This window comes from Amblyraja radiata, chromosome 46 (assembly GCF_010909765.2).
Source record: "Amblyraja radiata isolate CabotCenter1 chromosome 46, sAmbRad1.1.pri, whole genome shotgun sequence".
Taxonomy (NCBI): Eukaryota; Metazoa; Chordata; class Chondrichthyes; order Rajiformes; family Rajidae; genus Amblyraja; species Amblyraja radiata.
This window is the reverse complement of record NC_046001.1, coordinates 6,689,202-6,761,290: the sequence shown is the minus strand read 5'-3', so window position 1 is coordinate 6,761,290 and position 72,089 is coordinate 6,689,202. Positions and strand designations below refer to the sequence as shown.

General features: G+C 43.8%; 1 protein-coding gene across 1 annotated transcript; it reads right to left on the bottom strand.

The window, feature by feature from the left end:
- Positions 1–35,391: 35,391 nt before the first annotated feature.
- Positions 35,392–67,887, bottom strand: c1ql4 (complement C1q like 4). Its single transcript, XM_033015586.1, has 2 exons — positions 67,112–67,887; positions 35,392–35,729 (listed from the first exon to the last, which is right to left on the bottom strand). Exons 1-2 carry the CDS (start codon positions 67,679–67,681, stop codon positions 35,550–35,552), a joined length of 750 nt encoding a protein of 249 aa, XP_032871477.1. The 5' UTR covers positions 67,682–67,887; the 3' UTR covers positions 35,392–35,549.
- Between the last annotated feature and the right edge of the window lie 4,202 nt (positions 67,888–72,089).

Below are 72,089 nucleotides of genomic sequence, written 5' to 3'. Positions count from 1 at the left end.
TGTGTGTGGGAAGGAGGGAGGAAAGGGAAAGGAAAGGGAAGGAAGGAAAGGAAGGAAGGAGGGAGGAAAGAGGAGGAAAGAGGAGGGAAGGGAGGGAAGGAACAGGAGGTGCTGGTTCACACCGAAGGCAGACACAAAATGTTGGACATAGAAAATAGGTGCAGGAGTAGGCCATTCGGCCCTTCGAGCCTGCACCGCCATTCAATGTGATCATGGCTGATCATCCAACTCAGTATCCTGTACCTGCCTTCTCTCCATACCCCCTGATCCCTTTAGCCACAAGGGCCACATCTAACTCCCTCTTAAATATAGCCAATGAACTGGCCTCAACTACTTGTTTAAGAAGGAACTGCAGATGCTGGAAAATCGAAGGTAGACAAAATTGCTGGAGAAACTCAGTGGGTGCAGCAGCATCTATGGAGCGAAGGAAAGAGGCAACGTTTCGGGCTGAAACCCCGCCACAACTACTTTCTGTGGCAGAGAATTCCACAGATTCACCTGTGTGAATTTTTTTTTCTCATCTCGGTCCTAAAAGACTTCCCCCTTATCCTTAAACTGTGACCACTTGTTCTGGACTTCCCCAACATCGGGAACAATCTTCCTGCATCTAGCCTGTCTAATCCCTTAAGAATTTTGTAAGTTACTCCAGCACTTTGTGTCCATCTTGTACAAACCAGTTCCTTCCTCCACGTCGTGTTCACTCTGTCTGACCCCAGAACCTTACATGTTTTTTTTTAATCAATTATAGTTTGCCAATTAAACTCCAGAATTGCACTACAATCTTCAGCAATGCTCCAAGCAAGCCTGCCAAAAATAAATTGAGGTATTAGGAAGAAAATGCTATGTTCAATATTTTATTTCCTTTGAACATTAGATTTTTTGAGTGTTGAGAACTGCCCAGTTATGTCGTCGCCCACGCATTCATCTGTGGCCAGCAGTGTATGCACTCTGTAGTCATTTGAATGCTTTCTAAATAATTTCTGGTAGGCTTGGAAGTGTTCTGCAATATCATAGGAAAGGTTTAGAGTCTGAAAGAGGGTCTCAACCTGAAGCGTCGCCTATTCCTTCTCTCCATAGATGCTGCCTCACCTGCTGAGTTTCTCCAGCATTTTTTGTCTACCCAAGGTTTAGAGGGCTATGGGCCAAATGTGGGCAGATGAGACTAGAGTAGACGGGCATCTTGGGCAAGTTGGGCCAAAGGGCCTGTTTCCATGCTGCATGACTCTATAACACTATGACAATAACCAATAGTATGAGTTTACTGAAAAATGGGAGGGCATATCATAAGGTGATAAGTTATAGGAGCAGAATTAGGCCATTCGGCAACAAGTCCACAAGTGTATCAGAAACATATGATAAATTGAGATAAAGAAGGGTGGAAGGAGATTCAGGAGGGGTCTGAAACTCTGCCCTGGGTCTGTCGGATTGAATGGTGAATTTCTCTTCTGCAAAAAAAAGTTGTTGATCTCACATTGCCATCACTAGATGAATATTTTCATTGCTCTATTTACCTCTGCTTGTGATTTCCCTTTGGTTTAAGTTTTACGGTCTTTCTTTCACCTTCAGACTTTTTCTTCTGAATGTGCTGATGTTTCTATTGAGAGTAACGGGTTGTGTGCCTCTCAGATTGTGCCACTAAGGGGCAGTAAAAAACCTTTTAATAGTCATTTCATAGCTCCTCTTGTAACCCTTCATCCTGTAAGAATGTTGTCTGTTTCAATGAGGTCACTGCTCATTCTTCTAATCTGGAGAATTCAGCCAAGTCTACTCTATTGCGCCTCACATGGTAAACCTGTCATATTGGTCATCAATCTGATGAATCTTTATTGCACACTCTCTACAGCAGTCATTTCTCTTAACAGGTAAGGAGATTCAAACTGTACAAAACACTCCAGGTGTGGCTTCACCAAGGCTGTGTAGGATTGCAAGAAGATTATGTCCACACAAGTCCTCTTGTAATAGAAGCCAATATACTATTTATGTTCCTAATTACACAAAGGTCTCTCAATATCGACTTTGCTGGCTTTACCTTGCACTAAACATTATTCCGTTATCATGTCTCTATACACTGTAATGGCTCGATTGTAATCGTGTGTTGTCTTTCAGCTGACTGGATAGCACGCAACAAAAGCTTTTCACTGTATCTCGGTACACGTGACAATAAACAAACTAAACTAAACTATCCCCTTTTCCAAAATACTCCCCTGTTCTGTTTTGTGTATCAAGCCTTTCATTTTTCCACGTTGCATTCTCTCTGCCATGTTCTTTCCTGCTCAGCTCATGCAAATTCCTTGAGGCCATTCTCCATCCTTCTCCCTGTTGACAAACTCAACTGGTTTTGCATGGTCAGTAAACTTGGAAATATTGCTCCATTTGCTCGTCTAAATCGGTAAGGAAGACTGTGACTAGCTGGGGCACAGGCACTAGGCCCTCTGATAACCCTCCCGTTTTTTACTTCCTCCACTCTTTGCTTTCTGTTATAAGCAGTTCTCAATCAATGCCAGTGTATTACCCCCAGATCCACGTGCTACAACCTTGTTGACCACTGGCCTTCTAAATACACCCTTAGGATCAAGTCCTTTTTCATTCATACCAATTTTCTCAGCCAGGCAGCTTGCAATCTCCACTACCTCATTTTTTGTTACTATTTCATTCCAATGCTTCTCCAATAAAATGGCTATGATCGTGAGCGGATAATTATCCGAATAGGATAGCGCAAAAGACAATTTGCTGCATTTCTGGTAGTTCAATGAATCCAATACTTTATTGTCACATGTACTTGTGAAATGCTTTGTTTTGCATATAACCTGGTAAATTCATGTAGCAGACCTGACCTGGGCAATACTCAAGTGTCACCACGTTTAGGCACTGACAAAGTTACTAAAGTTCACCAGCATTTCTATCAACTGCGTGCCAGCATCCATAGTCAGGATCTGAACCTGTAAGGCGGTAACTCTACCGCTGCGCCACTGTGGTCTGAAGAAGGGTCCCAACCCGAAACGTTACCCATTCCTTCTCTCCAGAGATGCTGCCTGTCCCGCTGCGTTACGCCAGCATATTATGTCTATCCTGGAAGACTCTTTCTATTTTTTTTGGGGGTGGGTCTACCCGGGGCATATTATTCTTCTCCCCATCGTGGCGCCTCCAATTACTCTGTGACGAAAGATTTAGTGGGTACGTCCGACTCTCCTTCCAGTTGTGTTCTGAAAGCAGATGACAGTCGATGCACGAAAGGACCCTTCTCCTCCATGTCCTTGTGTGAAGCTGCCTGAGGATAACATTTCTAGATTATAAATCTGTATCAGCCAGCAGTGAATCATCTGACCGTTTTACAGCCTGCCTTGACCTCTTTGCAAAGCTGATTCACTGCTACTATTTTTGCTAGCGCCCAATACAAATTTATCACCCTCGGATAAATCTGGTGCACGAAGATTGTTTTAAAAAAAAAACATATTGGGCATGAGAATACGCCACGGCAGCACAGAAGAATCCCGTTTGGTTCTTCATGTCCCTGACAGTTCTCTGTCGGGAACAGCCCAAAAGTGATTCCTCTCGGTCTGAAGGGTCTCGACCCGAAACGCCACCTATTCCTTTCCTCCAGAGATGCTGCCTTACCCGCTGAGTTACTCCAGCATTTTGTGTCTGTCTCTTGCTTCTAAGTTCTTGTTTATTTATTGAGAACATATCACTGCCCCATCTACAGAGCATTTGAGAGGATTTATTCAAGCCATGACCTCTGCAGAACATGAGTGGGGCCCGGTAGGCTTTATAACTCTTAAAGTCCGCAGATTTCTGTCTGTTTGTATCGTGTACTCAAAGCAGCATCTTGAGAACTCTGCATTGGCTGAATTATTTGTGTGTTAATGCTGTTGTTACTTTGAATAAATAGATGTTCAAGAAGGAACTGCAGATGCTGGAAAATCGAAGGTAGACAAAAATACTGGAGAAACTCAGCGGGTGCGGCAGCATCTATGGAGCGAAGGAAATAGGCAACGTTTCGGGCCGAAACCCTTCTTCAGACTGATGCAGGGTGGGGGGGGGCGGGAAGATGAAAGGAAGAGGATGAACCAGAGGGCTGAGGGAGAGCTGAGAAGGGGAGGAGACAGCAAGGGCTACCGGAAATTGGAGAAGTCAATTTGAAATTGGAGAAATAGATGTTTGATGCAAAGTGCAGGAAGGAACTGCAGATGCTGGTTTAAACCGAAGATGGACACAAAAAACTGGAGTAACTCAGGGGGTCAGGCAGCATCTCTGGAGAGAAGGAATAGGTGACGTTGCGGGTTGAGACCCTTCTTCAGACTGAGAGTCAGGGGAAAGGGAAATGAGATGCAGACGGTGATGTAGAGAGATATAGAACAAATGAATGAAAGATATGCTAAAAAGTAACGATGATAAAGGAAACAGGCCAATGTTAACTGTGAAAACGAGTTGCAATGATGGGTGGCACCACTTTCCCTGGGCTAGTGGATGACTTCGTTTGGAAGCTCAGAGCAGGTTCGCTGTGGATTTTACTGTTTCCACAGAAGAAAATTTTTGAAAATGGTCGCTGCATAGAACAATGATTGTGCAAATCTTAAATCAGGCCTGGTGGATTTTGCCAGGCGAGGTGTAGAGGCCGTGGCCCTGGCTTCCTCACTGCTTCAGGCCATGTGTACTCACTAATACATCATCGAAGAGCAGTTCAGATACCTGTGGATTACAAACAAAAACTGTCTGAACTTCTCGCTGTGACCAAAGATAATTATTTTAAAAAATTCTGGGAAGATAAGTACCGGGAGGATAGAAAATAATGGACATTTGAAGAAACAGGGATGGTTAGTTTGCAAAATATGTCTGGCGAAATTCGAACCTATTTGCATTCAGTCCAGCCAAATAGAGATGAAAGGAAGGATTAAATCCAGATGCAAGAGAAAACAGAAGGCTCCACACATTTTGTACTAAAATGATTTATGCAGCAGATTTGAAAAATATTGACATGTTGGTAAGAGCCTCCTACTTGCAGGGACGATTGACCTGTGTGTGACAAGCCTGTGCATTGATTTTTTTTTGTGGAATAATTCCACAAAGTTATTCCTCAGACACTTGCCCAGCAAGGATGTAGATGAAGAAATGCGAGTCGTCAGTCAAATCTGTGCACTTTTTAATAAGATCCCAGGATGGTCTGACACGCAGCCCATGTAAAATAGAATCTATCAATTTATCTCAACAGCAGGGACAGGGAGCACAACTGAAATACAAATGAGTTGATGCTTTAAAAAAAACAGGGGGCTGAATCAGGGATCAGTGCTGTCTACTGACAGCTTTGTGCCAATCTTCAGATAACTGGTGAAAAGCATTCTCTTCAGATCCCACAGCCAACAGCTGTTGCAGTCAGGCAGTCATACGGGTTCCTCAAAATGCAAGAGCATTTATAACGGGGAACAGTTAGTGGCTACGATGTCAAGAGTGTTTTATTGTCATTTGACCCAGATAGAACAATGACATTCTTACTTGCAGCAGCACAACAGAATATGTAAACACACTGCGAACAATATAATAAACGAGAGAGAAAAAAAGTTCAGTGTGTGTATGTATATATCTTATTCTTCTTCTTCTTCTTCTTAGGCCCCCTTCGGTCGTGGCTGACCATAGTGTCTCCAGGGTGCTATTCCCTATATGGAGGACGCCAGTGCGTGACTTTGTTTAACGTGGGGAGACTGGTGCACAGACAGCCACCCCACGGTCCTTGACAGATCTGGTTCAGGATCCAGTGGCATGGAGTCCAAGACGACCGGAGACCCTTTTCTGCTGCAATCTTCATCCGCCTTCCCAGCCGTCGTGCCGCTCCACTAAGGTCAGCTATCGTACTCCGCCTATTCCACCGTTGAGGTCTTGGTTGGATTGTTCTTTGTCGGGCAGGTGAAACTAGTGTAGATGGGACATGTTGGTCGGCATGAGTGGCTTTGGCCCAAGGGCCTGCTTCTGTGCTGTACAACTCTATGATTCTTGTGTGAATGAGTGATGGTCAGCACGGGCTCAGTGGGCTGAAGGGCCTGTTTCCGTGCTGTATGACTAAAAGGCTTCTCCTAATTCCTTACTGAATTTGCAAGCAACATGGTTATGGCTCCTGGTTTTGGATTCCTCACACAAGGAAACATTTCTCCTCAGCTACTCTTCCAAATCCCTACATAATTTTAAAGGCTGCATCCTTGACTGGTGCCTGACTCCCCTGGGCTTTATTCTGTTCTGCTACTGCTCATCGTCACGATAATAACATGGAGTAGAACATCCATAAGAAATACCTATCCAACTGTGCTACGAATTTCCATTATTTTTTTGTTTCTGTTATAGCTGAGTAACTTTTATGAGTCCACAGATTCATTTTTTTGTATGCCAACACAAGAAAACAGGGATTGAAGTGTACCATTAATATTAACATAAGCAGCACAGCATTATCAGATTTGAGAGCCTGGGATAAAATATTGCTTGCAGCCTGAAGCAAGCCAGCCTAATTAGTCATTCTGCTCTTTGTACCAAACTTTAATTGCAAAGATCTGCGGCTGGAACAGATATCTGAGGGAAAGCAGGGAAAACTAGCATTGCGTGGGGCTTTAAGACCTCGTTGTCCAACTGCTTTTCTGGATGCCAAGTTATCGACTCTTGTTACAAGGTTTATTTATCCAGATAGCAGAATAAAAGATACTTGGTATGATGAAGTGCATGTATTGGTTGCGTGTGTAAATCAGTTCTTTAGAAAATTTGATAGACATCGACAAGAACAATTCCAGTTGTGATATTTTAAGGGTGGTGAATCTATGGAATTCATTGCCACAGACGGCTGTGGAGGACAAGTCAGTGGATATTTTTAAGGCAGAGATTGACAGATTCTTGATGCTACGGGTGTCAGGGGTTATGGAGAGAAGGCAGGAGAATGGGGTTGTGAGGGAAAGATAGATCAGTCATGATTGAATGGCGGAGATTGAAAAGCTAAAAGAAGATATGAGGTTGCTTTGGCAAGTAAGGTGAAAGTAAATCCAAAGGGTTTCTACACCTGTTAGTTTGACGTCAGTGGTGGGCAAATTAATGGAAAGGATACTTAGAGATAATATATATAAGCATCTGTATAAACAGGGTCTGATTAGGAACAGTCAACATGGATTTGTGCCTGGAAGGTCATGTTTGACTAATCTTCTTGAATTTTTTGAAGAGGTTACTAGGGAAATTGATGAGGGGTAAAGCAGTGGATGTTGTCTATATGGACTTCAGTAAGGTCTTTGACAAGGTTCCTCGTGGAAGATTGGTTAAGAAGGTTCAATTGTTGGGTATTAATGGTGGAGTAGCAAGATGGATTCAACAGTGGCTGAATGGGAGATGCCAGAAAGTAATGGTGGATGGCTGTTTGTCAGGTTGGAGGCTGGTGACTAGTGGGGTGCCACAGGGATCTGTGTTGGGTCCACTGTTGTTTGTCATGTACATCAATGATCTGGATGATGGTGTGGTAAATTGGATTAGTAAGTATGCAGATGATACTAAGATAGGTGGTGTTGTGGATAATGAAGTAGATTTTCAAAGTCTACAGAGCGATTTAGGCCATTTGGAAGAATGGGCTGAAAGATGGCAGATGGAGTTTAATGCTGATAAGTGTGAGGTGCTACATCTTGGCAGGACAAATCAAAATAGGACGTACATGGTAAATGGTAGTGAATTGAGGAATGCAGTTGAACAGAGGGATCTTGGAATAACTGTGCACAGTTCCCTGAAGGTGGAATCTCATGTAGATAGGGTGGTAAAGAAAGCTTTTGGTGTGCTTTATAAATCAGAGCATTGAGTATAGAAGTTGGGATGTAATGTTAAAATTGTACAAGGCATTGGTGAGGCCAATTCTGGAGTATGGTGTACAATTTTGGTCGCCTAATTATAGGAAGGATGTCAACAAAATAGAGAGAGTACAGAGGAGATTTACTAGAATGTTGCCTGGGTTTCAGCAACTAAGTTACAGAGAAAGGTTGAACAAGTTAAATCTTTATTCTTTGGAGCGCAGAAGGTTAAGGGGGGACTTGATAGAGGTCTTTAAAATGATGAGAGGGATAGACAGAGTTGACGTGGATAAGCTTTTCCCATTGAGAGTAGGGAAGATTCAAACAAGAGGACATGACTTGAGAATTAAGGGACAGAAGTTTAGGGGTAACATGAGGGGGAACTTCTTTACTCAGAGAGTGGTAGCTGTGTGGAATGAGCTTCCAGTGGAAGCGGTGGAGGCAGGTTCGTTTTTATAATTTAAAAATAAATTGGATAGGTATATGGACGGGAAAGGAATGGAGAGTTATGGTCTGAGTGCAGGTAGATGGGACTAGGGGAGAATAAGTGTTCGGCACGGACTAGAAGGGCCGAGATGACCTGTTTCCGTGCTGTAATTGTTATATTATATGGTTATATGGAGTAGACCTGATGGGGTGAATGGCCTCATTCTGCTCCTCGAACATGAATTTGTTTCATTGACTGAGATTTTCTTTAGTACTTGCTGACGACATTTAATTGGAAATGTGATCATTTCTTTGTGTCACTTGCACGTGGTGTCATTCTGTGTTGTGACCAGTAGCAGCCTCCCACAATACCATCAACATTCCTATTAAAGAAGGGTTTTGGCCCGAAACGTTGCCTGTTTCCTTCGCTCCATAGATGCTGCTGCACCCGCTGAGTTTCTCCAGCATTTTTGTCTACCTTCCTATTAAAGAGATCGTCACTCACCCCACCCTGTCCAAGCCAACCTTTTTCAGACTGAAGAAGGGTCTCGACTCGAAACGTCACCCATTTCTTCTGTCCAGAAACGCTGCTTGTCCCGCTAAATTACTCCAATTTTTTTGTGTCTGTCTTCAGTTTAAACCAGCATCTGCAGTTCTTTCCTACACATTTCTTCTGTCAGGTCTGTCCTGCAGTTTTCGTGGGGAAGACTGAACAGGAACAGAGGATAGAGTAGGGAGACTTACTTCAGACCCAATGGAATTGTTCCCATAATCTTTATTACTGCCGATTCATGGGTTTGGCCTTTGCTCGCCAACTTTGTAAATCTTATAACGTTCTGACAGTCTGATTACGGGAAGATTTCATGAGTTGCTGGAAATATCTACATAAAAAGGTCAAATAAAAATCTATTTCTTTATCTGCTTCATCAATGTTAACAGTATAAAGGTGACAGTGAATAATATTGAGAGATGCTGATTGGTACTCCAATATTTTACCAACATTTAGTGGATCTGAAAATCAATGTATTCCTCATATTTGGCAATGAATAATATTAAACATTGATGCACCAGTATATCAGTGCAGTTTCAAGATTCAATTATATCTCATGAAGAAACATTAGTATGCTGATAAGATCCAGGGATAGCTCTGAGAGGAAAGCAGCCTGGAAAACCAGGAAATAGACGGCATGCTCCAAGCAATGCTGAATTTGTTTCTGGACCAGTGCCAAGAGAGCAGAACCAGGTCAGTGGCAGCAACGAGGAGTAATATCACAACCGGGCTTCAGGGACTGCGATTCGATTTTTTGAGGTGAGGTTCAAGCACTGTTGTTTTTTGGTGCTTATCTTTGATATAGCTTTCCTCTTCTGTCTGCCTCGATCCGTCGCCCACCTGCCTCCATCTTTCATCTCCACCCCTGCTCCCTCCCTCCCTGGCCCCATCTACCCGGCACCTTTCACCTCTCCATCACCTCACACTCTGTCTCATGTTTCGTCCTTTCCCCCCCCCCCCCCCCTCTTCTTTACACTGGCAATCTCCGCTCTCAGTCCTGATGCAGGGTTTCAACCTGAAATGTCAACCAATCTCCCCCACACGGATACTGTTCAACCTGCTGGGTTCCTCCATCAAATTGTATGTTGCTGGCGATGCAGGAAATTTGAAACGAAAGCAGTAAATTCTGGAGTCACTCGGCAGGTCAGACCGCAGCTGTGAAGAGAGAAACAGAGTTAACGTGTCGGTTTGAGATGCGTGTAACCTCTGTTTCTCCCTTTGTAGACGTGACCGCATCTGCAGAGTATCACCAAGTTTTTCTGTTACTATCTTGGAGCTACAGTATGTTGTCATTCTTTCGTTATTGCTCGGAATCCCGCCCACAAACGCCATCAGAGACACTTCACTTCACGGATTGGAGCAGTTCAAGGAGAACCACAACTATCTCATGAGCAACGAGGGATGAACATAGAACAGGATGGCACATGGACAGGCCCTTCGGCCCGCATTGTCTGTGCTGAACATGATGCCAAGACCAACTCTAATCTGCCATGCTCATAATGCCTATCCCTCCATTCCCTGCATATCCACACCTCTTAAATGCCACTGTTGTATCTGCCTCCACCACCAGTGGCACGTTGCAGGCACTCGCCACCCTTTGTGTAAAAAAAACTTGCCCCGCACATCCCCTTTAAACTTTGCCCCTCACCTTAAAGCTACGCTCTCTTGTATTTGAAATTAAAAGTGAACTTTTCTCTTTCCTTTATTCTACACCCATGTAAACTCTGGCATTGCAGGATTTCTCCACTTCCTAATCTTGCCACAAACAGAATTTGGAGGTAACAAACAACATGTATCTACAGTATATAGTATTTGAACTGAAGAGAAGTCAAATTTATTCAAAATTGGTACTTATAATGGTTTGGCCTCCTAGTCAAAACAAATGTAATCTCCGAAAGACAGGAAGACACAAGTTACTTCACTGTTCACTAAACGAGTATTGGTGAGACTCGACAAGTGTAAGGATTTAGATACAGAGTACTATATCTTGATAGCTGTGTGTGAACACATTGCAGAATACCTTGCAATTCATTAGAAGCATAACCTTTGGTCTCAGCATCCCTGGGATGTGGGTGGGAATGTGAACCAGCAATCTAGCTGCTGGAGTTGCTAGTTTGTCCGCTGCATACAGCTGCTGTCTCAATGTCAGATGATGGATAGGGGCTCAGCTATAACATCGTTCTTGGCCAAATCATCAGCTGATAGCCAGTCTCTCGGTGGAGAATGGGTGCCTGGCAGAGATACCAAGAGGCCCCTCCGACCTGTACCTCATCTTGCATGACGGGAGTTTTGAGAGGAATAGAAAAGAGAAATATTTAAAGGCAATGACAATCTGGTTGCAGTTAATATATTGTGCCACTTGCCTGTCCCTTGACTGCTAACTGAGGCCTTCATTTCCCAGACTAGGCTCGATCACCAAAGAAGTACGGCGAGAATAATTTTTTTCCTCAATTATTCTGTGCCTTTTTCTACTTTTTATGTTAGTCAACCCCAGAAGATTACAAGCACCCACAGCACTTAGGTAGTGCCTGAATTGTAATGAACAAGCCACTGGTACTGTGGGACAGTATAAATGGATCCGTTTTTTAATATTATTTTTGTATTTTTAATACTTTAAATTCTGTTCAGTTACTACTGCCGACATTAATATTCATAGCTGTTACTGTAACAAAATGCATAATTCTGACAGATCAGCCATGTGAATGTATTGTTCCCTGATTTCAAATAGTCCTTCTCTTTCCTGGTGACCACACTTCCGACCAATTAAATGAGACTTCTTATAATCCAAATATTTCCCCGGTTTTACTTTTCTCTCTTTTTGTTCCTTGTTTGTGAAACTTAATGGGGATTGTGTTGCGTTTTGTTGAAATAATTCAAATCACAGCCAGCTTGTTTGACAGGATCACCTGAAAATCCTGACTGCTTGTTGCTGGATTAATCTAAGTCGCATAAAGACTTCAGTACACAGTAACATCATTATGAATTCCATTCAAATTGCTTTGAAATATTTGATTTGGAAGTTCAAAATTTCAGAATGTTGTCAAAACAAATAGCACTCACTACTTTATTGCATATTATATACTGAAAGATCTCTGTTCCTTGCATTTGCATTGTCCAATTAAAGTATAAACACTGCAATGTAATCTATATTAGTGTAATGGTTTGATTTTCTTCAGAGGCTCTGTTCATTTTAGTTTATTGTCACGTGTACCTCGGTACAGTGAAAATCTTTTGTTACTTGCTATCCAGTTAGCGGAAATACAACACGTGATTACAATTGAGCCAGTGTATAGATACATGATAAGGGAATAATGTTTAGTGCAAGGTAAAGCCAGCAAAGTCCAATCAAGGTTAGTCCGATGGTCACCAATGAGGTAGTTAGTAGTTCAGGACTGCTTCATAAGGTGTAATGGGAAATGACCAGAGCTTGGTTGAAAGGAATTGCTTTAAGGGATGCCTTGGGGGGGGGGGCGCACGGAGAACTCGGTGATGGACAAAGGTGTTGATGTGAGATGCGACCCGGGCAGCAGAGCTTGGATGAGTTCAAGTTCAACTAATCAAGTACTTCTTGATTAGTACAGGTGTCAGAGGTTATGGGGAGAAGGCAGGAGAATGGGGTTAGGGAGGGAGAGATAGATCAGCCATGATGGAATGGCGGAGTAGACTTGATGGGCCGAATGGTCTAATTCTATTCCTTATGACTTTATAACTATTGATCAACGATCAATGGGTTTGCTAATCCTTTTCTATTCCTGTGTCTGCAGCTCTCCCACTAATCAATGTATTATAGCTGAGGGTTCTCCCTTTATCATTTTCTCTTCAGTTTAGTTTGGAGATACAGTGTGGAAACTGGCCCTTCGGCCCACCGTGTCCGCGCCAACCAGCGATCCCCACATATTAACACTATCCTACGCACAAAGGACAATTTGCAATTATTACTAAAGCCAATTAACCTACAAAACTGTACGTCTTTGGAGTGTGGGCGCAAACTGTAGCACCCGGAGAAAACTCACGAGGTCACAGGGAGAACGTACAAACTCCGTACAGACAGCGCCCGTAGTCAAGATCGAACCCAGGTCTCTGGCGCTGCGCCACCGTGCTGCCCTCTATTCTAGTTGTGGTAGGACGTGGGATAGCTGGATAAATTGGGAACGTGGGAAGAGTATGCAAAAAAAAAGAGCTTTTAGAACGGAAAGGGTTTGGAGAGCGATTGATCTGTGTTCAAATTTCTTCCACTCTTTAAGAGCGAGGATCGATCATTGTTTCAGCAGCTCCAGTGTTGCCAGTGATGTAAGCTAACCTTTCAATCTCACAGCTTGTCCCATTAAACAGCGAGAACAAGCTGATGTAATTTTACTTCAGTGAACACCATCTCCCATCAATCCACCAGTCTGAAACCAATTATTAACAGTGGGAAGATGAATTAGTCATAGAGTGATACAGTGTGGAAACAGCGGCCAACAATGTCCCAGCTACACTTGCCTGCGCTTGGTCCATATCCCTCCAAACATGTCCTATCCATGTACCTGTCTAATTCTTAATAAAACTGACATCATGTAACAAGATTTTGTTATTGCAAAGGCATGAGGTGTTTTTAATCATGTAAAGAATATCCAGTAATGTATTCCTAGCAAGACTTTGTCTTCAAAACTTCTTCAAACCCAAATAACAAGGAAGGAAGAACAAACTCAATTATTATTTGTTGGGCATATGTTGGTGGGAGCATGTGTGGGAAGGATCAGGAGGAAAGGAGCCTGGTGTAAGCCTGCAACATGTGGGAGATCAGGGATATGGTCGGTGTCCCTGGTGACTACGTTTGCAGGAAGTGTGTACAGCTGCAGCTCCTGGCAGACCGCATTGAACGATTGGAACTGCGGCTGGATTCATACTGGAGCATCCACGATGCTGAGAAAGTCGTGGATAGCACGTACAGCGAGTTGGTCACACCGCAGGTAAAAGGTAAGAGGACAGAAAGGGAACGGGTGGCCAATAGCCAGCAAAGCAGTAGGCAGGTAGTGCAGGAGTCCCCTGCGGTCATCTCCCTCCTAAACAGGTATACCATTTTGGATACTGTTGAGGGAGATGGCTCATCAGGGGAATGCAGCAGCAGCCAAGTTCATGACACCATGGGTGGCTCTGCGGCACATGAGGGGGGGAAAAAGAGTGGAAGGGCAATAGTAATAGGGGATTCAATTGTCAGGGGAATAGATAGGCGTTTCTGCGGCCGCAAACAAGACTCCAGGATGGTATGTTGCCTCCCTGGTGCAAGGGTCAGGGATGTCACTGAATGGCTGCAGAACATCCTGGAGGGGGAGGGTGAACAGCCAGTTGTCGTGGTGCATATTGGCACCAACGATATAGGTAAAAAAAGGGATGAGAGGTCCTACAAGATGAATTTAGGGAGCTAGGAGATAAACTTAAAAGTAGGACCTCAAAGGTAATAATCTCTGGATTACTACCAGTACCACAGGCCAGTCAGAGTAGAAATAGGAGGATATTGCAGATGAATACGTGGCTTGAAAAATGGTGGAAGGGGGAGGGATTCAAATTTTTAGGGCATTGGAACAAGTTCTGGGGGAGGTGGGACCAGTACAAACAGGACGGTCTGCATCTGGGCTGGAATGGAACCAATGTCCTTGGGGGAGTGTTTGCTAGTGCTGTCGGGGAGGATTTAAACTAATGTGGCTGGGGGATGGGTACAAGAGCAGAGAGGCAGGGGGGTGTAAAATGAGGGTAGAAGCAATAGGTAGCAAGGTGAAAAGTAAAAGTGGCAGGCAGACAAAACCAGGGCAAAAATCAAAAAGGGCCACTTTTCCACATAATTGTATAAGGGGTAAGAGCGTTGTAAAAACAAGCCTGAAGGCTTTGTGTCTCAATGCAAGGAGTATTCGTAATAAGGTGGATGAGTTGAACGTGCAGATAGCCATTAATGATTATGATATAGTTGGGATCACGGAGACATGGCTCCAGGGTGACCAAGGCTGGGAGCTGAACATCCAGGGATATTCAATATTCAGGAGGGATAGAGAGAAAGGAAAAGGAGGTGGGGTAGCGTTGCTGGTTAGAGAGGAGATTAACGCAATGGAAAGGAAGGACATTAGTTTGGAGGGTGTGGAATCGGTATGGGTAGAGCTGCGAAACACTAAGGGGCAGAAAACGCTGGTGGGTGTTGTGTACAGGCCACCTAACAGTAGTAGTGAAGTTGGAGATGGTATCAAACAGGAAATTAGAAATGCGTGCGACAAAGGCAAAACAGTTATAATGGGTGACTTCAATCTACATATAGATTGGGTGAATCAAATTGGCAGGGGTGCTGAGGAAGAGGATTTCTTGGAATGTATGCGGGATAGTTATCTAAATCAACATGTAGAGGAACCAACGAGAGAGCAGGCTATTTTAGACTGGGTATTGAGTAATGAGGAAGGGTTAGTTAGCAGTCTTGTTGTACGTGCCCCCTTGGGCAAGAGTGACCATAATATGGTTGAGTTCTTCATTAGTATGGAGAGTGACATTGTTAATTCAGAAACAATGGTCATGTCCTGTCTTTCTGCTGACTGGATCGAAAGCAACAAAAGCTTTTCACTGTACCTCAGTTCACGTGACAATAAACTAATCTGAACTAAACCTAGATGCAAGAAAAAATGCAGGAAGAAACTTTCCAGAGTAGTCTTGCAAATGTCTTGAAGTACAAAGTTGATTCAGACCTGCTTGACTGAAATGCAATGTACGTATACTGTTGGTTGTAGACGACTTGAGTTTCAGAGAGGGAGCTCAGCTGACTGACAATGTAACGAATTGAACAATGTCTGTGATCAATACAAGTGTGTCATGGAGTGCCATGTCAGGTAATGGATCACAGTGTTGAGCTCGGCATTCTGATACGTTTTTAAAATAACAGATTTGTTCACATTACAAGCAACCTTGGTTATCCTTAAAGCAGAAACCTCGTCAGGAAGTAGCCTCCACAGATGCTACAATAGCATGTTGCCAATAGATGCAGCCTGTTAATAGCAGACAGATTTAAAAAAAGCCTCTTCGGCACAGTGGCGCAGCAGTAGAGTTGCTGCCGCTCAGTGCCAGGGACCCGGTGCCGATTCTGACTTTGGGTGCTGTCTATACGGAGTTTGTACGTTCTCCCTGTGACTGTGTGGGTCTTCTCTGGGCACACCAGGTTTCTCCCACACTCTGAAGACGTACAGGTTTGTTGGCTTTATAGGACAGAGTTAGTGTACGGGGTGATCGCTGGTTGGCGCGGGTTCGGTGGGCCAAAGGGGTTGTTTCCATGTTGTATGTCTAAAGTCTACGTTCAGGAGATTCCGTTTCTAAACAAGCAATGATGTTAAGTTAAAGTTTGCAACATTAACTACTATTTGCTACTTAGACTAATAAAAAAACCGTGTGAGGAAACAAATGCTGAATCACAAACAGAAAAGGCAAGGTAGTAAAAAGTTAGAAATGTGTGTAAATGCAGTGCAAAACCTCAACTACTTGGCCCTCTGTAAATTGCCCCTAGATGAGAAAGTGGAATAACATAGAACCAGTGTGAATGGGTAATTGATGGTCGGCATGGACTCAGTGGGCCGAAGGGCCTGTTTGCATGCTGTATGTTTCAATCAAATGAGATGAGCTACAGCTGGAAGGGACTGAGCACTGAGACATTGTTATCGCAGATATTGAAACTCGTTGGAAAAGGGGCAGAGAAATCAAATCCAGTCCAAAGTTTACGAAGGTGGGCTTATGATTGCATTCATTCTTGGAGGCTGAACGTAGCATTTGAATATGCCTTTAAAATCACAGTTGTGAAATCAGTGGTTGTGACTTTATACAGACATTGTAGCATAAATTCAAGGAGTGAGGTTAAACAGAGGAGGACTCCATGCTCCAGGGAATCTATGACTGTTTTACTCCCATCCGGAAATGAGTCAAACGCAGGCCTTTGTGCATAATAAAACCCACAAGGCACCAGTTTCATCACGGACCTTGCGTAAATGCAGCCAGGACTTATTAAAGCCGTCATTTACAAGACCTCTGAGATTTTCCACACGCTCAGTGAATGTATAATTAGATGGGTTACTGCTAAAGCGCCTCAGAACAGTTTTGTCCAAAAGATTAGCCTCTGGACATAGGTAACTGATTGGGAATCCCGATGTGGCAGTTTTCATTAAGAGAGAAATTGAGCAATGGACATCTTGGTGGGCCTGTGACCTTTTCATGTATCTATCAAATGGAAAATGTAATCAGAATTTTGATGAGGTGAATATGGGACCTGCAGGCTCCACAGTAAGTGGGGCAGGACGTCCTCGGGAGGGAGGGGGAGGGGGGCAGTCTGGGAGGTGGGAGTGTCTGTCTGCTGTTTACTGTGGCCTTCAGTGTGCTCCCTACAAATGTGCTCTGAAGGGGTTCTCAATGCCATCCTGAATACTCCAGCACTTTGTGGCCTTTTCTGCATTGGAAGAAGACTAGAAGAAGCATCCTTCAGCGAGCGTCACTCTAATATTATCGAATCATTGATCACATTTGGCCTCTGCAGGAGGATGGGGCGACAGTAAGACTGTTTGCCGCAGCTTGAAAGAGCTTTGGTGGGACCGGACCAGGAATGCTGAACAGTTTTGGTCTGTTTATTGAAGAAGGAAGGATGTATTTTGCCTTCGAGGCAGCACAGCGAAGATTAACCCGATTGCTTCCTGGGGTGAGAGGGCTGTTTCATGAGAAGAGATTGTATAGAGGGAGGAGACTGTGTGGAAGTTGACATTACCTGGACTTTGGAAAACTGAGAGATGTTTATGCATGGTCCTTGGGGGCACTGGCCAGGGTGAATGCTGAGAGAACGGACCAACTGATGGGGAATCTGGGACCAGAGGGCACAACCCCAGGGTAAGGGTTTCATAAGATCCTAAGAGGTAGGAGCCGAATTATGCCATTCGGCCCATCTCCCTCCTAACCCCATTCTCCTGCCTTCTCCCCATAACCCCTGACACCCGTACTAATCAAGAATTCATCTCTCTCTGTCTTAAAAATATCCACTGACTTGACCTCCAGCCTTCTGTGGTAAAGAATTCCACAGATTCACCACCCTCTGGCTAAAGAAATTCCTCCTCGTCTCCTTCCTAAAAGAACGTCCTTTAATTCTGAGACTAGTCCTAGACTCTCCCACTAGTGGAAACATCCTCTCCAATTGTCGATTTAAGACTGAGACAAGGGGGAACGTTTTCTCTCAGGTTATGAATTTCTGGGATGTTCTACCCCAGAGAGCTGTGGATTCTGGGTCATTCAGTATTCTCAAGGGTGAGACCTGTAGATGTTTTGACGACAAGTACATCAAGGGTTCTGAGGTTTGGACTGGGAAGGGGATTGGAGGTTCCTGATGAGGACAACCCTGTTCGTACTAGATGGTGGAGTGGGAGCGAGGGCCATGCAGCCTCTCCTGCTCGTTTTTCTCATGTTGTGTTTGTGAGGCATCATAAGGTCATAAGTGATTGGAGCAGAATGAGGCCATTCGGCCCATCAAGTCTACTCCACCATTCAATCACGTCTGATCTATCTCTCCCTCTCAACCCCATTCTCCTGCCTTCTCCCCCATAACCCCTGACACCCGTACTAATCACGAATCTATCTATCTCCGTCTTAAAAATATCCATTGACGGCCTCCAAAGCCATCTGTGGCAAAGAATTCCACAGATTCACCACCCTCTGACTAAAGAAATTCCGCACAGCTTCAATGTGCGAATATGCTGCTGTGTTTTTCTTATATTGTAACTGCGATGACACTTCAAAAATACCATGTTAGTTATGAAGTGATTTGGAATGACCTGAGGTGGTGAAAGGAGCCTCAGAAATGCAAACCTTCCTTCGAAGTTTCCTTTCTTTTTTTACCCCAATTAATCTGTGTGTTTATAAACTGGTGACATCAATAAATAGAAACAGAGGTGGGGGGGGAGAATATGATTTAGTGTTGAATTTGTACTACTTAGCCAGGCAGGGGTTAATTCGCTGCAATAGCTGAATGTTGCTCAGCAAAGCCTGAGGGCTGATCTATCCATTTGAAGTTTTTATTGATTCTTTTGGACAAACACTGCAAGGCCTCAGGGTCAGTATATAATTAAAGGGAGAATACACTAGGATCTTTCTGAGACTTTGAAGTATCGCACAGCCTGGGTTTTGGCAAAACCTTTTCAAATCAAAGCACGGTTGGAATAGGTGACACTGGAATGCACAACATGTATACAAGGGAGGCGACTATTGGAGCAGGTAGGAAAATGTAGCACTTGAACGCTGTTTGTTTAACAGGAGGCAAATGGCAGGTTTTTGCAGAGGGTGGGCTCAGGTTCAGATGGAATGAGCCTGCAGGAGTTATAATAGTTCTGTATGATGCCATCCGGTCCATCATCGAATAGACAGCGGACAAGATGAGAGACAAGAGCCAACTGCTGGCACAGAGTAGAAACTATCCCCCAAAACGCGCTCCAAGCAAAAGGACATTCAAACAAGACGACAGAAAGTAAAAATTTACTATAAGGAATGGTAGCTTTATTGGACAGGTTGGTCATATACACATAACAGGAATTCATGTTCAACTAAAATATTTTGAGCTACATAGAAATATTTTTTTGGTAAGAAAACAATTTTGCAAAGAACAAAAGGACCATAAAATTATTGAAATATCAAAATTATTTTAGTTTTTAATTATCAAAAGAGACCACAGACAGTCATGCAGGTCATAATGTATATCACACGAACATTTAATTTAACATTTACATAAATAAATCCAGTAAGTTGTGAAAATTTCAGCCAGACCAACTTCAAATCTAGTTTCCGATCCAAGCCTACTATCAATTGGTTAAAGTCACAAATGTATCTTTCTTGTTACATTTTTTCACCCCCCCCCCCCCCCCTCTCTCAGGTCCTCGAATTTTGTTTTTCATTGTTCAATACAGTACCTCGCATCTCCTCAATCCGCTTTCCAATTGGGAAAGAAGGACATGTAGAAGGGCCACCTCTCTACATTGCGACGTTCATCCTGGAGTGAATGGCAGCGTTGACATCGCAAGGGAGAGACTGCGGGAGAGCGTAAAATAGCCAGCGAGGGAGGTAACCGAGAGAGAGCCCGAATGAGAAAGTGATCAGAGGACGAGAGATGGGGGCCACATTCCCCGGCCCCAATGAAAATTTAACTTACGAACAAGAAAGCAAACGTTTGAATTGCATTAAGTTTGGAGTGCACCAGGTATTTGTTGCAACATACACTCACCTTGGCGATAAAACAGATCTTTAGCAGAGCTTTACAGCAAGCTCCCGACTGGTGGGCCTTGAAATTTTCCATTAACTATTAATCGAATTCCATGTCGTGTCAGTTGAAAGATGTGACAATATATAATATTACGTGTATATTGTATCGACAAGAAAATAACATTTTATGTGCATTCAGATGGTTAGTAAGTTAACTGCCACAATTTATAACCCCGGTCTTGCATCTTGCAAAGTCTCCTCCGTCCAGTTACAGAGCGGAGCCAGCAGAACAAGAAATGATTCATTTGGATTGGGATGGAAGCGGAGGGAGCAGTAACTGTTGGAAAATAAAGAGAAATGAGAGTGTTCAAGAATATAACACGATGTCAGGTGTTGCACCCGTATTCTTACACCCATGTGGTTATGGTTTCAGCTGAGGTTCGAGCCCTGGATACCTGCAACACATCTTGGCATTTTCACAATCTTTATGAAAGAGCGTCTGTGAAATTACAAAGTGACATTACTCGAGTGTGAATGCCATGTAACAATGTACTCCCTCACAAAGTATTTCAAACAGCATTGAAACGCTCCAGTGCTGGCTAAACACAAGATGCCACTGGATTTGGAAGTGGCGATTGTGTTCTGCTTTGTATCTGGGACTGAGGTTTGCTCACTTGGTTTATGGGAGGGCCATCCATCTCTGCTGGGTCTCTTGAGGGCTGTTTGTTGGTGAATGAAACTAGCAATCTCCCCATACAACTCAAAAGTATTTCAAGATCCCTTCCGACTTTGGTGGATGGTGGCAAAGGCAGAGAGGTTGGTGCAAATTGTAATAATTTACACCGGGATTCACATCCCCTTTATTGATGGGCTGGATTTCGAATAATGTGATTCTCGCCCTTGTTAAGAGGCCCATAATTTTCATGCTGTTGAAATCAGTGGAGATACGGCAAATGCAGTTCATGTGACTATAAGCATTAGCGATGAGAAGCCAGAATAACCTCATTCTCAAAACCAAAACTGTAGCTGCTGGGAATCGGAGATAAAAACATGAAATGTTGGAAATACTCAGCAGTTCAGGCAGCATCTGTGGAGAGAGAAAAAAGAACATTCTAGGTTGATGAGCTTTATCAGTTCAGGAGAAAGGTCATAGACCAGAAACATTAGATCTGTTTTGCCCTCCGCAGATGCTGCCTGACCTGATGAACATTTCCACCATTTTCGTTTGGACTTCTGTTATATTCAACACAGCCTTTATTTTATTTTGTTCCTCTTGTGTTTTTTTTTTGGGAGGGGAATTCTTAATTGCTTACAACAAGTACCAGGTTTGTGAATTTCATCAGGAGTATTGTGCATTTGGTTAACAATTGGAACTTTAAGTTACATTTTGTGGCAAAATAACTGGTTAACTTTCAAGACAAAAAACTCCATGGCAGGTTACCTCCATGACTGATATTGCCAGAAGTCATTCCTGCACACAGGACCATCAGAATTTGGGCTCTTTGATCATCTGTACAAGGTCTCTAGATAGCTGAAAATAGAATTGTCTTTTGTGCTTTGAGCTTTGTGCAAATCAGCCAGGATAATCATTTTTGATTGTAATAATTATTGCCAGAAAACAGCAATGTATTTTCAAATAATTGGAACAATAACAAAGTAAGTTGATCCAATTATAAATTAAATCAATTCAAGACAATATATAAAGTGTATGCATCACATTCATGTGAATAGGGCCACTTGTAGTTCTGGACTGGAGTTAGACTTTATAGCCTTGATAACACACGATGTCCAGTCCACACATTGTATCCATAGGATAAAGATAACATTTAAAATATATCTCACACTCAGAATAGCACATGTTCCTTTATTATACCACCAGTTATTGGAGCAATGCTGTTGGCAGTATAGAAGCGAGATGGGATGATGAGGGGACATCTCCTTCTCGGCCGATTTACTCATTCATTCCTTCCCCGGGGCCCGCACAAAGAGCGAAGCGGTGCCTCGCAAACAATCAGGAAGTTGAGCAGTTATTCAAAGGAAAAGCAAACCTAACTGTCGATTCGGTCGATTTTCAGCTGATTATCTGCAGGGATTCTTTTGAGCGCCTGCTGGGAGTGAGGTGGAAGGTCCACGCTAATGTTGGGTAAATGAAAGAAAAGACGTTGCTGCAGATTCTCTGATATTTCCACCAAAAGCGCAGTGGATTCTGCGTAGCTCTGGCGCAGAGATTAATGGCACAAAGCAGTGTCTGTTCCTCAGAGGGTTCCTGGTCTCATCCCTAGTTCTACATTTCATGTTCTTTTGAACAACTTTCAAAAATATAATTCTCTCCAATATCATGACAGATTCATCCTTCATAGTCATTCCATATTCTGATAAGCCTGTGCATTTTTAAAAAAAACGTTCATTGTCCATTTTATACTTATCCATTCCATTCAATGGAATTAATATTTGATCATTTGCCCTGCAGAATCTTTTAGGGTTTTGCAAACGTCTCTTTTCTAAGATGTCACCGTGACTCCTGTGTTTCAGCCAATGCAGAACTAGTTCTACAAGTCAATTATAACATTATCTTTCTGTCCTGGTTTCATCGTAGTAAATAATTATATAAAATCTAAATTGGAAGTTTTTTATTGACTGTAATCACCTAATAAAGTCCAAAACTGCCCACAGCAGGAATGGCAAACTCTCTGCAACATGGGCAGAGTTACTACTGGCAAATTCATCTGTTTTTGTATTAATAGAGGCATCAGCACGAAATCATGCTTTGGATCACCATGTCTAGGACCATCAAGCACCCGTCTTCATTAATCCCACAATGTTTTCCCTCAGACCCCCCCCGCAACAACTCTTCCCCTTACCTCAACTGATTCACCACCTACCCACTTACACTGGGGGAAACGGACGAAACAGCACATCTCTGGGATCAAGGAGAACAAAGGGAAATCACGGGAAGAACAGACAGCATCGGAGATCAGAATCGTGCCTGGGTGGCTGGAGCTGTGAGGCAGCCGCACTACCTACATCGCCACTGACCGCGTTCTGATGTCCAGCCAGGTAAACGGGGGTTATACCATCTGGAGGTAAAACTGCTGAACAATGTTTAAAATAATGATGGTGAAAAGAATTGGCAGGGTCGAAGAAGGGAAGATTATTCTCTTTATACGGGCTAGAACCAAAGTACATTTTTTGATATAAACAGGTTAAAAAGCACAAAATAAAATTAGATTAAAACAAATGTTACTTTGCTATATTACTTTACATTTGCTATTTCCCCTAATTTGGTGTCATTAGATTGGTTTCTTTGGCCATGTCCAAATCATTTATGCACAAGGAAGACAAGAATCCCAATCGAGGTCCACAGGGTATCCGACTAACCAAAATTGTTTCTCTACGTCCATGATCTGCTCCATCTCACCACTTGACCTTAAATACCACAGGCTTTAATCTTCTTCCCAAGCATTTGATGTGATCATTTATCATTTCCAACCATATAACCTCCCTGCCAATACATTTGGTAATGCTATCCATAGAATGGCGCCACAGTAGTTGCTGCCTCACAGCTCCAGAGACCCAGGTTTGAACCTGACCACTGGTGCTGTCTGTACAGAGTTTGTACATTCCCCCCATGGCCACGTGGGTTTTCTCCGGGTGCTCTGGTTTCCTCCCAGACTCCAAAGACGTACAGGTTTGTAGGTTAATTGGCTTCGGTAAAGATTGTAAATTGTCCCTAGTGTGTGTAGGATAGTGCTAGTGCACAGGGATCGCAGGTCGGCACGGACTCGGTGGGCCGAAGGGCCTGTTTCCGCGCTGTATCTCTAAACTAAACTAGTGTGTGACCGGGCGATCGCAGGTCGGCACGGACTCGGTGGGCCGAAGGGCCTGTTTCCGCGCTGTATCTCCAAACTAAACTAAATTACATTGGAGAAACATGATCTGCCTTTTACAGATCTGTGCTGGCTCTTTTTGAATAGCCCATATCTTCCTGTGTTCACTGGTTTTCTGTGTTCGCAGTTTCCCTCGTGTTGTTATAGGAAATCTTACACACAGTATTATTCAACATAGATTGTTTAATGTTAAAGTGCAGGTAGCCCAGTGGCATTTAGTATCATGTGGCTCTGGAGAATTCAGTGTATAAATACACTTGACATGTGCTTGCATATGGAGTATAGTTAAATAAAATGGGAAAAATCCATCTATGTTTTTTTAATAGGGGAAGGCTAAGGTTTGGTAAGTGAGACTGGTCTATAATGAGGGTAGACAGTGGTGAATTCAGAATCAAACCTTTCGGGATCAGTTATTCAAAACCAGCTCAGTAAAATTATTATTGTAATGACATTTAAATTAAAATTACCCAGTAGATTGCAGCCAAAGTGTCGGAAGAAAGAAATTAATACGGGAAGAAGGAGATAGACAATTACAGCACAAGGGAAACCATTTGGTCTATTTAAACATGTCAATTATTACACATTTTGCTCAAGTACGAAACACTATTGTGGATTCAGGAGTACCCATCTAACCTTGTTATTTTAATTATGAACATAAAAATTGTCTTCAACCTATAGATTCAAAAATGGAGCATTCAATATTAACTCCAGTACAGGTATATGTGTATTTCACTTGAATGGGTACATTTCCTCTTCAAAAAATAACAGGAGAATTCCGGTTTTCCTTTAGGATTAATAGCCCACGAAGGAATTCCCAGGAGCTCCAAAATATGGGATTTCAGGAAATTATTTGTGTTGGTCACCAGTTCCATTTATTTTTTGGGGACAATTTCGCCCCAGTCTCAGCCTCCCCTCGTGACCACCATCATGTTCTGATGCACTTACAGCAGTTCCACCAATTATTTTTCGGTAACATTGCTGATGCTGCAGCTCTGCAGAGGAGATAGGTTTAAGGTGAGGGGGTAAAGATTTAATAGGAACATAAGGGGAAGCTTTTCCATTCAGAGGGTGGTGGGTATTTGGAATGAGCTACCTGAGAAGGTAGGTGAGGCAGGTACCAGAACAACAATTAAGACAGGTGCATGGAGAGGAAAGGTTTAGAGGAACATGGGCCAAATGTGGGCAAACGGGACTAGTGTAGACGGGTTGGACTGAAGGGGCTGTTTCTCTGCTGTAGGACTCTATGACTATAACTATTTCATCACTAGATGTCACATTGCATCCTGACTATATGTGCACATGCTGAAACCTTCAATCATTTGGCAATGTAAATTCACTTTGGTGTTATCAGAATAAAGCCGTCTGGCTGCCAACTAATATTTCTCAGTGAAGACCACCCTTAACTATGCCAGTGTGGCATTTCCAATTATGCTCACTTGCCACTTTGATCAAGATGGTCAAATATTAGTCGCATATGATTATACATCTACTGAAAACTAGTTGGATATGGCTTAAGTAATTGAACTGGGCTCAAATATAGGTGACATTTAACCTCGTGCCTGAGCTGAGAATCATCCCATGTTCCAGCAATATAGAGTCAGCATCCTAGCCATTGTGTCTCAGCCCACCCTCGCCATCACTGTTGAGATCCACTGATTGGGATGTTTCATTCAAAGGGACTTACGCAAATAGATAACCCTCACCCAACTATGAAAACAAAAGATCTAAACACACAGAAGTATAGACACAAAAAGCTGGAGTAACTCAGCAGGTCAGACAGCATCTCTAGAGAAAAGGAATGGGTGACGTTTCGGGTCGAGACCCTTCTCCTTCTCGACCTGAAATGTCACCTATTCCTTTTCTCCAGAGATGCTGTCAGACCAGCTGAGTTACTCCAGCTTTTTGTGTGTATCTTCGGTTGAAACCAGCTTCGGCAGTTCCTTCATACACTATTTACACGCAGTATGTCACAGATTGTCAAGCAACTTATGAGCATGGCAAACTGTGTGGTGCCAACCTTGGCTCACAGTCTCTCCGCTGTAATCTGTGGCTGCTCTCAACATGTGCAATAAGACTGCCCTGAGCACTATTTGCCCTGTACGGCAGGAAAACTAAAAGCAAAAACCAAACGGGGAACTGGGTATTTGACCCTTCTAAGTGGCATGAGCTCTGCTGGAGTCTGAATCTTCCATGTTGATGGTGCAGGGAACTGCAGAGTGCTATGGAGCTCAGGAAGGAACAGCAGGAAACAGAGGCTGCTCTTGCTTCAGACACATGGGCAAACTCATGGAATATACCCAGAGCGTCGAGAGGATAGAAAGCACATTAATGGTACAACATATGTCAAAATGCCATTGACGGTAATGGGGGATTTAAACAATTTGGTTAAGAAGCCATCTCAATGCATCACCTCAAACATTATCTCTACACCTTTGTACATTTCCCCCCTTGAGCATAGTCTTTGTGTAAGCGCAAAACAAAGCAGACAGACAGTTTCAGTAATCCTCGCATGCAACATTTGCAGCATTTCATTTCAATTGCCCCTGATGAAACATTGCTATTCAACACATTAGGATGAGGTGCCGCTGGACTTGCTGCTGTGTGTTTTCCGTTTCTGTTTTAATGTAATTTCAGTTTTCCGCCATTGGCCGTCTTCATTCAGGTATCTTTGCCCTATCCTTACCCAGTCAATACGGGAGTTTGTTTTCCAATCCCTCTTAAATTGGCCACCAAAGACCTTCATTGTTCTGAGCCTGGCAGGCAAAGCCATATTCCCCATTGTGTTTTCCCTGCACTCGCTCAGTTTCCTGGCTAATTGACCTGTACACGTTGATGTGACTTTACTGGTGCTTGTGCCAAATGAGAGACTGCAGCAGCAAAATGGATGAAGAGGTGGCTTTGCGCTTGCTTGGGACCACAGCCAAGTGGCACATGTACTCATTGCAGCCCAGGGGAAATGGAGACCACATGTGCATGTGTGCAAAACACAGCCACCAACACATGTGCACACTTACATGTGCGCATATACCTTCTCACACACCTCTCGCTCTCTCTCACACACGCACACACAATCTCTTTCTGGTCTTCCCCATAAGTGGAATTTATTTCTGGTCTGGTCTTCCCCATAAGTGGAATTTATTGTTAAAGACCTCTCGAGAGACCACCAGCAGAAAAGACTCTTCCCTGATAAGCTCTCTCTGCTGGTATGATGTGAGTATGTCTACTTTGTATTACATTCCGTTTCTGTCATATCCTTTCTGCAATGTGACTAGAACTATTCACAGCACTCTGTGTAATCTAACCTGAGTCATAAGGTAAAGATAAGATCAAAATTGGCCGACGCCTGCTCCAGTTTCTTATATTCTGAGGTAAAGCTAGGAGTCAGTTTAAATGTGTGGGAAGGAATTGCAGATGCTGTTTACACCAAAGATAGACACAAAATGCTTGAGTAAGCTGCCTGCCCCGCTCAGTGCAGGCCGCGTAGCTGTTGATTGTAGGTCAGTTTTATCACGTGTTGTATAATGTCAGGCATAATTAGATCTGACATAGTATCTTGTGATGAAATCTTACAAAATAAATTCAAGTTGGCAATCCAATTCCTAATTCACCATGTCCCCTGCATTATCTGTCCTGTCCGATTAAAGTTCAGTCTTTGAAGTCCTTGCGACTTGATCAAACATACTCTCAGATGCACACTTCAGAATTAAAAAAAAAAAACTTTAATAAGATGCAGGCACAAGAGATTGCAGACGCTGGCATCTGCCCCTTAAAGAGATACCTCGATACATGCCACTAGATGGAACACCTCAGCTCTGCCACCAGATGGAGCACTGCTTGGTGACAGGGTACATCACAGAAAGTCGATCAAAGAAAAATGGAAAGTGTGGAGGGAGGCTGTTTGTGAATGATCCACTACGACACTGTACTAATAAGCCCAAGGATAGGACCATGGCGAGGGAAGTGCTGCCGTCTCGGCTGAATGGCTGTGCCAGCTTTGAACAAGAATGGGAAAAAAATTCCCACAGAGGATGTTTCCACTCGTGAGAGAGTCTAGGACTAGAAGCTAAAGCCTCAGAATGAAAGAACTCTCCTCGAGGAAGGAGATGAGGAGGAATTTCTTTAGTGAATCTGTGGAATTCATTGCCACAGAAGGTTGTGGAGGCCAAGTCAATGTGTATTTTTAAGGCAGAGATTGATAGATTCTTGATTAGTATGGGTGTCAGGGGTTATGGGGAGAAGAATGGGGTTAAGAGGGAAAGATAGATCAGCCATGGTTGAATGGTGGAGTAGACTTGATGGGCCGAATGGCTTAATTCTGCTCCTATCACTTATGAAAAGAAATGAATGCACACAGTAGAGCATTAATCTTAAAGTGTGTATTAAGGTCCTTGTGATATAGCTTTGGAAATGTAGACTATTTATAAGATCTTAAAAGCTGCCTGGGCTTAAGCTATTTCCAACAGCTACATCTTTCTAATATTGTCTACATTGACCGGAAAGATACACATAAATATGGTCGCGGCACTCTATGACAATGTCATCATAATGTCTTACTACAGAAGGGAATTGTGAGCTGAGGCATTACTGCCTAAACCAATTTCTGACTGAAGTCTTAAAGGATGTACAGACATATCAATCACCTTGAACACACATCACTGCTTTTTACATCTATTGTGACAAAAACAACGTGAATCCCTTCCAGGTCTGAGTTGGAGCTTTGTATTTCCACGACGCCATTGCTTCTGTACATTTCTTCAGGGTATTAGAAATGGTGTATTTGAAACCTAAACAAGGAGGCATATTCTTATGAGTGGTTTGGGGACTTGGAATAAAGCAGATCAAAAAAAAAAAAACCTTTTGCATCTGTATGCATCTTATAGAAACTTACAAAATTCTTAAGGGGTTGGACAGGCTAGATGCAGGAAGATTGTTCCCGATGTAATGGAAGTCCAGAACAAGGGGTCACAGTTTAAGGATAAGGGGGAAGCCTTTTAGGACCGAGATGAGAATTTTTTTTTCACACAGAGAGTGGTGAATCTATGGAATTCTCTGCCGCAGAAGGTAGTTGAGGCCACAGTTCATTGGCTATATTTAAGAGGGAGTTAGATGTGGCCCTTGTGGCTAAAGGGATCAGGGGGTATGGAGAGAAGGCAGGGATGGGATACTGAGTTGGATGATCAGCCATGATCATATTGAATGGCTCGAAGGGCCGAATGGCCTACTCCTGCACCTATTTTCTATGTTTCTATGTATGGCATCTTTCATCCAACAGCTTTGCAGACAATTAAGTACTTTGATGTGTAGCAAAGGAAGAAACTATGTTTTAACCGACAGGATGTGAAGAAGACTCATTTCTTGGTTGGAGGAGAGCAGGAAGAATTTGTTTCAGGCAGCAAGTTGGTGGGAACTTGCTGCAGAGGAGGGTAATGGAAACAGATTCAATAGTAACTCAAAAAGGAATTGGATATGTACTGGAATCAGAAAATATAACTACATGGGCAAGAGGAAAAAGGAATAGATTTAATCAAATAGCATTTTCAAGGAGCTACACAACCACATTGGACTGGATGGTATCTTTCTGTGCTGTACAGTTTAATAGTGGTAAGTTACAATAAGGCAGGTTACTTATTTCTTATTGTAAAATCTATTTGTTTGTCCAACAGCTAAAATGGTTGAGTTATCACACGCATTATTGTAGTGTGTGTTGCTGCGATCCTCTCCTGTGGTTAGGGTAGATTTGCCGCAGTGACAGTTTACAATACTTAGTTTGCATTACAATTCTTGAGTCACACTGCTGTTCTGTTTACTAATGACCGCCCCTGCTCACTGGGGAGTTGGTTTGTGGCGATCGAAGCAGAACAACAAAAGCCCACAAATCAATCACTTGCAGGAGTGGTCGACTTTAATCAACGCATGTGATTAATTTGCCTCTTCACCGTGGAATAATGAAGCTGGAAGTTTAGTAATACATCAAAACTACTGGGAAAGGGGAGGCCAAGAGCAATGGCAAGAACTTTGTCTCACCAGGTGATCAGTAAACATTGGAATAGTTCACCTCTTGAAGGAGGCCAGAATCCTGGGCAGTCCTACATCACCTGAAGCATCTTTAGTTACAATACTATCACAATCTCATATTTCTGCAGGGCACAGGAGGCCACTCTGCCCATCCAATTTATGCTGGCTTTCAAAGCAATCCCATCCTCCATCATATTTCCCTGTAACCTGTTTAGTTTAGTTTAGAAACGGAAACAGGCCATTCGGCCCACCAAATCTGCACCGGCCAGTGATCCCCCCCCCCCCCCCCCCCCCCCCCCCCCCCCCCCCCCCACTAACACTATCCTACACACACTAGGGACAATTTACAATTATACCAAGCCAATTAAGCTACTAACCTGTAAGTCTTTGGAGTGTGGGAGGAAACCGGAGCACCCGGAGAAAATGCATGCAGGTCACAGGGAGAACGCACAAACGTTGTACAGACAGCACCCGTGGTCGGGATCGAACCCTGGTCTCTGTTGCTGTACGGCAACAACTCTACCACTGCACCACCATGTTTTTTCACACATACTATCAACATCCCTCTCTCTCTCTCTCCATTCACCGACTGCCCACCCACACAAGGGGCAATGTACAGCAGCCAATTATCCTAACCGCACGTCTTTGATTAGACGTGGGAGAAAACTGGAGGAATCCCATGCAGTCACAGAGAGAACGAGCAAACTCCACTCTGGCAGCACCTGTGGTCAGGATTGAACCTGTGTCACTGGAGCTGTGAGGCAGCAGCTTGATCAGTTACTCCACCTTGCACCCCTTCACCAAAATAAGTTGCTTTAAAATGAAAGTTGTTAACACCTAAGAAACTCGAGTTTCCTTTGCAGTGCTCAGGTGCCAGAAACATTCTCACTGCCTTTCGTCTTCAATTATATTTTGTGTAAGACCTTGTAAAGCAGCGATTTGTGTGTTTGATTTAATCCATTAAATAAAGGTAAAGCTGAAGTCAACCAGCTCCTGGTATTAATGGATATTCAAGGGCCACTTTCACAGACTCTCCCACACACTGCACTGCTGAATGTTGGAAAACTGTTTGAATGCAGCCATTCTGTTTTTCTCTGGAATATCTGACCATCTGATACTATGGTTTTGGTTTCTCTTGCTGGAGAGGGAGTGGGGAGAAGGGTGAAAGGATGACGCAGTAGATCAGGCTGGGATTGGCAATGTGGGAGGCAAGTCAGCTGGGGGCTAAGGGGTGGGTAGGTGATGTGACACTTTAGCCTTGTGTATGCAGACTGTATACATGTCGAAGTAAGTACTCATGTATGGCAAGTGTTCAATGTTCTCTGCTCTGTGAGCTGATGTCAATGTAGCCACTGCAAAGGAGTTGGCATTGGAGAGCAAGAACAGTGTCACGCATTCACTTGCCGCTTTTGCAAATATTTCAGAATATAACAGAAGTAAGTGTGTGCTATTGCTATTTTGCGCAGAGCAGAGGCCACAAGCAGTAATGAGATACATCACCAGTTAATCTCTAGGTAAAGGCAAGATCAAAAATGGGACGGGGTAATTAACTAGATTTAATTCCCAGCCTGGTTGTAAGAAATAACATTTTTCACTCTAACCTGTTATTTATTTTGTCTGTTGCTGTGAAAGCGGTAACAAGGTCTCACAAAGTTGGTGGCTACTGAAGAAAATGTAGTTGAGATATTCAAAGATCTTGATAATGATTTGCACTGATTTAGCGCGTAATCACTTTTCTGCAGCTCCATGTGCCTGATATGCAATGCTATATTTTAATGACTTATTTTAGCAACAGAGGCAGCCGTTTTGCACATTGCAAGATCCCACAAATAGCAACAAATTGATTCACCAGTTTACCAATCTGCCGGCATTGATTGTGCAAGAAATATCAGTTGGGAGAATTGCTTTTTCTTTGAATAGCTCCCGAGGAAACATTAACATCCATTTGAAGAGAACTTTAGTTTAAGAACTTAGCTGAATGCTGACATCTCAGCACGTCCCCAATACTGCATTGGGGCGGCAGCCTAGATAACGTACTCGTGTGCTGGATTGGAACTTGGATCTTCAAATCTCCGACTTAAGGGTGAGTATGAGCAACTGACACAAGCTAACAGTTGAGAGGAAGAGAACACTGTCAATGGAGAAGGTAGTATTAGTTAGGAATGTCGATGTAGATTGATGAGGATCATTCATTTGCCTCGCATCTCCAATGGACATAGTGACCGATAAATCATGGATGTCTTCTGTACATCTTCCACTTGCACTTGTGTATACATACAATATTTTGCAGAGGTCTTATATAGTTCTATGCTTATTATATTTTTAATTGTATAGCAATATGGAATTGGCATTAGCAGCACTGGGGAGCTCACCCTGTAAAGTGATGTCCGTTTCATATTTTATCATCAGCTAAAACCACTACACTTTCTGAAGCTCCGAAACCAGCCAGTTCTCACGCCAGGGATCGTTATGGATACTGGGGAGAGACCAATTTAGGTTCAACTTATCAACTCAAGTGTCTGCTAGTTGATCAAGAACTCAATTGAGTTACTGATCAACTTGTAGGCAACTCAAATGAGATTGTGCAAACTCGATTCATTGGGACTGCCTAAACTACTGCAAAGAGGGGGACAATCTCTCTCCAATCCAGACTGGATTTGCAATTTGTTCAATGGTCACAGGATAATATTTCAATTCTCTTTACCATCCAATCCATATCCAGTATAGAGGAAGAGAAGCTGAGAGTTTTTTCTGGTTAAACAATATTATTTTAGCCCTTGACTTGTTTCAGTGTGAATACCAAAGATCTGATCTAACATAGGTCCTCTTGCCTAGTCCTTGATTATAGTCCCAGAAAGTACTGAGAAGGAAGTTTCTTTTTTTTTATTCCCTGAAATCTTTGGAAGCCAAGATGATGAGGTTAGGACTGGAGGTGAACTTCAACCACTGTGCAAGAGCAATGCTGGGTTGTGGTAAAGGTATTACAAAGAGAGACCAAACCAGGATCGCTTCACCATTGAAGATCGATGGCCATGCAATACAAGAGATATGTGGGGCAGACAAACAAAAGCCTTTGATCATTTTATCAGGAAAAACATGTTGGGATATCCAGGGTGAAAAGTTTTTTTTTGTACATAGAAATTACCTGGGTTGTGATTGTCCTAACTCATTTTGATTAGAATCGAAGGAAAGATCAACATTTGTTCCTGGTCTAACTGGGCACCATCGACTCACGTACAACGTATTGCACTAGATTAAAGCTGACACCTCCTATTAGGCACTGCTTTTGTACATCATCATCTCCTAACCGATGAAATAAAGAAGCTAAACTGGACGGCCAATAATGCAGAAGACGTATGATTTGAGAACAAGGCAATTTGTGAAGAGCAAAGCAGGAATTTGAGTTTGCAAGGTGGATAAACTGGTACAAATTGTCTACATCTTCTGCCAGAAATGGTTTACAATACATATTGCTATTATGCATGACGCAAGCACAGTACAAACTCAACATGCATGGAAAACCTTCAGTTCAATCACAAGGGCCCTATTTACATGAAGGTGTCGTCTTGTGGCCAATCCTTTGAATTAAAAGTCGGCCCAATGATTTTGGCTTTAATACATTTTAAAGAATTTGCAAGGAAGACTACCTAAAATTCCATCTTATTTCATTCCAACGCTAAGTAGTAAATTTGTTAAAAGATGTAATTATTTGTTTTTTGTTGTTTGGTATTCAGGTAAAGACCAACAGATGTCACTTGAGGCCTCAAATAGTGATGTTCCTGTCCTCATATAACTGTTTACAGGAGTGATCGCACTTCACACGATACAAGGGCAAGATTAAATAAAATTTTCAACAATTAATATCGTAATGAAGAATTTCAATTGATGATATGTGCAATTAGCAGAAACAGGAGCAAGATCAATTTTGTAAATGAGAATGGTACCAGTTAAATTAAGCGCCTTTAACAGTGTCTAAAGCTCCAGTCAGTAACATTGCAAATGTCTCAGGCTTTCTAGGTAAATCACACATCTGGAATTTTGTAAGGATGACATATGTGCAAATTTTGTATCATGAACACTGTCGGAAAACAACTGTATAGAAAGTCCAAGCAGAAAGAAGAAATACTAATAGATGACCTCCGCTCCTGCGTTGGTTACAGGAGTTTTGGTATCACTATTGATTGCTAAATTCTACCTTCATCCATGTTTAAGACTTGATTACACTTGCTTCATTTTACAAATATTACTATACAAGTGCTCATCAAACTTGAAATTTCTGGTGCACTTGGATTAAAAAAGCACACGGAATTATTTGAGGCAAGCACGTTTGTGCGGCCTTAGTGCTGCCCAGAACACAGGCTAGTAATTTTTCTTTCTGTTGGAACTTTTCTTCCTCTATCTGTTCGGCGATAAGGTATTCAAAGATGTCAAGAATGAAATCAAATCAACTTAGTGATGAACGAGATTGTACCTTCCACAATGTGACTTAACAACACAAAGAAATGAGTTGATGTGACGGTGTCGTGAAGGGCTTTTGCTATTAGGTGAGATAAATGTAGAACCAATACTAACAACATGGAGTAAATAAATCTCCAACTTTACTAAGGACACATAACACATTTGCACTAGAAGGCCCCTTTATCTATGCCGTACATTAAGTGATATTAACAACAGTTTTGCAAGCAGTAATAAGGACAGGAATTTCATCAATTTGACCTCGGTTCTCACTGAAAGCGTAGATAGACCCAAAAAAGTCTACCATTTAAATTAGATAAGGAAGAAAGAAATGTATTAATATAGCGCATTATCACAATTAGCTTCTTTGAAGTGCAGTGACTGTTGTTACATAGGCAAATGCAGCAGACATTTTGCGCACAGCAAGTTTCAATAAAGAGCAGTGTGATGATTGAGCGGTGAATCTGTTTTTGGTGATAGCTGGCCGAGGGAGGAAATAGTGCCACAGTGTCCACCTGAACCACTGGAACAGATAGATGGGGCTTTGAGGTTTTTTTTTTACCCAAGTTAATATTGCTGCCCGTATTCTCAGTGGCTGTTCTACTGATGATGCGACTGCCTGAAGGAACAGCTATGCAATTTTCACTGTTGGTACAAACGTGACATCATCCAGTAGAACATGATGCATAGAAAGCAGGAAGCAACATTTAAGACGCAGGATATCGGGATTTGGGTATACTCGAAGTATTTTACAAGCAGCTACTTGTAAAAATGTATTAAGCACGCTGCTTGGCTACGAATTAGATTGGGGAATGATAAATACACTACCAGCATATTAAAGGCAAATGTGACTTGTGAGTTAATTGATATTCATTCATTATTTAACTCTGGATTTTTAACTGTGGTTGTTTTTTAGCGCATTGCCTTTGCTTGTTTCAGTAACGCTAGCTACTGCTCTCACATTCAGTCAACGGGCGGATCTTGTTTAATGAATCAATTGATATGAGTGCTAAAATAAAACAAAAACGACCGATTGTGAAGTTTAAAATAAAATTGTGATTTGTCATTTATCGATTGGAAAATTGAGGGCTTTGTTGGGGTGGGTTGCTAATTCTGTGCTCCATTTAACCTTCTGATTGATACAACACACATTCCTCCCTGGTTGGTCTGCAATAGGACACAAGGCACCTTTGCTCAGTCTGGGTAGATGATGAAACCGGAAAAGGTGCTATACTTGTTGTTATTGCCGCCATGGACTTTTCCACCGTCAAGCTTCACGTAGACTTCATCTCCAACATCCAGATGCAAGATGACACTGTTGCTGGCGTAGTCATAGTTCTGATCAGCATCCTGGGCAATGGCACTAGCTCGTACCTGAACCAACACAGAACACAACAAATATCAATGATAGTGACCAATCTCTCAGGTTATCTTCTTTTCCTCCCTGTACTTTCCTGGAGCTCAGAAAATGGACAGGTGACCCATGGTACTCAAGGTCAGGGCTTTGCCCGGTGCCGTTCTGGAGGCAAACATTTGGGGTCCACAAGGGTAATGAGGATTAACTCATCGCTTTGATTATTCCGTCATTGCCTTTAGAGAGGTGCATTCTTCAAATCCAATCTGTTTAGTCAGCCAGTGCTTCATAAATCAAAGCACTCCATATATTTCCTCAGTTGAACAGAACTGGGAAATTGATGAATGGAATTCGACTAAGAATCTGCCTAATTACCCTGTGCTCCATTACAGACATGCAGAGTGTTGCCGAAACACTTTAATAAACATTTTTCCATCATGAACACAATGAGCATGTGATGAAAAATAGTCTTTTACCTTCTTCCTGCCATGGACCATGTTCAATTTATCGTCTAACTAACTATCACTTTCCTGGAAGAATCTTCATCCAGGTTTCCCTGTTTTCTCTCCGTTAGATAATATGACAGGAACCTAATGAGCCACTTGCCCCTTCTTCATTTCCTGACCCATTCACACACAAAATGCTTCAAAACAATTCATGAACAGATACGTCCCAAATGTGTTACTCAAATGTAGTGCAATAATTTCATAGTCAAACTGGCTTGAATATTGGAGGGACTGGGGAGTATAAAGAGTTAATAGTCTGGGGTTGATATTAATCCACGATGAGTGTTGAAATGTGCTCAAGAACATCTTTTGAACCAAACCATTAAAAGGAAGAAATGTTCGATGTGAGGCCAACACTAGCCAAGACATCACACGGCGAGCCTCTGTGTGCGGTGCAGTTACATTTCATCTTGCCCTTCAGACACTGAATTCTCGCAGTAAAATGACCGTCTTCTGTCAAATTCTTTAACAAAAACGTTCCTCAGGCTAAAATGGTCACAGAGCTTTAAAACTCTTGAGGGTTTAGTACAAATCTTCTTGAATTTACAAAGGATCTAAGAAGGCTTCGTACAGCAGATTCCATGAGCTTGTAAGACACGTGTAGGATCACAGTGGTCACAGCGCGGTATACACTGGAACAAAACAGACCGAGGACATTGAATCTAAGCAAATTGGCCTTGTAGCTTTCAGTATGTATTTTAAACATTCAAAAAATGACTGTTATGAGAATAATGAGAAAGGCATTCCTTGTGCACAAAACAAATAAATGGGATGCTAACCAATGTGTGTAGGAAGGAACTGCAGATGCTGGTTTAAACCGAAGATAGACGCAAAATGCTGGAGCAACTCAGCGGGACGGGCAGCTTCTCTGGCGAGAAGGAATGGGTGACGTTTCGGGTCGAGACCTTTCTTCAGACTGCTTCAGTCTGAAAAGTCACCCATTCCTTCTCTCCAGAGATGCGGCCAGCCCCGCTGAGTTACTGCGGCATTTTGTATCATCAACTGGTCTTTTACCTCCCCGTGGCTGAGACCATATCCAGCAGCAAGGAGTTTGTCTTTGTACAAAGTCAGGCTTTGTATTTACGACAACTGCCTCACAGCTCCAGCGAGCTGGGTTTGACCTTGGCTGTTGTCTGCATGGAGTTCTCATGTTCTCCCTGTGGCATTTCCCCGAGTCCTCTGCTTTCCTCCCACATTCCAAAGCCGTGCCGGCTGGTGAGTTAATTGACGATTGTAAAATAGGTTCTTTAATTGTTCTGTTCTGGTACATACGGCAACTAAACACTCTTGACTCTTGTGTAGGTGGGTGGCAGGAGAATCGGGGGTGAGGTCAGTGGGAATATGAGAGAGAACAGGTTACACAGAAATGAATGGGGGAATAGAATGAATGGGGTTGCTCAATGAGCTGGCATGGACTCAATAATAATAATATAATAATAATAATAATAATAACTTTATTTATAGAGCACTTTAAAAACAACCACTGTTGCAACAAAGTGCTGTACATGACTAATCATGGACAAAAAATTATTACACGACAATAAAAACATTAAAAGAGAGAGTAAAAACAATTAAAAAAAACATTAAAAACACTAAAACAGGAGCAAAGTCTCATGCAGGGTCAAAAGCCAAGGAATAGAAATGGGTTTTAAGATGGGCTGAACGATCTCCTCTGCCATCAGGATATATGAGAAATGCAATTCCACCTTATCCTTTAAGCCAAAGTTTCTATATTCTATGTATCTCTAAACTAAATTATAATTGAATGATAATAAATGAAAAAACACAAGAAAATAGAGTGTTAAATTGCATATGGGTTTAATTACTATACCTTTACTGGAGCTATCTAAACAGCTGTAAAATCTTTACACTCATTTTTAAACCTCCTGCAGTCTAGTCATGGTGCTCAGTGCATGACAGAACATTACACTGCCAAGAGCCACACTTTTTAATATGATGTGTCCCGGTCTTGACCCTTGACAGGTCTACAGGCGTTAACTGTCATTATCAATTGCTGCTTGCTCGCCTTCATCACATTCCCAATACATGATAATCCTGCACCTTAAGAAGGCTTTAGTCTATTCTTCAGTGGTATTCATGATGAAAACTATCCTGTGTGTTGCCTTGCTCGCTGTTGCTAAGGTGAAAGATGACTGGCGGTGCAGAGATTTTCTTCCCCTGCATCCTAGAATGTATTCAGAGGAGCCTAACAGCATGTCAGCCAGAATCACGCTTGCTTTGAACTGATATATTAAATAATGCTCTGATAGCAGATTCAAGTTCTTCCAGCATTTGGCCACCGTACCATGCACGACGTGCTGACAAAACTCCCACTTATAAATTTCTCATCATGACATTTCCGATCATTCTCTGTTTTAAACTGTCTGCGATGGGCACAGTGACCCTGAACCATCCTACAAACCTCCAAATATGCTCTTTATCTTCCTCATATCGTTGCTGTGCTCACCCCTAACATAAGAAGCTCCTCGTCTCTCTCAAGCCTCCCTGCATCCTTCACATTTCGGGGTTTTAAAACACGAATGTGGTGTCACATCAAGTCTCAGTGCAATTTCTATCTTATAGCTTGCGGGATTATTTTGGATTTAACACAAAAATTGCAGGCAATACTTTTGTTTAGTTCATAAGTTCATGTGACAGGAACAGAATTAGGCCATTCGGCCCATCAAGTCTACTGAGCCATTCAATCATGGCATCTTGTGTTTGGAACCAGCCCGTTCATCGAGTGGGGAAGGGGACCCGCCTGGACCCCTTGTTTTCCCTCTCCTCCACAGCAGCTTGTTATTCCACAGCTGTTCTGCGGTGGTGTTGGGGATGATTGTTTGAAGTTCGGATTTGCTTCATGAGGTGGTCAGTGTTGTGATGCCTCGGTAACTGGGAGCTCTGCAGCCAACTCCCCACGGGAAATACTGAGGTCCCGTTTTACACATGGATGTGAGTACAGGAAAATAGGGGCAGAGCAGGCCACTCGGCCCCTCAAGCCTGCCCTGCCATTCAATATGATAATGGCTGATCTGCCCAGGCCTCTGTGCCAGCTCAAGATTTATCTTACTCCACCTTAGATACGTCTAATGACTGGGCGTATCCCAATCTGTGTGCAAAATGGCAAGGCCACTTTCCTCCAATTTCATTTAATTTTCAGGAGATATAAGCACTGCAGGCAGCACACACTGTAAACGGCTCGATTGTAATAGCACGCAACAAAAGCTTTTCACTGTACCTCGGTACACGTGGCAGTAAACTAAACTAAACTGAACTGATGTTGAGCATGTTAAAAGAGGGTGCGCTCTGATTTCTGCGCCATGACATTGTGCCGGCTGGGTACACACACACACAAGTTATGTCGATAGCTCAACAATAAAATCTGACCACTGGGAAAATGACCAAAGGCCAAGCATAGTTTATTTTTTCGCATTATGCGGCTGAAAAACTTTTGAAAATGAAATGTCATAATAACCTTCCTAGGTCATCTAATGTCTAAATTTGACCAGGCACTCTTGGATTGAAAGCTACAAGGAATAAACTCTGTGTTTAAATGTACCTCTACCATGTGCTGTGAAAGAGTATTTAGATTGATTGAATTAAAAGGTACAGCGTGGAAACAGACCCCTTGGGCCCACCAGTCCATGCCATCCGTCGATCACCTGTCCACACTAATTCTATGTTATCCCACCTTTGCATTCACTCGCTACACATTTGGGGGAAATTATAAATGCCAATTAACCTCTAAACCCGCACATATTTGGAATGTGGGAGGAAACCAGAGCATCCGAGGGAACTCACGCGGTCACAGGGAGAACGCGCAAACTCCACCCAAGCAGCCGACAGCACCCGGGGTCTCTGGCACTGTGAGGCAGCACATGTGCCACCCAATTAGATCCGGCTTGATGGCAGTGTTGGGACTAGAATAGTCATTAATAACAAACAAACAAACTGTCATTCCTTCTCTACATCTGTCTGCCGTTAAGATGTTCTCTGAAAGGATTGTGTTTGATCAAGCTTTCATCTCCTCCTTTGGCTCGTGTGGGATGTAGATGTAGCCCAGTCCATCACTCATGGGATGTTACACTGTTTTACAGGGGCTAGATAAATTCAAGTTATTGTTGGCTGTTGCAAACAAACACAGATCAGTGACAGCTGACCCCTCACCGCTGATTGCTACAATAATGCTGGCAAATGACCTCACGGGAAGAATTCTCACGCACACTAATGAGAAATATGCAAATACAGATCGCGGTTTCTGAGAATATTGATGAGCAAAATCAGGTTATGCCAATAAATATTTACAGCTAAACTTTAAAGCCCCTGTCCCATTGGATCAATGCGAACACGTCAACGAGCTTCCCTGATGGCTTAGCTTGTTAAAGCAATGAGTAACAAAGGCGTTAAGCTCGGGGAAGGCTTGGGGAACAAAGATCCGTTTATGCATTTGTTGTTGTAATCGGGGATGATCCACTTGGGAGCTTTCGTTGAGGAAACTATGCCAGACTTCTCGCTTATGATTCCCATCCAGTGAACCACCAGGGGGCGCCGCACGATTGGCAGCCCCGTCAACTGTCTGTCTGTTTTTTCGTCTTTTTAATTTTTAGTGTGTGTTAAAAGTTTGTGTAAATGATCTCTGGTTTGTTTCATGTGGGGGGAGGGGGAGGGGGACGGGGGAAACTTTTTTTTCAGTTTCTTACCTTGCCGGAGATGCGACTATTTTCCGGATCGCATCTCCGGTCGCTCTGCGGCCTACCATCGATGGAGCTGGAGGTCTCCTCGGACTGACTGAGCCCCTTGCCTGGGATCGCTCCAACCGCGGCCTATGGACTTTACATCGAGAGCTCGCAGTCTCGGGAGAGGCTAGTCAGGAGCTCCAAAGTTGACGAGCAACTGAGACACAGCATATGCTAAAGTAAGATGTCCCCATATGTTTACTCTGTTGGGTTATTTTAGTAGAATGGTTAAAAGGGGAATGCCAAAAGAAGATTGTTTGAATCGACTTCTAGCAACTAAACAGAAAAAATCCAATCTGGCTCGTATCAAATAGAACCGCCTCATATTGTTCAAATATTGACCGATTCCCAGGTAGAACTGGTGAAAGATTGCTCAGGGAGCTGGAGGAAGAATCAATAGTGGTTTACAATCCCCAAGGCTCATATGGCCATTTAATGCCAAGAATTAAAGAGCAGACATGTAGAGCAAGGTTTGGACCTGTTGTTTTTAATCTCCGTGTGCGGTTTAAAATAGAACCAGGGCTTCAGTGTTTAAATGGGTGCCTGTCATTTTGATGCAATATTTTTATATATAACCTCAACCTATCAAGCAGCCAGGATATGTGAATGGAGGTTGTTAGTTGTGATCTATGTTTATTACCACGTTTCTGACATCCCTCGTGAATTCATTTAGATTGGTGGCATACGCGACATAAATAAAACAGGCAAAGCTAAAAAGAGCTGGAAATCTGAAAGTGGAGTGTGAAAGGTGGTACACACGTATCAGGTGAGTTGGTACGTGAACCAGGAAAGTTTAGCATTCCCCTTGACAGATTGGAGAGGTCCATTTGTCGTGCCGACGAGGAAAACGGAAGGAATACAAAGAAAACAAAGCGCTGTGGGTTGAGGCACTTATCCTTCTCACAAATGGCCCGGGTCCATTGTGGCCTTTCTGCATCTGTAGACTGCCTTTCACACCAGCACATGTTTTACAACCAAACAGCCTGGCATTACATTAGGTCACCATCACGGCCAGTTTGTACACAGCAAGCTCCCACAAAACAGCAGAGTGATAATAACCAGCTTGTACTACACGGCTATTCCTCAATTTACAAAAGGGACCTGTTCTAATTGTTAAGCAAAGTTATGTCAATCAAGAAAGGCTGGGCAAAACGCAGTCCGGGTATCTCAGTCGCATGTATTCTGTATGCAGAGTAACATGCGATTTATGAGAACAAAAATCAGGTTTGTAAATTTAAAATACATATCTCAAAGAGTCAATGGTGTTATAGTGATGATTTGTAAATCAAACAGAGCATAGAAAATGGAAGAGTATAGCATAGGAACAGGCTCTTCGGCCCATTGGAACCCTGCTATACACAATGCCAGGTTAAACTAACGGCCTCTGCCTACACGTGATCCATATCCCTCCATTCCCTACATATCCACGTGCCTATCTAAAAGCCTCTTAAACACCAGTATTGTATCTGCCTCCTGGCAGCAAGTTCCAGGCACCCACCACTCTCTCACCGCATTGCCACTTTTCATTTCATTGCACATCTCGTATGTGTATGTGACGAATAAACTTGACTTGACTTGACTTGTAAAAAACCTGCCCTCTCTCACCCTGAAACTATTTGATATTTCCACTCTGGGAAAAGGATTCTGACTGTCTATCCTGTTTATGTCTCTCCTAATTTGACATATTTCTTTCAGGTCAAATCCCCTCAAATCTCCAGAGCTCCAAAGAAAACAATCCAAGTTTGTCCAAGCTCCCCTGGCTTATATTAACGAATACTCTCGACTCCAGGCAGCATTATGGTTAATGCACCCCTTTCCAAAGCCTCCACCTCCTTCCTGTGATGAGTGAGTGGAACTGCACACAATACTCCACGTGTCTGGTCTATACTGGCCTGAACTCTCTGATGTGTCAGTTTCCCATAACCCTCAATTCCTCGATCTTTCAAATATTTATCTATCTTAGTTTAGTTTAGTTTAGAGATACGGTGTGGAAACAGGCCCTTCGGCCCTCCGAGTGTGCACCGACCGACAAGCGATCCCCGCACATTAACACTACCCTGCACACACTAAGGATAATTTATTGCCAGCCAATTAACCCACAAACCTGTACGTCTTTGGAGTGTGGGAGGAAACAAAAGAAGATCTCGGAGAAAACCCACGCAGGTCACGGGGAGAACGTGCAAACTCCGTGCGGACAGCACCTGTAGTCAGGATCAAACCCAAGTCTCTGGCGCTGTAAGGCAGCAGCTCTACCGCTGCGCCATCGTGTCGATCCTTATCTCTACCACAAATATATCTGATGGTTCGGCCTCGGGCAGAGAATTCCAGAGATCATTGTTTTTGCCAATCTTTCTATTTTTATCCCTCTGCAGAATCACAATGTTCTCACCTCCATATGCCCTTCCACCTATTTTCGTATCATCGGCAAACTTGGAAACCTTACAGTGTATTCCAGGTCGTTATTGTGAACAATTGAGTGGTAAAGACGACTCCTGGCGTATTTTACCCGTTACGTTGATCCAGCCTGAATAATACCCATTTCTTCCAACTCGGATTTCCATGTGGCAGCCAGTTTTCAATCCATCCCAACGCAATTCCTCCAATACCTCAGGCTTTTCATTTATTCAACAGCCTCTCCAAGTTCCCCTCTATCCACTCTCCCTGTTACATCCTCAAAGAATCCAAGCACGCCTGCCAAACATGGTTTACCTCTCATAAAACAATGTCGACGCGGTTTGATTATATTGATCTTTCCAAAATGATTAGCTGATTCATCTTTGATTATTGACTGTTGGCTGAAGTGGAAGACAGCTGCATCCTTTCTGGCAAGTTTTCCTCCGTGAAAACCTCTTTTGAATGACACGACTAGGATGGACTCACTTTTTAAAAAAAAGACACAAACTCAGCAGGTCAGGCAGCATCCCTGGAGAACATGGATAGGTGAAGTTTTGGATCGGGACCCTTCTTCAGATTGGACTCACTTTAAGCTCACTATGAAGTCAGGCTGTAATTAGGCAGCACTGGCCTTGGCATTGCCTTTGGTTATACACTTGACCCACTTTCTTTTCAGTCACTGACATCAGCCAACCTGCTCCAGCCTTGGTTGGGTACTGATCCACTGGCTAATGAAGCCACAAAGCCGAGTCACACCAATGGGAGACTCAACAAGGCATTATACTGTTCTACCTCTTGCACATAATGCAATAGAGCCCTTCGTGAGAATTAATTTGTATTTTCCATTTGGACATAGAAAAATTTGCAAGTGTGTACAGAAAAGCTCATTCAGCCCATCTTGCTTCTGACAGCTCTCAGAAAGAAGTCCCACTCTCATATATTACTCTGGGTCTCATCACAATTCCTTTGCTCTGGTGCTCTGAACTAATTCTCTTTTGTAAAGGTTCAGATTAGACCAGTGATTCGAGAGAGCTGGTGAGGGGAAGTGGTTTAATCCCTTGGAGGTACAAGGAACTGCAGATCCTGGTTTAGTAACAAAGACACGGAGTGCTGGAGTAACTCAGCGGGTCAGGGAGCATCTCTGGAGAACATGGATAGGTGACGTTTCACAGAGTGCTGGAGTAACTCAGCGGGTCAGGGAGCATCTGTGGAGAACATGGATAGGTGACGTTTCACAGAGTGCTGGAGTAACTCAGCGGGTCAGGCAGCATCTGTGGAGAACATGGATAGGTGACGTTTTGGGTCGGGACCCTTCTTCACTCTGATGACACAATGCTGGAGAAGGGTCCCGACCTGAAACGTCACCTATCCATGTTCTCCACAGATGCTGCCTGACCCGCTGAGTTACTCCAGCACTCTGTGAAACGTCACCTATCCATGTTCTCCACAGATGCTGCCTGACCCGCTGAGTTACTCCAGCACTCTGTGAAACGTCACCTATCCATGTTCTCCACAGATGCTGCCTGACCCGCTGAGTTACTCCAGCACTCTGTGAAACGTCACCTATCCATGTTCTCCACAGATGCTGCCTGACCCGCTGAGTTACTCCAGCACTCTGTGAAACGTCACCTATCCATGTTCTCCACAGATGCTGCCTGACCCGCTGAGTTACTCCAGCACTCTGTGAAACGTCACCTATCCATGTTCTCCACAGATGCTGCCTGACCCGCTGAGTTACTCCAGCACTCTGTGAAACGTCACCTATCCATGTTCTCCACAGATGCTGCCTGACCCGCTGAGTTACTCCAGCACTCTGTGAAACGTCACCTATCCATGTTCTCCACAGATGCTGCCTGACCCGCTGAGTTACTCCAGCACTCTGTGAAACGTCACCTATCCATGTTCCCCACAGATGCTGCCTGACCCGCTGAGTTACTCCAGCACTTTTTAAATTAAATCTCTTGGACCTTGACTGAAGATCCCCCTTCTAATTCCACAGAGTTCTGTTTATGGAAAGTATAATGAGACTTATCAGTTTATTGAGAGATCTTGCACGATGAATATCACATGAATTAGGTCCCCTGGCTGATTGGAGGCTTTCCACTGTAAAGTTGTCAGAAGGTCACCCACATATTTTTGTCGATACCTCTTACCTGTCATTGTTTAATATGGAATCACAGTCAGACTTGCAGAGGGGTGATAAATCTATATTATGTTTAATCAAGCTGCTGACTCACACCGTGCCTGCTTTGATTGCACAAACTTGGGGGATAACAGGGGAAATGAAGGCTGATCTCATTGAGCAGCTTTTTCCTTTCACTTCCAGCTCGTGCTGTTTGATGGTTGTGCCCTTGTCAAACCGGAGCAGGACACATCAGGAACAAGATTATTTACCATTCTTACTTACCCCGCACACAATTCCGTCAACACGACAATAAAACATGATCATAATTCATAAACTAATGTGAAACCATTTTAGATCTCCAATTACAGTATATTCGGGTTTGACTTTAACTCCGAGGGATCCCCTTGAAACATGTGTATTTCCTAATACTATTGATGTGTTCTTGTTATTTTGCAAATTGTGAACTTTTCTTTTTATGAAGTCTCTGCTAAGCATTTAATCACTTTTTAACAGCAGCTGTTTTCTGCAGTGACCTGCTCCCTTCATTCCCAAAAGTCCTGATCATATCTAAAGTGGGGAAGCATCCAGGGCCTAATTAGCTCAGAGATCACCAAATGCACTGGCAACCGAGAGAAGGAAAAAAACTAGTAGAATATAGATGAGTTCATTGAACGAACTCATATGCTCTCCAAAGTGATTCCTTTGTTTCTGAATGTTATTATAACTTGAATTTTAATAACTGAAGTACTGTTAGCTTTAATAAATTTGGCACAGATATCTAGGATTATTAAACTGTTTAAAATACAAATTTTAAAGAGTTAATCACAATTGAATGTAAGGATATTTTGTTTATAAACTGTTGTTTCTTTAAATCAAGGTAAAACAGAACCGGGGTATTTTTGGTTTTTAAATATGTATGTCAAGAGATATAAATAATCTCACAGTCACATGTCACATGTGATAATAAAGTATCATTCATTCATTCAAACTGCATTCTGTGTTCCATCGCATGAGTTAACTGGGAAGAATTGCTTTGGCCATTGTGTGTAGCAACATGTGGAATGGAAAAAGAAAAGCTTTGCTGTTGCCCCAACAATGAACTGAATTAGCACCACCAGAAACTGGAGGAGCAGCACCTCATATTCCGCTTGGGCAGTCTGCATCCCGGTGGCCTGAACATTGACTTCTCCAATTTCCGGTAGCCCTTGCTGTCTCCTCCCCTTCTCAGCTCTCCCTCAGCCCTCTGGCTCCTCCTCTTCCTTTCTTCTTCCTGCCCCCCCCCACCCTGCATCAGTCTGAAGAAGGGTTTCGGCCCGAAACGTTGCCTATTTCCTTCGCTCCATAGATGCTGCCGCACCCACTGAGTTTTTCCAGCATTTTTGTCTACCAATGACCTGAATAACTTGGGCCTTCTATAATATTTGTTTTAACAACATCAGCATAGTAAAATAAATAAAGTTAACGTGGGCTTAATGTTCCCGTGACAGAAAATGCATATCCCTAACTATTTTGCTTCATTATCTTGTCCTTGGATTGAGATGATCCATATAATTAGTTCTGCCTTACAACAATCTACATTTTGGATAATGTTTCTTGTTTATACGTATCAAGTCTTGAAACAATGTCTGGTTATTTTAAACTGATCTCAGGTTCCACGGAAAGTGTTGTCATTGTGTGGGTTTGGAGTGCACGTTTTCAGGAACGGATCAGCTCAACATCCCAGTCAAATGATTCATTGTTCCTTGGGTGGCGGCTGATGCTGGCTGAGATGAGAATTCCAATTGACCAAACACGACTGGAATCGTGTCGACAAGAACACAGGACTCCAGTGATACATCCTGATGTCAAATAATCCAGAGAGTCTGAAGAAGGGTCTCGACGCAAAATATCACCTATTCCTTCTCTCCAGAGATGCTGCCTGTCCCGCTGAGTAACTCCAACATTTTGTGTCCATCTTCGGTTTAAACCAGCATCTGCAGTTCCTTCCTATACAATCTAGAGTTGTTCAGCATGGACCCACCAGGACAGTAGGGTCACCAAAAAATTGTACGTAACATACATCTAAGTACGTAAGAACTTAAGAAATAGAAGCAGGAGTCGGCATGCGGCCCCTTGAGCTCTTTGGGTTAGTATTTCAGACTGAAGTAGTATGGTGCGAAATGTTAAACTTATAAGTAGGACTGAGTGCCATCATTAACTACATTGAATCTGAACTTGTCAACGTTCAACACGACAAAAGTATCTGTTTTTTTAAACGCTGTTCTAACCTGTTGGGACAAGGGTTTCCTGGTAAACAGGAGACAGAGCTGTTTGGATTTCACTGACAATTTTAGGTGAGAGATAAGATCCCTACTTGCAATTCCCATGAACAAAATTAGCGCCTTAATTAATTGGAGGCACAGTGTGTTAATGAAGTTTGTCTCGAGTATAAATCAACGTCAGTGAAGATTATTCATTTTCATTTTATTTTGTGAGGCTTAAATAGATCTTTTGTTCTATTAAACGGCTCTTTGCCTTTAAAATAGATTATGTGACACATGTTATATATGATGATGTTAACCTCCTAGGTGCTGAAAAGTCTGTACCAAAGCAATTAGATCTCTTTGCATCTGTTCTTTTTTTTAAAGAAATCACATGCAAAGGCAATTTTATCGTTTCAGGTCATGCTAGCAGTTATTTCTGGGTGAAATTGCGTCATTTGAGAAATTGGCCTTACACTTCAGAGCAGAGTGCCGAACTACAATCTACCTCATTGGTGACCCTCGGACTATCCTTGATCGGACTTTGTTGGCTTTACCTTGCACTAAACGTTATTCCTTTATCATGATAATAATAGAATAATAACCTCTGAAGAAGGGTCTCGACCGAAACATCACCCATTCCTTCTCTCCAGAGATGCTGCCTGTCCCGCTGAGTTACTCCAGCTTTTCCTACCTATCTTCGATTTAAACCAGCATCTGCATTTCTTTCCTACACATTCCCTTATCATGTATCTATACACTGTAAATGGCTCAATTGTAATCATGTCTTGTCTTTCTGCTAACTGGATGGCACGCAACAAAAAGATTTTCACTGTATCTCGGTACACATGACGATAAACTAAACTGAACTGAAATGTACAGTAATGGCTGCTGTACATCAATCTAGTTTTTAACTCTATCGAGGGGCTTGTACACTGCACTAGTGTCTACCATCTGCCAAGAACAAATTCAAACATTTCCTTGTCGGTCTTCATTGTGGGAGTCCAAGATCTGTGGAATTCTCTGCCCCATAAGGCAGTGGAGGCCAATTCACTGGATGTTTTCAAGAGAGAGTTGGATATAGCTCTTAGGGCTAACTGAATCAAGAGATATGGGGAGAAAGCAGGAACAGGGTACTGATTTTGGAGGATCAGCCATGATCATATTGAATGGTGGTGCTAGCCCGAAGGGCTGAATGGCCTCCTCCTGCACTATTTTTCTATGTCTATGTTTCGATGTTTCTATGTTTCTAAGCTTAAAAGGAGGGAGCTCATTTTACAAAAGTATGAGTGAGGAGAGAGGGGGAACTAGGCACCCATCTGTTGCAATGAATCAGCCCAGCACAGTCTTCTGTGCTCAGTAGGTCAGTGACGTGTGCTGATATTTTATATCATTTATATAAAGGGTAAAAAATGTAAACTTTAATGATGCCGGTTTCAACAAAGGCCAGCGTCTGCATTACTGACACAACATAAATCAATAATGAACAAGGATCTCAACTCCCAACGTCAGTCAGTTAAAGTGGCAGCATCTCATTACCATTGATTTATTAGTCCATTTTAAGTCAATTTCCTAAAGTCAAAATGAGCCACCCTATTATCATTAGGTTCTGACATGGGTTAAATGAGAGATGGGGAGGCGAGAGATATGGGGCTCGACGGGATAATGGAAGTTAGGGTTAGGGTTAGGTGATGGGAGGTGGGAAGAGGGGCAGTGAGGTCTAGGTATAGAAATTTTACAAGGTTACATGTTTTTTCATCGGGATACAATTAGCACCTCGCAGCTAACCCTTAGCTGAAAAGCAAAGCAGAATAAATATTTATTTTGTTCCAATTTTCTCTATCGTCATGCAAAAGTGAAAAGTTATAAATCCATGCACAACAGCACCCTACTATCTATCGACCTGTCACAAGCATGTGTATAATTTAAAGGTGCATCCTATTGACCATTAGACAAAGGAACGGGGCCTCAACCAAATCTAACTGTAACACTCACCATCGTCCATCTTCCAGTGGAAGTCTTGGACAAAAAACAGAAGGAGAAAATCCAACTGGTTTACATTCTTAGTAGCCAGGGGAAGCTCTATGTTAAAGCCTTGTCCGAGATGAACTAATTCACCTCAGATCAGGGATTTCACAAGCCTGTGGAACCTTGTACACACAATTCACATTTCTGGAGGGGGACTGCTCTGGCGGCACAGTGGCACAGCTGGTAGAGCTGCTGCTTCACAGCACCAGAGACCCCAGTTCAATCCTCATCACAGGTGCTGCCTGTGTGGAGTTTGCACGTTCTCCCTGTGACCTCTGGGTGCGTGTTTGTAGGTTACTTGGCCTTAGGTTATTTTGCATTAATTTGTTCATGTACATAAACATTTGTTCATAGACACAAAATGCTGGAGTAACTCAATCAGAAGAAGGGTCTCGCCCCGAAACGTCACCCATTCTTTCTCACCAAAGATGCTGCCTGTCCCGCTGAGTTACTCAAGCATTTTGTGTCTTATCTTCGGTTTAAACCAGCACCTGCAGTTTCTTCATACACTTTACACATTTTGAATTTAAAATTTCCCAGAGATTTCTGAGCTGATCCAGATGAAATATGTTCGTGCCATGGATTAAAACGTTCCCAGCTTTTAGTTTCTACCGCCAGCATGTATCTTGCTCAAAGTCAGGACTGGTATGGGTTAGGTGCAGTTCAGCGATCTCTCTCTCTCTGCTGCCCCCAAATTGGCATAGTCCCCAAGCTCACAGCAGTGCCACTTACTAAATCAAAATGACATTTTCATTTCCCACCCAATAGCTTCCTGAGTGAGATTGTCCAATTAGTGCCAATTAGGTTTGAATGGTGGGCAGTTTGCAACTTTGGACTTGTGTCTACTGGGAACTGGTGTGAGCAGCCCTGGATTCCTTTCATTGAGAATTCTCCAGCTACAGCCATCAGCAGGATAACACTTCCACCCTGTCTGCCTGGTTAAGGCTACGTACCAGAAATGAGAGGAGAGCATGTTTATGCAATGCATTTCCCAGCTCCCACTTTTTTAACTCTGACAATTGTTATAGGTTCTCTTTGATTTCACCTTAATTTCACCTTCCTCTTCCATGCTCCTCATTAGAGACGTGGCATTATATGCAATCTCTCCCCTGCACTGAATCTCTAAATGTTACGTATCAGATCAAGGATCACTGTGAAGCTGATAACCATACATAGGAGGTACACAAAATTGCTGGGGAAACTCAGCGGGTGCAGCAGCATCTATGGAGCGAAGGAAATAGGCGACGTTTCGGGCCGAAACCCTTCTTCAGACTCAGCATTTGAACACAACCATACATAGGACGTTGTTATACACAGGTTGGTTTATACAGAGCAGTGCCATCAGTGAGTCAGCTCGACGTGAAATCAATGCCTATTAGTTCAGAATGTCTCACTGGTGGATTTTATGTGGTTTCTTTAGTGGTACCTGAAGTAAAATATCTTTCATGGAAGAATGGGGCCATTAAGCTGAGAGGCATCACTGATTGTGAGCAGAACACTTTCTTAACCTGTTGCCACTGGTGTCGCAGACATATCTGTCCACAATAACACTGATGTAAAAGACCATGAACCGCGACCTTGTTAAGACAAGTCTCGCCGTTGGCAGGACATCACTCAGTGTGTTGTGTGGCACAAGTACCACGATACTAACTGGCTGAGGAAAGATCCAGCAGAACAAACTGAGCATCCATGAGATGCTGAGCAATCAACAGCAGTAGATTGTACAACAGTATCTTACTCATCCCTTGTTCTCCATGTCAATCTACGAGACCTAACCTGGTTCATTGCAGAGTACTGAACTGCAGCTCAAGAGCAAGCAAATATGATGTATGAATCTGTTACCAAAGGTGGTTCAGGTGCCCCACATGTTTGAATCCTGTTAATGGCAGCGCAGCTGGTAGAGCTGCTGTCTCACAGCGCCAGAGACCCGGGTTCGGTCCAGACCTCGGGTGCTGTCTGTGTGGAGTTTTCACGTTCTCCCTGTGACCGCATGAGTTTTCTTTGGGTGCTCCGGTTTGCTCCCGCTTCCCACTGACGTGCGGGTTTTTGCCCCCAGTGTGTCGGGAGTGGATGAGAAAGCGCGCTAACATAGACCTGGTGTGAATGGGAGATCGATGGTCAGCACGGACTCGGTGGGCCGAAGGGCCTGTTTCCACGCTGTATCTCTGAGCGTTGGATATCTGCACTCGAAACACCAAAACCGCAACTAACAGATCAGAGCAAATCTCTCCAGCCTCATCAAATCCAGTCAGAAATGATGATGGAGAGCAAACAGTGGAGGATGGTCCATGAATATTTGTATCCCTAACCACTGAATGACCCAGCACAGAGTAAAAGGATGAGGGGGAATCATGTGCAAATGATTAGTTATTAGATGGGCAATGCCTTGTGATATCAGGAAGTGGCTGGGTGAGATGGATGTGAAAAGACATTTAGCCTTTGACAAATCAGTCCTGAAAATGAGATAATGTTTCAATCTCCAAGCTGCAAGGCAGAAGTGGAGTCATTGAGTATTCACCGGCTCCAGGTACTTAGTGCTTGGAGTTCATGACTTGAAGAACTTCCTTGATAAGTAAGAACTGCCATAACATGTGTAGGAAGGAACTGCAGGTGCTGCTTTACACCAAAGATAGACACAAAATGCTGGAGCAACTCAGCGGGACATGCGGCATCTCTGAAGAGAAGGAATGGGTGACTGGATGGGTGGGAAACGTTACCCACTCCTTCTCCCCAGAGATGCTGCCTGTCCCGCTGAGTTACTCCAGCATTTTCTGTCTAACTGCCAAAACATGACGAGCCAACTCACCTACAGTATCTTCCAGGTCTGAATTCATGGCCATTCAGTTAATTCCTATCGCATTAGGAAACAGATCAAGAGGATCTACTGAGAGGCTCAGTAACTCATTGTGGTAACATTGATGATCATCCACAATGGGTTATCTTGCCAGCAACACCGTATTCTCTGAACGGATTAGTAAATATTGACACCATTCTCTGCACTTTGCTAATGAAATCCTGAAGGGTAAAGTCTGTAACCAGACTCTGGTCTTCATGTGTTTACATGCAACACAACTTCTAGATAGTATTGCAACGAACAGCCGGTTTGCAGACTAATTAACTGACATATTCAAGGCTAACGATGATGTGTGCTCACTAATGTGGCTGCTTGAAAAAGCATTGAAACATATGGCCTCATAATAACTCCATATTTCTTGTTGGTGTTCGAACAGCATTGTGGCCACAGAACAGTAGTTTACAGTGTCGACACAAAAATGCCGGAGAAACTCAGCGGGTGCAGCAGCATCTATGGAGCGAAGGAAATAGGCAACGTTTCGGGACGAAACGTTGCCTATTTCCTTCGCTCCATAGATGCTGCTGCACCCGCTGAGTTTCTCCAGCATTTTTGTCTACCTTCGATTTTCAGACTTTCTTCAGACTGATGGGGGGTGGGGGGGGTGGGAGAAGAAAGGAAAAAGGAGGAGGAGGAGCCCGAGGGCTGAGGGAGAGATAGGAAGGGGAGGAGACAGCAAGGGCTAACAAAATTGGGAGAATTCAATGTTCATGCCCCCAGGATGCAGACTCCCCAAGCGGAATATGAGGTGCTGTTCCTCCAATTTCCGATGTTGCTCGCTCTGGCCATGGAGGAGACCCAGGACAGAGAGGTTGGATACGGAATGGGAGGGGGAGTTGAAGTGCTGAGCCACCGGGAGGTCAGGTTGGTTAATGCGGACCGAGCGGAGGTGTTCGGCGAAACGATGTACCGATGTACTGATGTAGATCAGCTGACATCTAGAGCAACGGATGCAATAGATGAGGTTGGAGGAGTGTCAACACAAAATGCTGGAGTAACTCAGCGGGACAGGCAGCATCTCTGGAGAGAAGGAAAGGGAGAGACCCTTCTCCAGAGATGCTGCCTGTCTCGCTGAGTTGCTCCAGCATTTTGTGTCTATCTTCGATTTAAACCAGCTCTTTCCTACACAGTAGTTTTAGAGTGTATGGCTCTGAAATTCTCGCACTTTATGTGACTTTAACACACACAATTAAATTGTAAGGTTCACAGAGAGCCATATATTCTATGACTACTGTTATAAAGTCATATTGTCTCACGATTCCCAGTGTGACAATGTGCTGAAAACTGACTCTTGGATACAGCATTGTGTTTGCTATCGATATGTTGCAGGTTCTCATCGGTTTTCAGTAGGTGCGGTTTAAAGGGGGCATAATATTAGCAAAGAATAGACACAAAAAGCTGGAGTAACTCAGCAGGTCAGTCAGCATCTCTGGAAAAATGAAATAGGTGACGTTTCGGGTCGAGACCCATCTTCAGACACTTCTATTCCTTTTCTCCAGAGATGCTGACTGATTTAGTCCCGAAACGTTACCTACTTCCTTCAAGTCAAGTCAAGTCAAGTTCTTTCGCTCCATAGATGCTGCTGAACCCGCTGAGTTTCTCCAGCATTTTTGTGTAACATGCTGACTGACTCACTGAGTTACTCCAGCTTTTTGTGTCTATCTTTGTTTTAAACCAGCATCTGCAGTTCCTTCCTAGGCAATATAAACATTGATCTTACAGTTACAGGAGGTGTTGCCACTGAATGAATGAATTCAGCAAGGATGGGGAGTGTTGAGATGGTGCCATCAGGGGGATGAAAGTGTCCGGGATAGACTGGGGAAGTGCAGCACCTGAGGAAGAGACTTGAAGACTCTCCAGGACGACAGCCTGAGGTTGCCAGGGAGGTCTCTGCAGGGGCGTGAATGCAGACTGTGGGTGCCTGCACTTTGGGGAAAGCTGCAGTCGAGGTGTTCGAGTGCCAGTGCACGTGGGCTGGAGAAAAAGTAAGTGTGGAGAAAGGAACTGCAGATGCTGGTTCACACCGAAGATAGACACAAAATGCTGGAGTAACTCAGCGGGACAGGCAACATCTGCGGATAGAAGGAATGGGTGACGTTTCGGGTCGAGACCTTTCTTCAGACTGCTCTTGTTGAGCTTGGATGACTTCACCAATGCAGAAAAGTGAAGTGCAGCAGAAATAGCAGCTTGGAATGTTGGTGGGCCTGGGAAACTGAGTGTAGCCATCACCCTGATCTACATTGGCAAAGCATTCAAGGCACACAACTGAGGAAGTGTCCGAGGTCATGGGAGCTCACCAATCTCAATGCAGTTTGAATATTGGCCCTGTATGTAGCAGTGTCAGGGGTATTAATAAAATCTGCCTGGTCAAAGAATAAATGAGAACTGATGGGGGGTTTTTTCAGTCCAGCACGGTTGAAAATCTCAGTGTAAATTAACGTTGGATAATTTGGGAGAGGAATAGTGTGAGGGAGAACAAAATACCTACCAAACAAAAAGGACAAGCACGAGGACATCTAGATATATGTGCAAATCACTCGACTCTAGGGGAACCCCAGTTTTAGCAGCACTGTACTGTTTTATTTCGGAGTTAAGCAAACCAATTTGTAGCGTGTAATACCTTTTGAACACTTGCCGAAAGATCAATATTGAAATCAAACTCTGGGCAATTTCCACCATTCAGAGCTTTCTTCATCGATTCTGAGTTATTTTGGGGATATTGAGTAGAATCCAGATCCTAATTCGTTCAGATTTGATGTATTTCACTCAAATCAACAGGGCTCAATTTCAATAGACACAAACTGCTGGAGTAAATCAGCAGGTCAGGCAGCATCCCTGCACAGAAGGAATGGGTGACCCTTCTTCAGACTGAGAGCCAGGGGAACATAGAAACATAGAAACATAGAAAATAGGTTCAGGAGTAGGCCATTCGGCCCTTCGAGCCTGCACTGCCATTCAATATGATCATGGCTGATCATCCAACTCAGTATCCTGTACCTGCCTTCTCTCCATACCCCCTGATCCCTTTAGCCACAAGGGCCACATCTAACTCCCTCTTAAATATAGCCAATGAACTGGCCTCAACTACCTTCTGTGGCAGAGAATTCCACAGATTCACCACTCTCTGTGTAAAAAATGATTTTCTCATCTCGGTCCTAAAAGACTTCCCTCTTATCCTTAAACTGTGACCCCTAGTTCTGGACTTCCCCAACATCGGGAATAATCTTCCTGCATGTAAGTTTCTATAAGATCCCCCCTCAATCTTCTAAATTCTAGCGTGTACAAGCCGAGTCTATCCAGTCTTTCTTCATATGAAAGTCCTGCCATCCCAGGAATCAGTCTGGTGAACCTTCTCTGTACTCCCTCGATGGCAAGAATGTCTTTCCTCAGAGAAACAAAAGGGAAACAAAAGATATAGACGGTGATGTAGAGAGATGTAGAACAAATGAATGAAAGATATGCAAAAAATGTAACGATGATTAAGGGAACAGGCCATTGTTAGCTATTTGCTCGGTGAGAACGGGAACCTGGTGTGACTTGGGGGGGGGGGGGTGATGGAGAGAGTGGGTGTGCAGGGGTTACTAAGTCAGAGAAATCAATATTCATACCACGGGGTTGTAAGCTCAAGGGTTGTTATTTCAATAGGAAATCGCAGTAGCCATCAACTGGAGTAAAACATGGCAGAAATACACACTGCAAACCATTGACGCAGGTTGATGTAATGTGCAGTAACACCATAAGGCACAAACTACTTTACAACTGCTAAACTGATTTAAGTTGCTGATTAAAGGCCGCAAATAACCGCAAATAACTTCCAAGGAAAGGCTAAATATTTATTCCATAAAGTTTATATATGAAACTGTTTAAAATCTCTTCCCTGTCTGGGAGACCCGACCTTTTCCCTGTCGGGTCTCCGTTGTCGTTGGGGCCTAGCACCGTGGAGCGGCCTCCAGCCTGAACGACCCGGGGGCTCGGGAGACTGCGGAGCTGCGGACTACTCACCATCGTGGGGCTGGCCGGCCTCGGAGTGTGGGGAGCGGTGGTGACTCGCTGCTGCGACTCGACTCCTGGGGCTCGGAGGCTCCAGCAATGCAGCCGCAGGTCCGGTGGACTGGGACATCGGGAGCTCGCGGGTCCGGGGGGAGAGAGAGACCGCTTCCCGGAGCTCCCACAACGCGACTTCTCCAGCCCGTGTCGCGGGGTTGGAACGACCCGGAGCGGGGACGTACATCGCCCGGCACGGCTTCATGGCCGTGGGACATTCCAGCGCCCGCCGGGGGCTCCAACTTTGTGACTTTTAGACCGGGAGCGGGGCCGTAAATCGCCCGGCACGGCCTAAAATTGCCATGGGACTTATCATCGCCCGCCTGGGGCTTGGACATCGGGAGAGACATGGAGAACAGGGGAGAGAAAAGACTTTGCCTTCCATCACAGTGGGTCCACTGTGATGGATGTTTGTGTGAATTAAATTGTGTGTATGTCTAGGAATTGTCTTTGTTTGTATGGCTGTGGAAACAGAATTTCGTTTGAGCCTCACTGAGGCTCAAATGACAATAAATTGTATTGTATTGTAAATTACCCAATTATCTTGTCTTATTTCCATTTAAATGGGTGCATAAAGTTTTAATTTATGATGATATACTTTCATAAGTAGCAATTTACACTTGGAGAACAGCAATTGCATTTTGTGTTAGTGGCAGCTGGTCAGATAGCAGTCTCTGGTAATGTGTGGGAAGGAACTGCAGATGCAGATTTAAACCGAAGACAGACACAAAATACTGGAGTAACTCAGCGGGACAGGCAGCATGTCTGGAGAAAAGGAATAGGTGATGTTTTGGGTCGAGATTCTGCTAATCCCATTTACACATTTTAAACATATATTTCTATTTACTTACCATCCCCTCATGTCTTTTCCATCCATCTCTTTAGTCATTTAATCTCTCCCATCTTCAATGTTATCAGGAGCTGAACCACCCTAGCACGAGAGAGCAGTCCTGAACTACTATCTACCTCATTGGAGGTCCTTGGACTATCTTTGATCGGACTTTACTGGCTTTATCTTGCACGAAACGTTATACCCTTTATCATGTATCTGTCGACTGTGAGTGGATCGATTGTAATCATGTATTATCTTTCCACCTACTGGTCAGCACGCAACAAATGCTTTTCACTGTACCCCGGTACACGTGTCAATAAACTAAACTAGCTTCCTCTTTTATTCTTTCCTCCCAACCCCACTACCAACCTGTAATCAAAATGAACTGCAGATGATGGTTTATACTCCTACTCCTAACCTCACGGCTTGCACCTTAACATTTGTTTTATCTCTAACGTTTCCCAGTTCGGATGAAGGATAGTCAACGTGAAATGTTCAATCGGTTTCTCTCTTCACAGACACTGCCTGACCTGCTGAGTATTTCCAGCATCTTTTTTTTAGTTTTATTCCTCAATTAAATATTTCGTTAGTATCTTAAGATTACTAACTGTACCATGGAATATAACCTTCTGTTGTCAGGACTCCACACAACCTATTAAAATGACATAAATTTAGATGCTTGCTCTAATATTTGCCTTTATTGACTGCTAGTGCATTGAATCCAACACAGTTCAAGGTCTGATAAAATTGTCTGCACAGCTTGTGCTGGGAATTCACCATGGAGCAACAAAAAGCCAGCAGCTCATGACTTCCCATTCTGTGCCCTCATGGTTACACAGTCCGGTGTCATTACCTGAGCTACTGCAGCCGGGCTTGCAACCCTCAAACTGTATTTCTGTTCTGAGGCCCGATAACTAAAATAACAAGCTTTCGAGAAGACAGTAAAGGTTTTCCTTATTGTCCTTTGACTACAGGTTAATTGATCATATCTGTCCTGGCTGAATGCAAGAAACCATCATTGTACAACAGAATGGATCAGGAGCTAATGGAGAAGACATGCTTGGGCGTAGAAAGGTAACCCTTCAATGCACAAGTACATTTCTCCTCTCCCAGCTTCTCTTGTCCACATGCTCAATGTGAAGTTAGCCTCGCGTATATTCACCCGAGACAAAAATACCAGTCAATTCATAAATAAAAGACAATTGCATATTATTATATAGAGGATGTCACAGGTATGGATTAGGTATAAAAAATTACCCCACAAGAGAACCTGATGGGATAATTTGCAAGTAACAGTCACAAATTAGTTGTAGTTGATGTCTCCAAGTTATATTCATCCCCTCCCTGCTGCTTGTGATTTGTTTTCATAATTCGGCATTTTCCAAAATACTAAATTTCAGTACAAAACGTATATATATATAGATATCTATATATATATCTATATCTATATATATATATATATATATTATATATATATATATATCTAATATATAAAACTGTGTGCCTGCAGTCCGGCTGCCTTTCTGCCTTTTGATTTGTTCCCGTCGTGTGATGTCACAATGCCCAATGCTCGCAGATGTCCAATCGGGATGGATCCATTTACATATGCCTTTGCACAAGCCCCAGCCCCTGGTGACCGTGTCATCGTGTGATGTCACAATGTCAAAAGGATTTGAGTATAGGAGCAGGGAGGTTCTACTGCAGTTGTACAGGGTCTTGGTGAGACCACACCTGGAGTATTGCGTACAGTTTTGGTCTCCTAATCTGAGGAAAGACATTCTTGCCATAGAGGGAGTGCAGAGAAGGTTCACCAGACTGATTCCTGGGATGTCAGGACTTTCATATGAAGAAAGACTGGATAGACTCGGCTTGTACTCGTTAGAATTTAGAAGATTGAGGGGTGATCTTATAGAATCTTATGTTTCTATGTTTCCCTCTCCTCACCCCTCTCCCTCTCCCACCCATCCCTCTCTCCCCACCCCGTTCACTCTCTACCCCACCCCCTTTCATCTCCCCCCGCCCCCATCCCCTATCCCTCTGTCCCTCTTCCACCACTCCCCCTACCCCTCCCAACCCATGCTTCCACTTCTCTCCCCCTTCCCCCTCCACTCTCCCTCCCCACTCTTTCTACCCTCTCACCCCACACCTCTCCCCCTCCCTCCCTCCTCCCCTCCCTCCCCATCCCTCCCCTTCCACACATCTCTCTCACCATCCCCATCTCTCACCCCCTACCCCACTCTCCTTTCCCTCCCAAATCTGCCCCTTTTCCTCCTCCTCCTCTCCCCTCCTTCCCCTCTTCTCCCCCCCCTCCCCCCATCTGTGTGTTTGGGGTGTGGTTAATGTGAGTGTGTTTCCGCAGCCCCCCCCAAACCCCCCCACCCCACCCGCAAACGCCGTTGGGGAAACAGACCCAACGGGTCTGCACTTGGTCTAGTATATATATATATATATATGTGTGTGTGTGTGATCTCTATATGATCTCTATATCATATATATATATATATATATATATATATATATATATATATATATATATATATATATAGATCAGGTCTTACACCTGGGATTTTTTTAGTAACTTTTGCAATGATGATATCGAGAGTGACGGGCAGGGAGAGAGGAAGATTCATTTTCTGAAGGAGCAGGTGTAATCCACTCGAAAGACTTCAATATTGTGCAGCAATATTGGCAGACGTGGCAACATTCTGTTGTTGCAAATTTTCACAGTGCAGTCATTTTACTGAAGAAGAGTCACACAATAAAGAGGATGCCATTCGGATCATTGTGCTGGTTGGTGTCAGCTCCCCTGTTATTTTTACTTCAATAAGTAAAAATAATTGTAATATCATTAATATCTCTGTCAACTAAAAGCCCCGGCTGCAATCAATTTCAAGACACACGACTGAATTGTAAATTGTAGTGTGAGAATCACCAACGATGAACAGCATATTCATGTATGAAAGTACGGACAAGCAAACAAGCAGTGTTTCACTGTATCTTGGTTCATGTGGCAATATTAAACCCATACCGATACCAAGGCATATTTCTAAATGTTAAAAATGGAGCTGCCTCTACACTTACCAGTGTTCCTCAAGTTACCTCTTTGTTGCCTTATCTTATGCTTCACAAATGCTTGTTACTGGCAATCAATGAAGGTTCTTCTTTTGACATCATGAACAGGGGAAATCAAATTTTCTTCAATTAATGCGTGGCATAATCAATATTCAACACATCAATCCTCTGCACCGCAGAGTCAAGAAAGGCTCAAAGTTTTTCCCCGTCGCTCTATGAGAGTAAATTGATTCAAAATGCAGAACACCTACTCAAAATAATCTTTCCCTGTACATTTCCATCTAGTTGACTTTCTTCACATATATTTCACATCAACTCGAGAACTCGTAAATACACCCACAATTTCATTATCCCCATTTACAGTTATGTTCAATCCAAATGCTAAACATTTCTGTATTCATCATTTGGCAAAAGTCATTAACCAAGACAGTGTTTATCTGAACTGACAATCCTTTAGTAGTTTTAGTGATCTGCACATTTTTTATTTGATGGATTATATTTTTTAGCCAAGCACTGATCAAATTTTGAATCATTGAGCAGTGGGGAGACTAAAATGAATAGACTTTCTGGCTATAACTATATTAAGCTGCATGTTTCATAGTGGCTACAGCAATTTGATATATTGAATATTTTAACATGGATTTTAGATTTATTTCGTAAGGTTAATTAACACAATTTTCTCTTTAAAATAGGTGAAAATCATTAGATGTATTGGACTTATATCCTTGCTCCATAATATAAATGTTACATTCATTAAGAGTCAAGCAATGGTTTAAAATGTTTGCCTTCCATCACAGTGAGGAATGTGGAGGAGTCACTGTGGTGGATGTTCATGTTAAATTGTATTTTGTGTGTTTTGTTGCTTTTTATTGTTATGACTGTATGGCAAATGAAATTCCTCGTTTGTTGCAAAACATACTTGGCTAATAAAGTATGATTATGATTATTATTATGATTAAAAACAAAAACCCAGAAAATGTTGGTAAGATTGAGCGGGGCAGGTAGCATCTGTGGGGAGAGAAATTAAGCTAATATTTCAGGGTAAACCTGTTATCAATAAGCATCAACCTTTTTCTTTCAGATTTCCAGCCTCTGGTATTTTGTGTTCCTCTGCGGTACACAGTTTAAACTACGCTGGTTCCATTTCCTTGTGTTGACGCACTATTGTTAAATGTTGTGATCGGGGGCCTGAACAAAGTTACAGTCTTTGGAGATAGCAATTGCAATTGGATTTGGAGTCAATAGACAATAGACAATAGGTGCAGGAGTAAGCCATTCGGCCCCTTCGAGATTCACTGTGATCATGGCTGATCATCCACAATCAGTACCCCGTTCCTGCCTTCTCCCCATATCCCCTGACTCCGCTATCTTTAAGAGCCCTATCTCGCTCTCTCTTGAAATTATCCAGAGTACCGGCCTCCACCGCCCTCTGAGGCAGAGAATTCCACAGACTCACAACTCTCTGTGAGAAAAAGTGTTTCCTCGTCTCCGTTCTAAATGGCTTACCCCTTATTCTTAAACTGTGTGGCCCCTGGTTCTGGACTCCCCCAACATCGGGAACATGTTTCCTGCCTCTAGTGTGTCCAAACCCTTAACAATCTTATATGTTTCAATAAGATGCCCTCTCATTCTTCTAAACTCCAGGTTAGCATGGCTCTCTTTCACCTATGTGGTGGGTTCAACTCCAGCCAAGACCGATGGGGGTGAATTGATTGTTGCTATAAGGAGCCTACATAGAACGCAGTTGGCTGGTCGTGACCTTGTTCCATATGGACATGCATTAATTGCCTTCAAATTGACAATGTTACTTGGAGAGGTCATAAAGAAAGCCTCTCCAAGTGGAAACGTTAGGCAGTGGAAACGTTAGGCAGCCGACTCTCCTCAGATTGGGGTTAATGTGTGTGGCTGAGAAGCGTACACGCTTTTACTCTGTACCGAGCCATATTATACCTAATGTGGATGCTCGATACAGCTGTTTTAAAGCAGGAAATGGTTCTATTTTCAATCAGTGATAACCTCCACCCTGACGAACAGCAGGAATTACAGCAAAACGGGTGGGGGGGGGGGGGGGGGGGGGGGGGGGGGGGAAATCAACCTGCCTTGATTAATACTTTAGATTTGAAGGGATGTCAGTTTTACAGGCACGAACAAAACCAATCAGGTGGAACAAAGTAAAACAGGACCGTTGAGCAGATGAGGGCAGGAAACACATCATGCACTCGGAATCCATGATGCAAGGAGAGGAAAGGGGATTGCTTGAGAGAGCAAAGTTCAGTTGTGGAACTTGGAAAGATATTGCAAGCCTAGCGGGAGTGAAAGGGCAAGAGAAGGAACAAACAGAAAAGGGGGAATGGTTTCCAGAGGCACTTTTGATTGTATATTTTATGAAGATTTAAAAAAAATGAAAATAACACAAAATATAATGATTCCAGTTGAATAGTGGTTACATTGTGAGCGAGGACAAAGTAGGCGGATAAAGAAAAGTATCCCATTGAGAATTTAATTGGGAACGGGAGACTTTGTACTGTTGAATTATGCAAATAAGAAAAAGTAATCTCACAATCCACTTGAATTTCAATGCAATCAGAAGAGCAACAACAAAAATTAGTTTTTTTAATGTACGCTGCCCAGAGCAGCCACAAAACAGCTGAAAAGATGGTGAGAGAACATGTGGATGAAGGGAGAGCATAATAATCACCCCGTGAGTGTGTGGCAACCCCCATATAATGGTCATCCCACCCCCACCCCCCCCCTCCCCCCTCCCTACCGAACAGGCCCCACACCATTGTAAGGTGCAGGGTGCAGGAAGGAACTGCAGACACTGGTTTACACCCAAGATAGACACAAAATGCTGGAGTAACTCAGCGGGACAGGCAGCATCACTGGAGAGAGGGAACGGGTGACGTTTCGGGTCGAGACCCTTCTTCAGACTGGGAGTCAGGGGAGAGGGACACAGAGATATGGAAGGGTAAAGTGTGAAAAGGAGAGATCAAAGAGAGCGAGTGTTCAAAGAAAATGTAGAATGGAGTAAAGAGGTTCTTCTGCAGTTGTATAGGGCTCTGGTGAGACCACATCTGGAGAATTGTGTACAGTTTTGGTCTCCTAATTTGAGGAAGGACATCCTTGTGATTGAGGCAGTGCAGCGTAGGTTCACAAGATTGATCCCTGGGATGGCGGGACTGTCATATGAGAAAAAGTTGAAAAGACTAGGCTTGTATTCACTGGAGTTTAGAAGGATGAGGGGGATCTTATAGAAACATATAAAATTGTAAAAGGACTGGACAAGCTAGATGCAGGAAAAATGTTCCCAATGTTGTGCGAGTCCAGAACCAGAGGCCACACAGTCTTAGAATAAAGGGGAGGCCGTTTAAGACTGAGGTGAGAAAAAGACTTTTTCACCCAGAGAGTTGTGAATTTATGGAATTCCCTGCCACATAGGGCAGTGGGGGCCAAGTCACTGGATGGATTTAAGAGAGAGTTAGATAGAGCTCTAGGGGCTAGTGGAATCGAGGGATATGGGGAGAAGGCAGGCACGGGTTATTGATTGGGGACGATCAGCCATGATCACAATGATTGGTGGTGCTGGCTCGAAGAGCCGAATGGCCTCCTCCTTCACCTATTTTCTATGTTTCTATGTTTCTATGGACCATTGTTAGCTATGGGGAAGGTGACAACGAGGCATACAATCAGGTGTAGGATGGGGGTGGGGGGGCAAAGATCAGACGGCTGCTGCAGCTTCCATTCCCCTGAGCTCTGCGAATTAGGGCCAGTGGATGTTGTGCGCAAGGCATGTTTCAAGGAGTCCCTTTTACCGCTCTCAGAGCGCTAGTACAATCGGCCCCGGGTGAAATTGCTTTCATGCTTGATTTACATGGAAAACAAGTGGAGGTTGAATCACTTCCACTACCCAGTGCACGCGTTACTTTGCAAAGACCTCACTGCTGGCATTAGTACCTCTTGGCCTTATTATTTGGGATTTAAACATGAGAAACGGGATGTGTAGGAAGGAACAGCAGACGTTGGCTCATACAGGAGATAGACCCAACAAGCTGGAGTAACTCAGTGGGTCAGACAGCGTCTCCGGAGAGAAGGAAGAGCTGACGTTTCGGGTCGAAACCCTTCTTCAGACTGAGAGTCAGGAAAACATATAGACGGCGAAGTAGAGAAATATAGAACAAATGAATGAAAGATATGCATGAAAAGAGACGATGATAAAGGGTGTCAGATATATATAAGTTATACAGGTCAGGCAGAAACTCCAGAGGGGGTGGAGAAGCGGAGTTCCATGCTGTGACGGGTGGAATGGCAGAGCTCATGACTGGGATACGACCAGCATGTTTGAACACTCCTGGGACTCGTCGGACATTACTCAACCTGGTTGATACCCAAAGCGTGGAATAGCCAAAAGATCGCCAGCAATGTGGGTCTCAACCAGGGACAGGCTTTGCAAGATGGTGACTCCACTTGGCAATGACAAGATCAAACTAGAACCCCGTCTGTTTCTAAGTGTGGCTTCTTGCAAGTTGCACAAATCCAAACGCAACAAGTGCAAAGAAAAAGACGTCTCTTCCTCGTGCACAATGTTTACACATAAATATATTGAAAATATTTGTTTCTTCCCAATAATTATGAAGAACATACAGTACATACACTCGCTATAACTGTCTGTATATACATTAAACATAGCATTCAGGGTGCAAATGGAGTACAAAGCTAGGAAGTTATGGTAGGTAGACTGTTATAATGTTACCTCGCGTTTTGTGCCCAATTTCAGGCACCGCGTTTCAAGAGGAATACTTGGACCTGTAGAAAGTCCACAGGAGACGCCGGGAATGAGGGAACTATACGGAGAGACAGGAGCAGCAGTAGCCATTCTCGTCGTAATAAAGAAGGGTAAGGGGGTGTTGGCAAATAGGCAGAGGTAGAGGCGACTGAGAGGAAGTGTTGGCGCTCGCAGGATGACCCGTAACCAAAAGTGCCGAGTTTAAAATGCCAGAGGAACATGAACATATTCCAAGAGAACCATACTCAGCCTCTTGTGATCAGGAATGCGTTGCTCCGGAGAGATGGACACGACTTCATAAGGGAATTGGATGCATCTATACAGGGAGGGAGATGGGAGCGAGTGCGGCTAAATGGCCTGTGCAGGAGGGAACTGCAGATGCTGGTTTAAACCGAAGTCCCACACAGCCCACACAGACAACGGCTTCCAGAGATAGACACAAAATGCTGGAGTAACTGAGCGGGACAGGCAGCATCTCTGGAGAGAAGGAATTGGTTTGACAGGTCTCGACACAAAACGTGACCCATTCCTTTTCTCCAGAGATGTTGCCTGACCAGCTGAGTTAATGCCCCTGTCCCACTTAGGAAACCTGAACGGAAACCTCTGGAGACTTTGCGCCCCACCCAAGGTTTCCGTGAGGTTCCCGGAGGTTTTTGTCAGTCTCCCTACCTGCTTCCACTACCTGCAACCTCCAGCAACCACCTGCAACCTCCGGGAACCGCACGGGAACCTTGGGTGGGGCTCAAAGTCTCCAGAGGTTTCCTATCCGTTCAGGTTTCCTAAGTGGGACAGGGGCATTTACACCTTTGTGTCTATCTGCGGCTAAATTGTAGCTGGAGTTAAGGAATGGGTGACGTTTCGGGTCTGAAGAAGGGTCTCGACCCGAAACATCACCCATTCCTTCTCTCCAGAGATGCTGCCTGTCCCGCCGAGTTTACTCCAGCATTTTGTGCCTGTCTCTGGAAGCCGTTGGCTGTGTGGGCTGTGTTCTTGCCCGCCGCCCCAACGCTACCGATTCACACAGTGGGGAGAAGGTCGGTGAAGATGCTCCGAGGCTCGGCTGCTGCAAACCTCAGGACCGATCGATCGCCGCTCGCTAATTTCTGGGACGGGGTGGTCGAGAGAGACTCGCAGAGTCCATTCCCATCCCGTCCCCTTGCTTTCCCAACAATTTCCAGCCCCCACCGCGAAATATCTGCAGACTTTATCCCTGTGGACACAAAATGCTGGAGTAACTCAGCAGGACAGGCAGCATCTCCGGAGAGAAGGGATGGGTGATGTTTCGGGTCGAGACCCTTCTTCAAAAGCCACCCATTCCTTCTCTCCAGTGATGTTGCCTGTCCCGCTGAGTTACTCCAACTTTTTGTGTTTTTCTTCGGTTTAAACCAGCATCTGCAGTTCCTACCTACACACGTTGTTCCTGAGTTCCTCAGCAAACGAATTGTGCCATCCCTGATGGGACTTTGCTGGCTTTACATGGCACTAAACGCGATACCCTTATCATGTATCTGTACATTGTAATCATTGTAGTCGTGTATTTATCGTCTACGGCTCGATTGTAATCGCGTATTGCCCTTCCGCTGACTGGTTAACGCGCAACAAAAGCCTTTCACTGTACATGTGACAATAAACTCAACTTGAACTGAAATCCGCCCGTAACGGGCGGGCGAGAGAGTTCTCCAACCCGGCGTGGGTCGCGAATCTCTCCGCTGAGGTTCTCTAAGGTGCAACATCTGAGAAACTTTACAAAACTTATTTTATTTTTCGTAACTGGGAAGACAACACACTTACCTGTCCATTCTTACACAGGTCTGCCCACATACTCGTGCCGTCTCCTCCTCTCATGAGTACGTGATAGGTAAAGAAGTAGATTCCGGGCACCGTGCAGGTGAACTTGCCCGTCGAGGCTTCATAGTGGTTCCCAACGTTTGTCACAACGTCGTCAAACTTAAGGACCTCGTAGCCTTCGTGGGGTTTCTTGAGACCGGCGTAAAAAGCAATCTTCGGGCTGTGGAAAGCGGCGCTGAATGTCCCTGTCCCAGATCCCGGAGGGCCGGGTGGACCGGGCTTGCCCAGGTCGCCCCATTCCCCAGGTGGACCTCGTGGGCCCGGTGGTCCGGGCTCTCCGGGAGGTCCCCTGGGTCCGGGTTTACCTCGGCGTCCCTGGTCGCCCTTGTTCCCGTGGATGAAGGGTGGCGGGGACATGACGGCGAGATCCTGGATGGCTTCTGCCGCCGTGGAGCTGGGCTTCGGGCTGTAAGGGTCGCAGACCATTCTGCAGCTGCCCAGCATCTCGTAGTGGGCTGAAGCCTTGGAGCTTTGGACCAGCAAGGGGATGGCGATGAGCAGAATCAAGACCATGGCCACCCCGATGGCCGCTCCAATCACTCGCTTCCGCCGGCTGATTCTGGACGCAGCCAGCGTCAAAAAATCGTTTTCACTTTTGGAAGTAATGGTGAACGATTTACCGGAGGCCACCGCAAAGGAGAAATCGGTTTCGGTAACTATCGAGAGGCAGGAGGAATTTCTGGGGGGAAATGAAGATTTGCCAGAGAAAGTTTCGCTCTCGGGCTAGTTCTCCCCCCTGCCAGATCCAATGTCCATCAGTAAGGAAGGCAGCGCGCAGTGTCTGCTCCGACAGGCTGCTACACACGGTCTGACGAGGGAAAAGGGGATTTTGTGGACAATCTGAGCGACCCCTGCCTTCAGATCGCGTGAAATCACATCTTCCTGACGCCAGACGCCCTCGGCTCGGATCGCGAATCTTCGCAGAAGTGCGGACAGGTCTCCCAAACTTCTTAAAAATATATATATAAAAGTCTTCGGATATTTTAATGGTTGACAGACAATAAAGCAAGAAGATACACTCAAAGGTGATGCGGCAGCATGGAGTTTGTATTTCACCAATCTCAGCAATAATTTATTTTAACCACATGATGATGTTTTAGGGAGACTGCAGAAAAAATATTTTTTTTAAAGCACGAATCTTAGGTTAGTAGCAAGGTAGGAAGAGCGGAACTCACCCAATGCAGTGTTATCTCAAATAGACACACACACACACACACACACAAGCTTAGCAATAGGTAAACAATATAAAGAACCCGTTTAACTCTCCCCTGCCACCAACTAGATTTTCCCCCCCGAAAAAGCAGCTTTCATCGTCCGCGCAATGCTGGGATTTTGGATTCATTCAGGTAAAGCGCTGTGTAAAGTCCTGCCGAATTACTTTATACGAATTTGAACGCCCGCCGTTGATTACAGACACCTCTAGGAGCCCGCGGTATTATTTGATGATCGAATTTCCAAGGCGAGACTCAGCCAAAATATCTCATTTGGGACAAAAGTCTCATTTGGGACAATGCTTAGCAACTCGGCTGTCTCCCCCTCCTCTCTATCATCCGGCGGTTGTTTAAAAAAATATATATATAAATATTCCGATCTTCCTTTTAAAAAAAACCCAAAACTAATCCTGATTTAGACTCGCTGGTGGACCTGTCAATTCACACGTTTCATTCTGTTTCTCGCACCAGTTGCAATGAAATGAATCAAAGAAGCTGTAACTTCTAACGTGGGAATAAGCATTCCCGCCACCCGAAGCGATTTCATTTTTTTTCTCGACCGTGGAACTGAATGAAATGGCCCAACAACATTAATTGAATGAATGAGGTCTGAATGCTGGCAATTGGCTAAGTTTTGTTCTGAATTTGCATGTAAACGAACGAGTCTTTCATTCTCGTGTTTTCCCAAACGGGTGAGTATTACTTTGCCCAACCTGTTTAATATTTATCTGCGCCGCAGAACATATGCTTCATAAAACCAAACAATTACACTGTAATCGTCTTATGCTGTAATGTAATTAAACACGCCACTGGGACGGTGGTGTAATATAATTTCATTGTGTTCCAATGTGAGTTGAGAGCTATATGTAGGCTTTCTGCAAAAAAAAAGCTCTTTCCGAGCTCAGACTGTCATGTCGAGCTGCAGATGTACCATGTTTATCAATTTTCCTTTTAACTTGATAAACACGTACAAGAGACCCACAGACCGCAATCAATACAATTTCTAACCATAATTAATCACTGCTATCCAAACTGCAACGCCGGCTTTAGCCATTCGAAGATGTTCTCTCAATAAAAAGTTTTATTTGCTAACCAAATATATTTGAAAATGGCCAGTTTAGCTAGAATTCAATTCCAATTGACCCTCGGTCAGGCAATGTGGTTTTCTTTAAACGGTTATTGTTGGGGGGGGGGGGGGGGGGGGGGGAAATAGAGCTCGCTTCAACTGATCCTTGTGAAACTCACTCCAAATCAGAAAACAAAATATCTAGCAATAACAGGGCCTTAATTAGAAGGCAGGTTTGAAAGAATAAGCGCAGCGGTCAAGTGGAGCGGTTGTTTAACTGTATTGGGAGACCTGCAGGGCCAGTTAATTGGCTATATTTGACCCCTGTTGCTTTGAAAGGATCGCGGTTGCGAATTAAATGGGATCAGGATTTAGCTGGATGCAGAGAGCGAGAAGATGAATGCTAAACCTGGCCACAGTACTGCAGGAGGGTCTATCGGGAGCGGCTCCATGTGCTGTGTTGTGTTGGGGGGGGGGGGGGGGGGGGGGGGGGAGGGAGTGATCACTTACCCAACCAATCAAACACCAATGGTAATCGCTCCTACCAGAAGTGGTCTTTTAATAATTCTCAGAGAATACCGCCGATTTAAAAAAAATGTTATCACAACGGATCGTACGGAGTTTGTACCTTCGCCCCGTGACCTGCGTGGGGTTTCTCCGGGTGCTCCGGTTTCCTCTCGCATGTACAGGTTTCTCGGTTAATTGGCTTGGTAAAATTGTAAATTGTCACTAATGTGTGTAGGATAGTGTTAATATGCGGGGATCGCTGGTCGGCGAGGACTCGAAGGGCCGAAGGGCCTGTTTCCTCGCTGTTTCTCTAAACTAAACTAAACAGAAGCCAGGCTGTGGAGGCTAAGTCAATTGATATTTTTTAAGGCAGAGATAGATAGATCTTTGATTAGTATAGGTGTCGGGGTTATGGGGTTAGGAGGGAGAGATAGATCAGCCACTTGATGGGCCGAATGGCCTAATTCTACTCCGGTCACTTATGAACACGAATTTATGAACTAAACAAGAGTATTGCCTGCAATTAACAAACAAAATCAAAATAACCCCGCAAGTTATTAAATAGAACGGTTAAGATACTTGTTGGGGGGAGGGGGGGAGGGGAGGGGGGGGGGGGGGGAGAGGAGAGGGGGCGGGGGCATGTTGATGTTTCAAAAGGGGGACTAGGTCGCGCCGAAGTTTTCATCTGCAAGCAAGATTCTGGTCAGTAAACACGAAGTGGAGCAGATGGCGCAGCGTGCACCTACCTACCTGTACGTGGTGGGTCATGACTGCAGGATGGGACCTCGCCCTGAAACTATTCGATAGGAAAAAAACGCTTTTAACTGCTTTCTCGCAGGGCAGAAAGTTACACTCTTATTTAAATGAAGCAAAACGCTTCTGTCATGGAACCTATTACTGCGAAAAGTTTTGAAATCAAAACTTAACCTAAGGTTATTTGTAAGAGGCCCGAAGATAGACATAACAATGCTGGAGTAACTCAGCGGGACAGGCGGCATCCCTGGATAGAAGGAATAGGTGACCTTTTGGGACGAGACCCTTCTTCAGACTGAGAGCCAGGGCAGAGGGAAACGAGAGATATAGACGGTGATGTAGAGATATATAGAAAAATGAATGAAAGATGTGCAAAAAAGTAACGATGATAAAGGAAGCAGGCCATTGTTACCTGTTTGCTATGTGAGAACGGAAACCTGGCGCGACTTGGATGGGGAGAGAGGAACTGCAGGGGTTACATGAAGTTAGAGAAATCAATATACAGTATGCCTGTCCCGCTGAGTTACTCCTGCATTTTGTGTCAAATGTTATTGACTCGTGTCCAGACCGCACTCCCAGCGAATTGGGACGGATTGCTCGGGTCAGTCAGTCAGTCAGTCCGCTGTGTGCTTCAGGCTAGCTTTGATATTCAGTCACGGGCAACTCGTTCTATTTCTGTTATACATTGTTTTTTTTCTCTTCCTATTCCAGAGGCTTCACATGGGCAGATCCCAGGGATAGTGTCGTTTTTGTTGTTGTAATGGCAGGGGTGTTGAAAAAATATTGTCGCTTGAATTGTAATATTTATCCCATCTGACCCGAGCTGACGGGTCAGACCGCAACTACATGCTTTCACACCTGGGCTCAATCGCTCATTGTGTTTCTTTTCATCGCGCCTCCATCTGCATAAAGGTCAGACAGATTTACTTTAAAGGCTGGTTTCTATGAAGTCAAAACAGAAAGGTGGGAACATTGTAAAAGTAGACATGACTGTATCCATCCAGCTCATTACCTCTGAACTAGTGGATGGCAAGTTCAATTGTCAGAGTTGTTGCGCTTGTTAAATCCGCCTCTCTCCTCCTGATGCTCACGGAGGTGTCCAGATCTAATGGCACCAAGCAAGTCCAAGTAAGTCACTGCATATAAAATACAGCTTGGCTTCTTTTCAAATGACGGGTTGATGCTATGTAGATGTAAACTTCAGTATATTTTATTCACAATATTTCTCGTTGACATGTTCCTATATCCGCTCGTATTAGCTGAATGTTCATTATTATGTTTAAAATTGCTGAATTGTGCGATTTTCTCCAACAGAGCGCTATACCGTGGTTGGTTCTCAGTCTGAAGAAGGGTCTCGACCTGAAACGTCGCCTGGCCATTTTCC

Coding starts and splice junctions, on each gene's coding strand:
- c1ql4 (XM_033015586.1), bottom strand. CDS start 67,681: ATGGTCTTGATTCTGCTCATCGCCATCCCCTTGCTGGTCCAAAGCTCC. Junction 35,730..67,111: donor ACCTGTGTAAGAATGGACAG/GTAAGTGTGTTG, acceptor GTGTTGGTTCAG/GTACGAGCTAGTGCCATTGC.